This window comes from Heloderma suspectum, chromosome 8, assembly GCF_057233095.1.
Source record: "Heloderma suspectum isolate Gila_16-S chromosome 8, 16-S_ref, whole genome shotgun sequence".
In the NCBI taxonomy this organism is placed as follows: Eukaryota; Metazoa; Chordata; class Lepidosauria; order Squamata; family Helodermatidae; genus Heloderma; species Heloderma suspectum.
The window spans coordinates 37,290,738-37,362,826 of NC_139465.1; the positions used below are offsets into that span (position 1 = coordinate 37,290,738).

The 72,089-nt window shown below is 42.0% G+C and overlaps 1 protein-coding gene across 5 annotated transcripts; it reads left to right on the plus strand.

The window, feature by feature from the left end:
• The first annotated feature begins 4,611 nt into the window (after window positions 1-4,611).
• On the plus strand, window positions 4,612-58,443 carry GAN (gigaxonin). Of its 5 annotated transcripts, XM_084811978.1 has the most exons (12): window positions 4,612-5,182; window positions 37,094-37,208; window positions 39,109-39,459; window positions 40,198-40,415; window positions 43,390-43,511; window positions 47,903-48,015; window positions 48,260-48,409; window positions 51,691-51,827; window positions 53,092-53,220; window positions 56,365-56,474; window positions 57,293-57,433; window positions 58,076-58,159. In XM_084811978.1, the coding sequence occupies exons 1-11, from the start codon at window positions 5,007-5,009 to the stop codon at window positions 57,394-57,396; spliced, it is 1,725 nt and encodes a 574-aa protein (XP_084668104.1). In that variant the 5' UTR covers window positions 4,612-5,006; the 3' UTR covers window positions 57,397-57,433; window positions 58,076-58,159. The 5 variants fall into 5 exon arrangements, 4 of the variants coding, with proteins under 4 accessions (XP_084668104.1, XP_084668103.1, XP_084668102.1 ...); XM_084811977.1 differs by having other exon boundaries at window positions 57,293-58,169; XR_014784606.1 differs by lacking the exon at window positions 58,076-58,159 and having other exon boundaries at window positions 4,614-5,182; window positions 56,365-56,857; window positions 56,915-57,377.
• The last annotated feature ends 13,646 nt before the right edge of the window (window positions 58,444-72,089 follow it).

Genomic DNA, 72,089 nt, shown 5'->3' on the forward strand with positions numbered 1-72,089 from the left:
GGCATACCCCCCCCCCCAATCATTGGTGGCTCATAAGTAATGGAACAAATGGCTGACAAGCAGCTACATGGCCAGGTGCGGCCTGTTTCCTGGGTGCCCCATGACCAATCAAGCAGATAAAAGGCCTGGAGGTGGTTCTGAGTGTTACATTTGCATTTGGTAGCTGTTCACTAGAACTCCCAACATGAGGTCCAACGAGGTGTCCACGTGAGTGAAGGAGGTCATCATTAGGCTGAGGAAACCACATAAACCCATCAGAGAGATAGCAAAAACAGTGGGAGTGGCCAACACAACAGTTTGGAACATCCTGAAAAAGAAGGAATTAACTGGCAAGCTCAGCAGCAGCAAAAGGCCTGGAAAACCACAGAAGACAACTGAAGTGGATGACAGCAGAATTCTGCTCATGGTGAAGAGCAACCCTTTCACAACATCCAGCCAGGTCAAGAACGCTCTTGAGGAGGTAGGCATGTCATTGTCAACATCTATAGTCAAGAGACGGCTTTATGAATGTAAATACAGGGGCTTCACAACAAGGTGCAAACCACTGGTAACACTCAAGAACCAAAAGGCCAGATTAGCCTTGGCCAGCAAACACCTAAAAAAAGCCCGCCCAGTTCTGGAATAAGATTCTTTGGGCTGATGAAACCAAGATTAACTTGTGCCAGAATAATGGGAAGAGAAAAATATGGAGAAGGAAAGGAACAGCTCATGATCCAAAGCATACCACATCATCTGTCAAACATGGTGGAGGCAGTGTTATGGCATGGGCATGTATGGCTGCCAATGGAACCAGGTCACTGGTGTTTATTGATGACTTGACTGTTGATAAAAGCAGCAGGATGAATTCTGAAGTGTATAGGGCTATACTTTCTGCTCAGATTCAGCCGAATGCTGCCAAACTGATAGGATGCCGCTTCATATTGCAGATGGATAATGACCCAAAACGTACAGCAAAAGCTGCCCAAGAGTTTTTCAAGGCAAAGAAGTGGGATGTTCTTCAATGACCAAGTCAGTCACCTGATCTCAACCCAATCGAGCATGCTTTTCACTTACTGAAGACAAGACTGAAGGCAGAAAGACCCACAAACAAGCAGCAGCTGAAGGCAACTGCAGTGAAGGCCTGGCAAAGCATCTCGAGGGAGGAAACTCAGCATTTGGTCATGTCCATGGGTTCCAGACTTCAGACAGGCATTGACTGCAAAGGATTTTCATCCAGGTATTAAACGCGATCCTTAAGTTTGAAATGATGCTGGTTTGTTCCATTACTTATGAGCTACCAATGATGGGTGTGTGTGTATGCCACTGGCTGTACTTCCTGGATGGTTAATGCCCCACTTTTGTCAAACCCCTCGAATTACAGCTGAAATTCCTGACTTCGCTCCCATCTGGATGTGTTTCCCTTCAACTTCAATGTGGTGGTGTACAGAGGCCAACTGCCAAAACAGTTATCCTTGTTCCAGTATTTCCTGCCCTGACTGTAAATGAATCAAGCCCTACTAGATGTCCTGCAGGTTTCAGGTTACACGTAGGACTGTTGGGACAAACACACGTAGGACTGTTGGGACAAACAAACACATAATGGCTGATTTGTCCCAACACTCCTAGGTGTAACCTGAAACCTGTCTGACACCTTGTCGAGCCTAATCCATTTAAGTCTGTGGTGTTTCTTCCATTCCATCTTAAGACTCTGACCATACAGACTTCATGGCTTGAACTTCAAGCTAGGGATGTGTGTGTGTGTGTGTGTGGGGGGGTTCCTCTTGCGTGCTTTTTGTGACATATATCTTGCCTAATGAAGAGATTTGGAGATCTCAAAAGCTTACCAACAATTTTGTGCGTATTTGGTTGGTCCTAATAAAGGTATTGCCTCACCGTGGCTTTTGGACTTGTTCCTCATGATAGCAATCCTGGAAAAACAGTCCTGAGATAACCTTAGAATCTTCCAGGGAGGTAACTATGTTTGTCTTTTGCAACAAAACCCGCAAAGAATCTTTTGGCACAAATTGGTTGTGCTAGAAGCTTTCTGGGTCCATGCCCACTTTGTCAGATACCTGGCATTATGCTCAGCTGACAGAAATATGTTTGGATATAGAGAGGGAAAAGTTGTGAACATTGGGGCTAAACAGGGCTGGCCCTAGATGAGAAGTGTCTTTAGCACCCTCTCCATTGATTCAACTTCAAATACCTTATTTTTAAAGCACATTGGTAGCCTACGTCATGACAATGATGCATGATTTATAGGCATGAATTTATCCATATTTTAAGATGGGGTGCACAAAGTTTCACACACACACACACACGTGTGTGCACACACTATCTCCCAGCAATTCTGATACAGATCACTCTTTACTTGCTGATAAAAAGGTAAAGGTGTCCCCAACCAGTCGTGTCCGACTCTAGGGTGCGGTCTCATCCCCGTTTCTAAGCCGAAGAGCCAGCGCTGTCCGAAGATGCTTCCGTGGTCATGTGGCCGGCATGACTGAACACCGAGGTGCACGGAACGCTGTTACCTTTCCCGCCGAGGCGGTACCTATTTATCTACTTGCAATTTCTTGCTTTCGAACTGCTAGGTTGGCAGAAGCTGGGACTGAAGATGGGAGCTCGCTCTGTCACGCAGCACTCGGGTCTCGAACTGCTGACCTGCCGACCTTCCAGTCTGCAGTTCAGCGTCTTAACCACAACCACTAAGCCACCGCGGCCCCTTGCTGATAGCTGACTACAATGGTACAAGGGGTGGGGGTGGCAGGAGGTCAGGGCACCCAGGGCGCAGAGTTAAGGCCTACAAGGGCACTGGGTTGTGCACCTATGATTTAATACTACAAATCTGCATGCTAGGATATGCAAATCGGTATGTATTCGTGCCATATGAACTTTGTACTATTTATTTCAGCCGTTGAGTTAGATATACCATGCCGAGTGCCCCAGGCTAGAGCCTGCTCCTCAAAATCAGCAATGGGCCCAACAAGGAAGTGGCATTTTATGGGGGGGTTGGCCACACTGTTTACATTCCCTCCACCCGCCCTCTGTACTCTCATTCTCCTTCTGCCAACTTTGGACACTTACAGTGCAATCTAATGTGGTGTAGTGGTTGGACTGGGACCAGGGAGCCCCAAATTATATTCCCCACTTGGCCATGAAGCTCACTGGGTGACTTTGGACCAGTCACCAACTCTCAGCCTAACCTACCTCACAGGGGTGTTGTGAAGGTGAAATGGAGAGGAGGACCTTGCAAAAGGAAAAAAAAAAAGATGGGATATAAATGTAATAATAAATAAAATAACATCCTATATATTCCTACTTGGAAGTAATTTGACCCTATTGAGTCGAATAGTAAGTATAGGATTGCAGCCATAATGTATCTGATGAAGAGGCTTCCATGAAAGCTTATGCCACAAATATAGATAGTGATCCTATATGTACACTTACTGGGGGAGCAAGGCCACCGAGCACAACGGCTTACTTCCAAATAACACATGGAGAATCTGTGTTAACATTCTTCAGGCACAATCGTATGCATGTTTAGACAGGAAAAACGTCCTACCACTCCCAGAATGCATAGGATCATGCCCTTCCTTGTTCGTTTACCATGCCTTTGAGCATGTGCAGACTGCCTTGACCCCTCCTTTGTATGTGCATGGGGGCTGAAATGAAGAGGGAAAGGACGAAGTCATTATGATTATTACATACCTGATGGAGCACCTCCTGTCTCATTGTCTAAAGCCCTTCTCCAGATCAGATGTCTCCTCCGAGGGAGCCTTGGAAGGTGGCAACAAGGGAGAGGGTCTTCTCGGTAGCAGCCCCCCGGTTATAGAATGAACTCCCCAGCGAGGCCCATCTGGCACCAACATTATCTTTTTTTCACCAGATTAAGGCCTTCCACTACACCCAAGCATTTGGCAGCATATGGTAGGTTTGTAATCAGGTCATGGGATATTGTTTGGATATGTGTGCATGTATGTGTGTCTGCCCCATTTATATGTTTGTAGCTAAACTGTTTTTATATTATGCATCATTCAGTATTTTTAAGGTTTTTAATCTTTGTAAACTGCCCAGAGAGCTTCAGCTGTTGGGCGGTACAGGAATGTAATGAATGAACGAACGTGCGGGTGAGGGTGACACATGCAGTTCCGCCCAGTTAGCATGCAATGTTAGTCCAACTCAGAGTAGACCCACTGAAATGAATAGGGCTTAAGTTCACCAGGGCTAGAATCATAGAATAGTAGGGTCGGAAGGGGCCTATAAGACCATCGAGTCCAACCCCCAACTAACTAACTGAAGCCTTATTCGCTTCAATGGGTCTACTCTTAAGCAGAACTCACATCGGATACTACCCCTGGAGGGGGAAATCAGTGACAGCCAGTGCGGTGCCGTGGTTAGAGTGCTGGTATAGTCCTGCGGATACCAACTTCTGGTCCCCATTCGGCCATTGGGCGACTTTGGGCCAGTCATTGACTCTGGGCCTAATCTACCTCGCAGGGTTGTTGTGACGATAAAATGGAGAGGCGGATGATGTGAGCCGCCTTGGGTCCGTGCGGAGCGGAGGGGCGGGATATAAATGTAATAAGGAAATAAAGACGCCCCGGCTCCAACAGCCCCGTCGCTCAGCGTCGCCGCCGGGCCGGGCCGGGCCGGGCCTAGGGCCGCGGCTCCTCCTCCCTGACAGGCGGAGTCGGAGCGGGATGGGGGCGGCGCGGAGAGATGATGTCAAGGCCGAAGCCGGGGCTGGGGAGTTATGGTGGGGACCGGCTCGGAGGCGAGCAGGCGGGCAGGGAGCGGCGGCGGCGGCGGCGGCGGCGGGCTGAGGCGCGCCGGGAGCCGCTGAGGCAGCTCGGCCCGCGCGCGGTGGTGTGCGTGTGAGGCGGCGGACAGGCCGGCCGGCCGGGCCTGGCGGCGACCGCAGGCCCGCGAGGGGGAAACAGAAGGGCGGGAAGGAGCGAGGAGAAGCAGGCGCCGCCGCCGCCGAAGCCGAGGAAGAGTCGGGCGGCGAGGCGAGCGGGGACGCCGCGATGTCGAGCGCGGCCCCGGGCAGCGCCGTGTCGGACCCCCAGCACCCGGCCCGGCTCCTGCGGGCGCTGAGCTCCTTCCGCGAGGAGGGCCGCTTCTGCGACGCCCACCTGGTGCTCGAGGGCGAGGAGATCCCGGTTCAGACCAATATCCTGGCGGCCGCCAGCCCTTACATCAGGTGCGCCCTGGCTTTGGAGGGGCCCCGGGCCTGTGAGTTGGGGTGGGCGCGCAATGCCATGAGCATGTGCGGAGTGTACTTTCCGCCCCCCGTATACCAGTGGCTAGCCGCAGCCTTCCTCAACCTGGCGCCCTGCGGGGGTGTTGGACTACACCTCCCAGCATCCCCAGGTAGCTGGGGGTGCTGGGGGGTGTAGTCCAACACCTGGAGGGCGCCGGTTTGGGGAAGGCTAAGCTGGAGGGTGAGGCGAGTGTGGGGGACATGCCCTGCTTAGAGGGAGTCTGCACATGCTCAAGGCATCTCATTATATTATTATTACTACTACTATTATTAGTGGCGGCGGCACTAGTGGTAATAATATCACCTTGGAGCATGATTGGATAGGCCTCAGCCTGAGGCAGTTAGAGAAGCAATGGTGTGTAATGGTTAGAGTGCTGGTCTAGAATTGGAGAAACGGGTTCAGTTCCCTATTTAGCCATGAAGCTTGGTGGTGGACCTTGGGGTCCATGATCCTAAGTTACTTCATGGGGTTGTTGTGAGGATAAAATTGCGGGACACGCACACCGTGTATTCTGCCTTCAGGTCCTTGGAAAAAAGGTGGAATATAAATCCAGTCATTAAGTAATAAAGATGGTGCCTTGAGCATGTACAGAGTGAACTTTTTGCTTCCCAGTGAGAAACGGAGCCCTGGGAACCTGTGACCAAGTTTCTATCAGTAACAGTGGTCAATTAGATGTCTCTGGGAAGCTGGAAGGTAGACACCTAAAATCCAACATTTGGCTTGTTGAAACAGGTCTTCCAGTTTGTGCCTAAGAAGGCAATGTTATTAAGCACATCACAAGAGCCCTGCTGGAAAGGACCAAAGTGGGTCCATCTCTCCCACCATCCTGTTTCCAAAAGAGGCCAAATAGATGTTTTTTTACAGCTCCTTGGCTGCCCACTTTTAGAAATAGGATACTGGGCTAGAAGAATCCACCTTGGTGTCATCCAGCTGGGTTCTTTGGATGTTTTGAGTTGGTGGCAGCTACAGGCACCACCACTTCACTGGCCATCAGAAAAGACACAAAGGGTCTCCCAGAGGATACCGGCATCCTAGAGTTTTTTAGGGTGATGCTTTTATATCATTATTTTAAAAATAAAACGATAAATGAAGAATGTAAAGTTTAGGAACGATCAACCCCTCCCCCAGAGAATATTGTCTTTTTCAGGGTGAACTAACAGTGTCTAAATCCAGCGTGAACCAGATGTTACCCATTGTTGGAAACAGGATGCTGGATGAAATGGACCATTGTTCTGATCCAGCTGGGCTCTTCTAATATTCTTAGTAAGCATTGTAGGCCAAAACATCTGCAAGGCCACAAATTATCCACCCTTTTTCTAAAACATGGATGTTCCATTTAGCTATGATGGCTGATAGGTCTATGGACAAATTCGTAAGTGTTCTGCCTAACTGGTGAGGAAAGTTTTCCCTAGCATGTCCAGACTGTCTCTCCCTATCAGTACTAATGAATTGCACCCTCCCTCCCAACATGCATCTTTAGGCATAAGAAACGGAGGCTTCCAATTAGCCCTGAGCTCCATGACCACTCATTGTACAAATTAAGCACTGTGTGCCAGGACTGAAGCTCAGGACTTCTTGGCAGCATGAAGACTCATTCTTGAAACTGGGATGCCAACTTGTTTTGATGGCATGGTACTTGAACCTTTAAAAGCTGTGTGACAGGCAGAAAGCTTTTCCTGGTTTGCTTCCATAAGGATGGAAACAATACACTTTTCTACCACCTAGATAGATAGATAGGGAAACTGTTATAATTAAAACCATTAACAGTTATCCCACATTTAGCAATCTTGAAAAGTACGCCTAGTTAGTCATTTATAGGAGCTTCACAAGCCCCTCACAGTCCTGCAGGGTTATTTGTGTATATAATTATTCATAGGGGGAACACATAGTTAATATATGAATGCTGCAAGCTTTATTGAAAACCCTGGGAGAAGGTTGTAAAATGAATATGAGGTGATGTGGGAAAAGGGGGTATTATTTTATTGCATTTTATGTCCCACTTTCCTTCCAACATAGAATTCAAGGCAGCTCACATAAGGTTCCCACACAGTCTTCCATGTAGGCACTGACCAAACCCAGACCTGCTTCAGCAAGGTTTCTGCATTGTGTGCCCTCACACCGTGTCCTTGGAGCATAGTTTAAGGGAAACCAGATAAGAAATTGCATACGAACAGTGTAAAAAATCTGTCCGTACCAAGTGCAAGGTTATTAACTAAGAACCACATCCTGGATTGAAATGTTTTCTTTTTCCATCTCTTTCTTCACTTTTATGGATTCTCTCATTTCTTGTTGACCCAGTTGGTTAGCTAGCAGTCTAGCTGCTCACTCCCTTCTCTCTCTTCCTCTCCCCTGCCCCACCCTGGCCCAGCCTGTGATTTTCTACTTCTCTACACATTTTTCCAAGAATAGAAAATGACAGTAGATTAAAAAGCGCTGGCATAAAGTCCTAAAACACTGAATATGCCCATAGATAAGTTGGATACATAGAGTTCTACATTTTCATTCCGACCCAATCTTGTATATCATGTCCTTTAATTCTCTAAGCTCCTTAAAAGCACATTCATCTCATTGTGCTATAAACAAGAGAAAGCATGTAGCTGTACTTTATGATTCAGAGAGGCAGGAAGAAACCTAGGCTCTGACCAACGCAGTACAGCAGGCGCGTAGCGTCTGGGTGAGTATGCTGTGTTGGGGAGCCTATTGCCAAGTTCCCTTCCTGCTCATGCTCCCACACTGCCCGTGTTTCCTTTCTCCTGGGGTGTAAAGTGATACAGAGAGTCTCATAATTTGTTTACCAACATTACACATTGAGGTTACCATCAGCATTTCCAGTTCACTCTGACAAACCTAGCCTCATTTGCAAAGATCAAAGATGGCAGTGTGTGTGTGTGTTGTGTGTGTGTGTGAGGGGAGTTTTAAAACAATTGGCTGGCAACTAATCGAAATGCAGCATCTTGGGAGATTCGTGCTTTGTGTGCTAAAAATTACTTTACTGTTTAAAGAAAGAAATAGTGGCATTATTAAGACTGGCAGTAAACAGCTGAGATGGGAGTTTCACAATCTGTTACATAGATGTTGCAAAAATACGACTTATGTTTGAAGTTGAAGATGTTGTGTTATATATAGTTTTAACTATGCAATTCCTCTCCCATTCCTGTGCTTCACTTTAAATATATGTTTTAAATACGCATTTCAAATAAAGCAACACAACACACCTATCTAAAAGCTGACTGGATATTATAAGTTTAAAATCCATTATTATAGGATGCAACTTAGTGTTTACACAATATTGTGACACCTTTGGAGGGAGAGTGGTGGTTTGGTGTTCCCTACTTGTGAGGAACTAATAAATAAATGAAATTCATCATCTCCAGCTACTTTACCCAATAGGAAGAGCCTGGCTACAGCATTTCAGCACTAGTTTGTTCTCTGCTTTGTCTGATTTTATAAGTAATTTTAGGTAAATGAATGTTGAATATTCAGTCACTGTTCTATTTAACCTGCATTAATGCACTTTGCCACTTTTGGAAGGGATATGACAAATAAGCTTTGTTAAGTATTAGTTGTTTGGCAACAGTCATTTCACCAGATAGTTTATTGGTCTGGCAGAATTTATAGGTTAGTTATTATCCTGCTTTATAGGTTTAAATGTAAGAAAAGCTTGCTCTACAATTATTTTAGGTTTGTTGCCACCTTTGATGTCAATTGTTATGATGCTGATTATACATGGATACCTAGATGATACTTAAAGGCTCTGCAGCGGACTAGTGTTAACCTTGAACATTAACTATAGGTATAGACAGTCCAAATTAAGAGTTTAGCTTTTAGTTCAGTTTTTAAAAGCTGGCTGAGTCTAGAAAGTGAACATTTAGCCAGGTTCATAATGACGCAGCCCCTTGCATTTCCAGAGGAGCTCAAACTATATCATCTTCCTAATCTCCTACTCATTGCCCATCATCCACTTTGATCATCCAAATGATAAAAATCTGCATTCTAGTATTTGACCTAGTTTTCTACTCACCGGAGTCTAGTGCAGCCCAATGGTAGAGACGTACACACACTTTTTAAATGAGGCCTTCTAATCTAATAGGTTGCAGCAGCAGTTGGGAGAGGCTAGCCAGGTCTGTAAATGTAGGACAGGCTTGCAAGGGGCCCTCAGTGGTGAAGCATCAAGATACAAAAGAAGTTAAGCACAGAAGTGAGTTGAGCACCTGTGTGTGTTCAGGAACAGGGCAAGGAGGACAGGGCAGTTAATTCTTCTCTGTCTTCTGCTAGCACTTACTGAGTTTTTCAGGTAAATAAACCAATTAAAAAATGTTGGTGAAGGTAGAAAGCCAGCAGGGTTGTGAAAGCTGTCCAGTGTATTGCACCAAGTGTCACATGTATGACTGTCTGTCTGCTGGACAGAAGTTATGGGTGTGCCCTTGGTGCAATGAGCTCCTGGCCCTTGGGGAACACGTTATTGTTTCCTTGAAGCCAAGGTTGTTGACCGAGGAAAGCAGAGAGGTTTGTGGACAAGACCTTCAGGGGCATGATAATAGCATCCCAGTCCCAGGCTGACAGCTCCTCTGCAGTCATGGAGAATGAGGGTCTTGGTGAAGGAGAACGTCACTTGGAGGAAGAGGGAACGGTCCCTTACAAGCGACCTATTTTGTAGGGGGAAGAACAAATAACGTCTCATGCCGAGGGTATGCCTCTGGGGTGCGGGGGGCTCATGGCAGTGGGACACCCAATCAGAAACATAGATAGCTGGGTTTGTGACAGGTATATAGAACACATGGTGAATTGCTGGCCAACATGTAGATATCACATGTTGTCTAGATAGCCTGGTAGATAGTGCTGGGGTGGAATCTGTGGTCATAATGTACATTGGCATTAATGACATGAGGAAATGTAGTTGTGAGTTTCTGGAACCTACATTTAGGTTTCTGTGTATGAGGTTGAAAGCTAGGACCTCCATGGTAGATTTCTTTGAAATACCATTTGTTTCACACACAGGATGACCTACATAGGCGAAGCTGAGGGGTTTCAATGGTTTAAATTTGTTAGGCACTGGGGAATGCTTTGAGACAAGCCAGGCCTGTACAAAAGGGATGGGCTAACTTGAAACAAACTGAAACCAGATTGCTAGCGCATAACATTAAAAAGGTGGTGCAGCAGCTAGAACTGAACTCTGGGTGAAAGCTGACAGGAGCTGTGGAACTTCTGTTTCAGGTCAATCATCCCTAGGGGGTAAAGGTGAAGATGTTTCTGGTGGGGTCTGAGCTGTAGTGACTGACCAAGAAAGTAATCCTGGAGTTCTGGTGCATAGCTCACTGAAAATGTTGACTGAGTGACCTGGCTTGCCTGTCATGACCAATTCCTGGGTTGTTAAACCCAGAAATTGGCAGGGGCACATGGGAGAGTGAGCAAGCATTCTGCCTCCCACCCACCTACCAGTTCTGCTTTGAATTAACAACCCAGGAATACCCCATTCCTAGGTTGTGTCATGATGTGTGAACCCAGAAACTCTGGGTTGTTTAGGGGTTAAATAACCCAGAGCTAACTAAACAACAAGCCATAGGTTAACTCTGGGTTGTTTAACCCCTTCACAAACCCAGAGTTTCCAGGTTTGCACATCATGAAACAACTTAGCAATGGGGCATTCCTGGGTTGTTAATTCAAAATGGGAGTGGGCAGGAACCAGCACACTCTCTCACTCCGGCATGCTCACAAACAGCCCATGATTAACATGATCGTGTGAACCAGGTCAATGTGTGACTGCTGTGAAAAAGGCAAATTCCGTATTTGGGATCATTTGGAAAGGAATCAAAAATAAAACTGCCAATATAATAATGCCCTTACAGAAATCTATGGTGCCACCACACTTGCAATACTGTCTACAGTTCTGGTCACCACACCTGAAAAGAATATTATAGAGTTGGGAAATGTGCAGGAAGGGACAACCAAAATGATCAAGAGTCTGGAGCAACTCCCCTATGAAGAAAGGTTATAACGTTTGGGGCTTTCTAACTTGGAAAAAAAGGTGAGTAAGGGGGGACATGACAGAGGTGTTCAAAATGGTGCATGATGCAAAGAAAGTGGATAGTTAGAAAAACATCTCCTTCTCTTATACTACTAGAACCCAGAGCCATCCAAGGAAGCTGAACAGTGGGAGATCAAGGGCAGATAAAAGGAAGTACTTTAGGTAGTACAGAGTTAGACAATGGAATTTGCTTCCACAAATTCTAGTGATGGCTGCCAGCCTGTTGTTTCATGATGTGCAAACCTGGAAACTCTGGGTTTGTGTAGGGGTTAAAGAACCCAGAGTTAACCTATGGCTTGTTGTTTAGTTAGCTCTGGGTTATTTAACCCCTAAATGTTAATGCTTTAAATGTGCATTAGCCAATTCATGGTGGATAAGGTTATTAATACCTACTAGTCATGATGGTGATATATCACCTCTAGGATCAGAAGCAGTATGCTCTGCACACCATTTGCTACAGAACATGAGAGGGTGCTACTGCCCTTATGTCCTGTTTGTGGGCTTAAACAGAATACTGGTCTAGAAAGGCCTTTTGTCTCATCCAGTATGGTTTTTCTTATGTTGAACAGAATTCAGATGTGTTCAGCTCAACTTTAAACTTTAAACTCTCTTGTAGCATGTTAATGTTTAAACTATATTTTATCGTGCAAACCTCTCATGTATCTTGGACATCCTGGAAATACGGAAACTTTATATTCCTAGCATAGACTGCCTTTAACGGATAGTGGTTTCAGCAGCAGATTAACCAATATTATTTGGGACCTTTATTTAAAAAAAAAGAATGTGTGCACTATAATTAGTATCAATCCAGAAAACATGAACAGTTTGTCCAGTGGGACTTGGTCAGCCTTAGCCTTTGCTAGCTAGTAATGAGGTCTAGTGAAACAATTTCTCCAGTGTGTGGCAGAGCACACACAATAGATTTAGGGTGCAGACCTATTGGGATACCTGTCAGCCTCCAAATTCGGAGGCTGATGGGCATCCTATGCAGAACAGGAGAACGTGACCTTTGCCTCCGCACTCCTTCTGCCCTGCATTTTCGCAAGATGGGCACTTTTGTCTGTCTAGATGAGGTGTCTGGGAGGGGGAAGGTAGAAGGCTGGGGAGGCTGGAGGATTCCTAGTAAACTGACCTCCCCAGTCCCTCCCCGCCTGTCAGCATGCCCCCTTTCTCTCCTTTCTGAGATTGCTGGTGTGGTTCCCTCCATGTCAGTTGGAAGGGCGAGGTGGGAGGGAGCTCGGACTCCTGGGCTGAACCCAGGAATCCAGAATGTCCTGTGGCCCCCTAGATGCTGTCTGGGAGCCATAGGTTTTCTCTCCCCATCTACAATAGGGGGGAAATGTTTGCAAATGGTTGTATTTGACTACATATCTGTTCCTGAGAATTAAAGATGAAAAAGATGAGATCGTTTATTGAATCAGTTTCTGTGGATGCAGAAGTGTGCAAGAGGTGAGCCATGCAGAGTTCTCTTCCAGACAAAATGGTAACTAGAGAGAGAGCGCGCAAAATTGCATATTCTTAGGTTCAAACTACTTGTTATGCTAAACATTTTTAAGTGTGCTTGACACTAGGCACTTGAGAAGAGGGAGCCATTCAGGGCCCTGATCTGGATCAGGACCGCTGAGAGAGTGTTTTAAGCCTTTCTTCTTCATGCCAGTTTCCTACTCAGAGTACACCCCTGGAACTGCGAATTCTTCTGGAGGTGCTGTTTACCACTTAAGAGATTTTATTATATTAAGCAGTATGTAAGTATTATCAATAACAATAAATAAATCAAATCGTTGTGGCATTGGGAGGGGGGCGGATTCCTGCTGGAAAATGTAGGGAGAAAATGGTTAACCCCTCCTCTGCACTGAAGTCCTTCTCCATATCTGGGCCCTTTGTGGCTGCTTCTTCACACACAAAACCAGGCACATACTAAGCATGGTTTTACAGATGTGGGCTTAGCACAAGGATGGGCTGCTTGTGGCCCTCTAGATGTTTTAGTTTACAACTCCCATCATCCCTCACCATTGGCTATGCTGGCTAGGGCTGATGGGAATTGTAGACCGAAACATCTGTAAGGCCACAAGTTGCCCTGGCTTAGCGTACATTTAATTTGACCTTAGTAAAAAGAGGAAGTAGCCTAACTAAAGCATTTTTCATTTCATATAGTCTGTTCTCTTAGCAAGGCACCTGTTCCTTTAACAATTTATTACAAGCATTCAGCAGATGAATTATTTATTTATTTTTCACTTGTATCATGCTGCAGGCTTAAAAGTCTCACTATATCTGCACAGGACCAGTGGGAGAAAAAATGGTCCATCCTAGACAGGAGATGCAGACCATGCTAATTACTGGTTAAACATGGGTTTTCAAGCCTAGTTCAGAGGTTTGTTTTCCCATTCACAGAATTAGGACTTAACTTTTACATTGTAGTTGAATTTAGCATCTTACAGATGCCATTAAGCTGTAAGGAAGGTTTTTATTTAGATGGTGATTGTATTCTGGTAAGGATGGTTTAACAAGTGTAACAGCACATACTTTTACATTAAGTACAGTATTTTTGCAGTGGACGTCATTCTGTCACTGTCCTATTAATACGTCAGGATTCCATGTAAGGAGATGAACCCTAAACATGTTTTATAGTAGGGCATTTTGCTAGTATATGTACTATGCCCCTGGGTAGTCTAGGGAAATGGAAATGCTGATGCATGTAAAATGAATGTCAACCCACATGTCTAATTAAGAAAGGGAGAGGCCAGAACCAGACAAAAAGCCTGTTGCCCTAAGCGAGGGGACAAGAAGGAGAATTAAAATTGCCAAAAAACAAATCCCAGCTGCACAGTTGTTGGAAATGATAAGGCTTTGTTAACAATATGTCTATACTATAATATTAAATTGTAATGGCTATTGTCATCTTCCCTTGGAATATCCCTGGAAACTGTAGGTTTGCAAAGATGCTGGAAACTTGCTTAGCACCCTCACAGCATGACTGTTCTGGGAATACAGCAATAATGATTTATAATCTAAGCATCTGTTTTCATTATTGGGTATCCTGGAATATTTGGTGTCATACTCAGGTATCCTGAATTTACTTCAGCCTCTGATTTCTTACATTTACCAATTATGAGTCTGAGAGGAAAGTGAGCTGAAAGAGAACACTCCTGGCAGCAAGACTGTTAAAAACAAAAACAAAAAAAACCCCTTCTCTTTCATCCCAGGATAAGTGATCATGGAATTGTATGTGTTTTTAAAAAGACCAAAAAAAAAGTTATCTCTGGATGTATTCATAGTTCCCTAGAGAAGCAAACTGACTTGGGAATGACTAGTAATAGTCAACAGAATGATTAATGGATTAGTCACCTATGGATTCTCCCCTAATATAACTTCTGCTGAATCTGGATTTTATAAACAAGCCATATGTATTTGTCATGTTGATGTGCTTAACAAGATGAACTTGGACAGTCTTATTCCCAATATTTATTTCCATCGATCTTCCTCATGCCTGCAACAGCCTCCTCACATTTCCAAAACAATGTGACCACATCATCCAACCCAAAATAACATGACAAAGAAGCCTGTGGATGTGCATAAAATGTACGGGAGCTATGATACTTCTTTTGGCAGCCCCTGGTTTTCAGATGCTACCCTTACTTGTTTAAAAAAAAAAAAAAAACTGGTTTGAACAAAGTTAGTCTACCTTATTGAGATGACATGACTTTTTGTTGCAAGTTGTGACTGGAAGCGTCTAATCTCCTTCTCACATGTGAAGGAGCAAGGAACAGGAGGAGGGAGCACGCAGGGCCATGGCTCGTATGATGAAACTGGGTTGTTACACTGGAATTGGGTCATATAGTTAAATGTAAAATGTAAGTGTAAAAGAACCATGTGGGGAAATATGCCATTTATAATGCTTAACCTCAGAAGTTATCTATTATTGTGGGCTTCCTAGTAGATCCAGGGATTAGGCACTAGGATTCAGGAGATGTTGTCATTAATCTCACCAAAATTAATGACAGAGACAACATTTATTATTTAATGGGTGTTTAAAGCCGCCTTTCAGGATAGACAATATGTGACTTTAAATGACCTCCAGTTACCAGAGCTCTACAATGTGTTCAGTTCTCAAATTACAAATATTTGGAACTCTACCCACCCAATAGATGACTGACTTACTTTCCATCTTGTGAAGCAACACAGTTTTTATCTAGTTAGTTACTACCAGCCACTTGCTTCTGGGAAGATCTGTACAGTAGAGCTCATTGTCTGCATGTTTACTCAGAAAGAATTCCCACTCTGTTCAGTGACACTTCCTAATAAGCATGCATAGAATTGCATCTTTAACCTTCCAGTCAATGATCTTACTTAGTATCTTTGAATGTGCTTAGAGAGCGAATGAAACAGAAATCTGTCACTTAACTAGGTATAATTCTGGAGTGCAGAAGGCAAGTGGGCTGCATGATCAAAAGTTTTCAGTTATACTCCTAGGTAGTGTGATGGTTCCAGTTATTTGCAAGCCAGGCTCGTGGCCATGAATCTGCAGTATAGACACAGTTTCAAAATGGTGATTGTAGACACAATTTGGTTTCAATTGACCTTTTTACCTAGTGCATCATCTAAAATTAATCTCCGGCTTTGCTAATATAAATATTGTCATGTTTCTCTCTTATTTCTGCTCTTTGCCTGGTCAGGGACCCGTGTGTTTTGGCCAAGGCTTCTTTCTCATGAACCTGCCTGCCATTCTCTACATTACCATCACCTTCTGAGGTCAGGTGGGTAGCTATAACAGAGAGGGCTCTTTGGGGGAAATGGCTGTAGTTCAGTGCAGAGCACGTGGTTTGCATGCAAAAGGTCCCGTGTTCAATCTCCAACATCTTCTGGTAGAGCTGGAAAAGCCCAGTGTCTGAAACCGTGGAGAGCTTCTGTCAGTCAATATAGACAGCTCTGAGCTAGGTGATTTAAAGCTGCTCACTATACCTGAGCTAGGTGGTATAATGGCCTGCTATCTAGTCCTTTACCACAGTTGCTGCTCTTCCCTACTAATTTTCAACCTGTGAGGTTGGCAGTTGTGGCAAGATCAGATGGCACCATTTAGAGGGCTGAGTTTGGCCCAGGAAGCATCAGTTGTTCACCCCTAATGTACAGACACCAGTAGGAAAATTCTAACAGAATTTGGGGACAGTATTAGAGAAAGCAATGTATACTTCTAGTGGAGAATAGTTAATCTTAACTTGTGTGAAAGCTAGTGTAGCTTTAGTGCCATTGGCCTGGGGATCTAGGGCTACTGGGAAGCGGCACCCCCTGCCTCCCAGGAATGGAGTGGGAGACCAGTCTGACCCCATCCATTGGCCAGAGAAGGAGCAGATAAAGGGGGCTCGCCCGCCTTCCCTGCCAGTCAGAACACTTAGCCCGAACTGGCTGTTACCCTGGGAATGCACGAGCAAGGTGAAAGAGCACTCTGGCTCCATCCATTGGCCAAAGGAACAAGAGTCACCACTTGCTATTCAGGCAAGAACACCAGCAAAGGAAGATCACCCTGGCCCAAACTGGAGATAAATGCCTGCTTATAGCTTACCACTTTGTTCTGGCCTTGAAGAACTGATCTCCCTCCTCTACCTTTCCCCTTTGCTCTCCTTCCTTGGTGTGTCTTTTTTTTTTTAGTTTATAAGCCTGGTGGCAGGCCTTCGCCTCTCTTTTTAATGGTCTGAACTCCTTTGGGAGACAATAATTATCTGAAAAGCAGGCTAAAACTACAGTAAATAAACAAATGGAGCTATGAATCAGGAAGTCTTTAGTTCATATTTCACCTCTGCCTCAGTTAGCCTGAGACAAGGGACTCTCCCTTTGCCTCAGCTCCTCATCTGAAATATGAGGATAATAATACCAATTTACCTTTACAGGGTGATTGTAAGGATCACAACTAGATAATGTATATGAAGTGTTTTGAACCCTTGAAAGTGCTGTATAAAGGCTAATTAATGTTCTTATAAACCTTAAAGTGATGGCTATGAATTCAATGGCTGGCAAATCAGGGACAGTGAGAACCAGGGGTGGGATGGGGGGCTGCAAATTGCTAATCCCGCCCCTCTCCCTTGATTCCCTGCTTGCAAATTGCAGTGCGGTAATACCGCTGCTGCTGCGCTATGGCTGCAGACCAGGAAGACAAAGAAGGAACTGGACAGCAACTTCATTTTGACAACTACGTGTGCGCGTGCTTGGCTTCCTGGAGGGCTTGCACACCGAATGCTCCTCAGCTCAGGTCCCAGGCTGAGTCAGCCAATTGAAAGTGACTTTTCCCAGTGGAGGAGGTCAAGTGCTGGGCGATCATGAGGGACACCTCCTGGACAAGCAAGGTTGCTGAATTGGCTGCTGCTCCAATCGGAATCTGAGTGCTTGGTGGGTGAGTGGGCTGCTGCTTGCTGCTGCATCCAAGCGATCTCAGATCCAGCCATGTTTCTTTTAGAGCGGTGTGCTGGAATGGTGGCTGGTTCCTTCCTTCTCCTTGTGTGTGTGTGTGTGTGTGTGTGTGTGAGAGAGAGAGAGAGAGAGAGAGTGAGGCGGGTAGGCAGGCATCCAACTCATCAAGAAAATCCAGATTTTAAAAGGTAGGTAACTTTTATCTTTTGCTGTTTGACCTTGTCTGGCCTGGCAGTTTTAAACTCTCAACTCCTTTGTATATCCCCTTGCAGTGCATTTTGCATTCTCCTTAAGCCAAGTCCTCCCTGAACCTCAAGTGATTCCTAAAGTCCCTCATGCCTTTGTTGTTCTCCCTCCCCCCCTCAATTCCCCCCGCCCCCAAGACTGCTGGAATTAAAAACAACCCTTTTTGGAAGAAGTCAGCATTCTTCCCCCTCCCAATCCCCGTTTTTTGTTTTGTATTGAATTCACTGTTTTCTCTGGGGGACCTCAGCTTGGACTTCTTCATAAATTGCAACTGAGTTTGTCACCACACTTCTCTACCCCTTTGGGAAGAAACACCTTTGTCATTTGTTTGTTTCTGTCTTTCCCTTCTCCTTTTTTGCCTTTCCTCCCCCAGTTCCATCCCATCGCCAAGATCTTAACAAATTATGGATCTGTGTTTTGAATCTGTACACCTTTAAAAAAAATCCAAAATGGCAAACGAAAAGACTTGCTTGGAAGACTGCACTGCATTTAATTCTACTCAGAAGTCAGTCTGAGTTCAATGGGCTTTACCCAGGAAAGTGGATAGGACTGCAGCTTTAATCTTTTTGGGGATCTATATCTTTTTTTCTGGTTATTTTTAAAAAACTGGTGTAGTTCCTTGGGCAATTTTTTTTTCTCTTAGAATGCTTGTGATTTGTTGGGCATGCAATTTTTGCCCGCTTTTTGGTATTGCTTGTAAAACATCTTCCCAGCGATGGTATTGTCTGCTTGCTTTTAAAAAAATTGCCAGTGCTTTGGGGAATATTGTTTTGGCCTAGTAAAAAATCTGCTCTGGTCGTTGCCTGATTGCAATGCCAAAGGATTCTTTTTTTCCATTCATAAAAAATCTGCCGGTGGTTGGATTCTGGGCCATGGCTGGAGTAATGGGGGGATTAGCAGTGATCTGTGTGTGACTCCGGTGTGTCTGCATGTGTTTGCTCTGTTTGTGTGTTGTCACTGGGGTGTGTGTGTGTGTCGATTGCTGCCTGGACTGCTTTTGTGTGGCTGTGTGGATGATTATGCGGGTGATGATTACATGCAAAGGAGTGAACTTTGGATGCACTTAGAACTGGCTCCTGGGTTCCAAAGGGTTTTTTCTCTGTGTGACTCTGAAAATACCATTATTTTGTGTCGTTTTAAGGATTGCTTCACAGTATTTTGCACTCATGATCATAAAACAACTCCATTTCCTGTACAATGGGAGTGGTTGCTGGAACAGGAGAAAGGTGTGTCCGAAGTAGTGCTTTTGTGTGGATTCTTCCCACCTCCCCCTGCTTTGCACTCATGATCTTAAAGTTCATGTGCCTCAGTTTCCCCTTTCTGTAATACAGGTTTCTGACTGCTGTGGATTCCAAAGGCTGCTCTTCCTCTTGCGATCCCTTGGCTTCGCCTCTGGTGAACTTGCCGTCTGCCCCACCAGTCCCAGTGGGCACTAGCCACCTCTGTGGCAAATAGAACACAATCTAGGCTGTTTTCATCCTACTTAATCTATTTAGATCTCCCAAGTGTAATAAAAATAATTCTGTTTCATGTTATGATATGTCTTTATATCAAATGCATGCATCAAGTATTAGCAGGAGGTGGAAATATGATATAACCTGGGTATTGCTGGGTGTGCAAGTTAGCCTTGTAAATGGGTATATTAGAATAGCTATAGATGTAGCCTAGTCTCAGGTGCGCATGATTTTTTTTTTTTTGCTTGACGGAATTCTGCTAGGTGTGGGCCTCTGGGAATGGAATAACCTGAGTTCCCATGGGACTGTTGTCAGGCTGTTTGGATAACAATTCTAAATTACAATTACAGTTTTTTGAGGACTGAGTAATTAAATTATAAGCATTGCTACAGAATATGTGGTGTGTGTAGTTTCAGGAGTGATATCCATTACTCCATGTGTGAATACAGATGATAATTTCCAAAGTGGTAATTTAACTTCTGATGTATAAATGTCTTAAAAGATGGGATTGAAACCCCTAACTTTACCTCGCATAAAAGAATCATGAATAAATCTGAAGTGTTATCTTCTGTTGTGGAAGAGGGTGTGGGCCAACCTATTATGTCTTGCTTCTTTGTGTTTGGCTTTGTCTGATTTTATAACATTTTTGTTTTTATTGAAGCCTGTGAGGAGATGGATGACTAAGCCTCCTTAGTCATTGCATGTACATCGCTCACCACTTAATTTTAATGACAGAGTAGGATTTAAATCAGTTCTGGAGTTTATGTAAGAACATAACTAGGAGAGTAATAATGGCAGCTACAATGTCACCATTTTTGGAGTGTTTTTTGGCTAATGGAAGTTAGGTTATCCTTCATATGGTGACATGTTCTGGCACCTTCCCTTCTGTTTATTAGTGGAATTACCATTTCTGTTATACCTTAGCATGCTAGATTGTTGTTCCTTACAAATATTGTAGAGTCTGTTGCAGTTCTTTAGCCCCTAAATATGTGTACTTCCTAGACAATGGTTTGGTTCACATGTAGTGCCATGCTGGGATTTAGTGCTACATATGCCAGTCTGAGTGAAGCCTCAGGCTCATGTGCTCCCACCATCCCTTCCTCCAGGATTTCAACCAGGATTTCATTTTGCTTTTCCCAATTGCTGGCTTGTCATTACATACAAACCAGGAATCGTGGTATAAGAGAGAAGCCTGGTTCAGAGAACCCTGGTTTATTGGGGCTGAGCAGTGTGCTGGTGCAAGCTGCCTAATCACTCTCTCTTGATTCCTCCTGCAAGTGAGGCAGCTAAACAAACCACAGACCCTTTGTTTGTGGTTTATTATGTTCAAATCAGCGATTCTGGCTTGTGTGTCCCCAAACAAGCCAGAGTCATAAGCCATGTTTTGTTGTTGGCTTATGACTCTAGCTTGTTTAGGGAGAGATACACCAGAATCCCCAGGTTGAACATCAGAATAAACAAACCATGGACAGAGGACTCGTGGTTTGTTTAGCTGCTCCCGCTTGCAGGAATAGCTAAGCAGGAGCAACTGTGCAGTGCTCAGTCCCAGCCAGTGTTCTTGGGAGCCCTAGCTTATTGTGACACCCAAAGCAATCCACGCTAGTTAAATAATCCAGCTAAACAATCCAAGGTTTGTAGTTGGTGTAACATTTGACAAGAGTTTGCCTTAAACCATGACCCCTGGTTCATACATAATGACAAGCAGTGTGGTGTAGAGGTTAGAGCAGTGATCTTCACTATTTTTTAGGCAGGAGCCACTTTGGCAAAAAACCATTCAGCGTGAGAGCTACATCAACTTACTACTAGAATTAACACATAATAATCAAATGCAAAATTTATTTAAGTGTTTTGGACTTCAGTTCCCATCCATCTCAGCCAGCACAGCCAATAGTCAGGAATGCTGGGAGCTGTAGTCCAAAGCATTTGGAAGGTACTAGGTTGGGAAAGGCTGATTTAATGTATCTCTGCCCCTCACCCCCCCCCCCCACACACACACATAAAAATCTTCAGATAGCTCCAGTTGTTTCTAATGGGCATCCTTGTCATTTGTTTGTGCATTGCATAATTAAGATGTAAATCAAGAAGCACTGTCATGTTAAGAACATAAGAAGAACTGTACTAGAACAGACCAAAGTCCTCTCTAGTACAGCATTTTGTTCCCATAGCAGCCAACCAGGAATAAAAGGGTAATTGGGGCTAGAGGAGACTACTTGTAAACACACTTCTCTGGGACTTGGCAGCCAAACAACACCTGCTGTCTCTCTCTCTTCCACTATTCTCAGTGCAAAAATTCTCCGATTGCTTCACCCCCCCACTTTTTTGTTCCCCCCAACCGGGACAGAAGCCAGCAAGCATGGAGAAGGAGTGTGAAACAAAAAAGAGGCAAAATAAATTAAGAGTGCACAGGGAGGAGCGAGTAGGGAACTAACCCAAAATGTTTTGCTCCAGATCAAGACCTCTTGCTCCAGGTCAGAACAATAATAGCCCAATTCTCTGCATCACCCACAGCTGCCAGGGTTCCCCATTACCTTCACTCTGGAATTGTACCTCCTGAATCTGCCTGTATTAAAAAAAACACATGCTGAGTCTTCCTTCCCACAGCCAACTGAGCACAGAAGCTGGCATTCACAGAGTGCAGGAGGAGGGAGAACCAGCCATCACCACTATGGGGGCAGGGTAGGGGGAGATGCTCTCCATGTGCTTAGATGCCCTTACACTTGCACCAGGGCCTGCCCAAGTCTTCTGGTGGCTGCTTTAGCATGTGCCTGCCACATTTTCCAAGGACAGGCTGGTGATGGCAGCAGCTGCCCTCAGCACGATGGGGAGGGAGTGCACCTGGCTAAGAGTCTGCAAAATATCTCCTGCCATAAGTGCCTGCTAAATCCCAGAACAACTCTCTTTGTCTTTAACTTTTCTATGATGAGTCCTCCTTCTGGCAGCCACTTCGCAAGTGGGCTCACATGGAAAAGGCATGCATCATTCGTTTGATCCAGCTTCCTTGGAAGTGAGCTGATGTGCATCTGTTCAGCCTAATCAATCAGTTGGATTTTCTTGGAAGCAAGTGGAATGAGAGAGACAGGGACTTGGGCACGCTGGAAGTAGCTCTCTGGATTCAGCATTTTTCTCCAAATCTTTTGGCATTTGGAATTGTTATGGAGATAATTTTGACAAACCATAATGAAACCATAATATTTCAGATAATAGGAGTGTTTCAGTTAGGAGCGTGGGAAAAAAGTCACAGTAGACATTGAAAGGACAGTCTACAATTTGAAGGAATGCTAACTTAGGTAGGTGGCAGTTGATCTCTCTAGTTTTATCCTGTCCTGCTAGAAAAACAGGAGTTATTTTTGCTGTACATTTAATTATACAGATTTCCTGTAACGTTTTCCTGTGACATTGAATGTGTACTTTGTAGCATTGAATGTCCATCGTGGCTCTGACTGAAATGATCAGCTGCTCTTTTTTTTTATCCTTTGCTGTTCTATTAGGTACCAAATAGCAGGCCTCTGCAAACTCGTGCATATATGTAACATTTGACACTCCCTTACCGTAACTTCACATATGCTATAACCATATTTTCCTGCTGTTGAATGCAAGTGGCTTTCAAACTGCATGGGCTGTATGGCGTAAGATTCTGGGGTCGGGAATGTTAATGGGGTACACATTCAGTATGTATGGGGTGCTGGCCATGGCTGTTCAGCCACATTCGTGTCCCACTTTGGCTGTGTTCTAGGGTATATTCCCATGTTTCCATGTAGCTGTGTATTGCAAGGGAGGTTGGTAATGGTGGGAAAGCATTCTTTTGGGGAAGTTTGTCTGCCTATGATCTTTTTCCATAAAGGAGCTCCTTATAAACTTCCAAGAATCCCAGTGTTTCCCGAAACATGGTTTGAAAACCACTGCCCTGCACTGTTTATTAATTTGTTACGTTTATACTCTACTTTTCCTAAAAAAAAAAAAAAAGTCAAAGGTGGCTAATGACAATAAAATCCACAACAAAACATACCTAATCCACAGGCAAGTAAACAACATCACAGTAAAATCAGGTAAGAGCAGATAAAAAATGGCAGTCAGTTAAAATATAATTAAATTAGAAATACAGATAAAAACACAACAGCAGAGAAAAACAAAAACAAATAAGCCCAGTAAGCCAAATACCTGTTTAGATAAAAAGGTTAGGATTCATTAAAGTACGCACTTATTTTCTCCTGTAGGGTCATTCTTGTTTAAGAACTGAATTCCAGAGATAAATGCCCCCTTTGTTCAGAAGATGCAACAGTATTGTGGTGAATCATCTTTCTAAATTGGTACGTAATAAGGGATATGTCTCTATAAGAGTCTGGACGCTGTTTTTAGTTTTTATGAAGAAAAGATTTAGCAGTGGTGACTTACTATGCTACCAGTCCAGGCAGTACCATGTCTAGAAGAGGTTTTACAGCATTGTAACAGATACTGTGCTAACATTGAGACATGGCCTGCTATGTCAACATTAGCTTGGCTGTTGCCTATTAAATCATGCTGCTAACATTAGAGCAGACTAAAGTGTTGCAACATATAGGCTCATGGTTGGAGAATTTGATCAGCTGACTTCCAGGTCTAAAGGGGAGTGCATACTTTTTTAGTCAGGATTATATGTGGGCATTTTGTAGTGCTGACTTGTATGACAAGCAGGAGTCTGCACCTCCAACTCTGTGAGTTAGGACTGGCTGCAAGATACCCTTTGTTGTGTTTTTCAGGGGTAAATTGCCACCACTCACATGTTTAATAACTCTTATATCCTGGATATGTGAGCTCTAGGCTTTTACATTTATGTAGAAGGATAAGTCCCTTTTCTAGAGCTTATAACCAGCTCACCGTGTTTGCCTAGTGTCTAGATGGGCTGGATAAGGCCAGCTTCAGGCTAGGCAAAAGAACTAAATCAACTCTAGTTTCCAATCAGCTATATTCAAGAACCAAGCAGAGAGAAACTCAGCAATTGTCCATTGCTTCTAAAATGAAGTGAAACATAGAATTGGCTAACTAAGATTTTACTCAGGAACCTAAACTCTTAATAACTCCCCAAATCAGTTTACAGGTGGTGGTGGGGACACCTGGGACTTTGCAGTCTAGTTTAGTCTGAAGTCTTTGCCAGCTACTTGAAGACAAAGGAAGTTTCCATAAACAAAGGTATTTCTTGAGCAACTCCCAGAGAAGGACATTCAAACTGACCAGTCAATGTTGAGGTCATGCGTCGTCCATGTGATTCCTGCATGTACCTATTTAATATAAGTATAAGTCATAAGGGGGTGAAGGGAGAAAGTTGGATTTGGATGCATAGTAATATAGATTTTGGTGCCTATAGATGTCTGGGCATGTTCTTTGTTCAAAGACCTTTCTGGAAGGGATGGGAGGAAGACTGAGTTCATCACAATATGGCTTTATAGAATCATAGAATAGTAGGGTTGGAAGGGGCCTATAAGACCATCAAGTCCAACCCCCTGCTCAATGCAGGAATCCAAGGGAAAGCATCCCTGACAGATGGCGGTCCAGCTTCATCTTGAATGCCTCCAGTGTGGGAGAGCCCATCACCTCCCTAGGTAATTGGTTCCATTGTCGTATTGCTCTAACAGTCAGGAAGATTTTCCCGATGTTCAGCCGGAATCCGGCTTTCTGTAACTTGAGCCCATTATTCCGTGTCCTGCACTCTGGGATGATCGAGAAGAAATCCTGGCCTTCCTTTCTGTGACAACCTTTCAAGTCCTTGAAGAGCACTATCATATCTCCCCTCAGTGTTCTTTTCTCAAGGCTAAACATGCCCAGTTCTTTCAGTCTTCACAGGGCTTTGTTTCCTGTCCCCTGATCATCTTTGTTGCCCTCCTCTGAACCCTTTCCAGTTTGTCTGCATCCTTCTTAAAGTGTGGTGCCCAGAACTGGACACAATACTCAAGGTGATGCCTAACCAGTGCTGAGTAGAGGAGAACTAGTACTTCATGTGATTTTGGAGCTATACTTCTATTAATGCAGCCCAAAATAGCATTTGATTTTTTGCAGCCACATCACATTGTTGGCTTATATTCAGCTTGTGATCTACAACGATTCCAAGATCCTTCTTGCTTGTAGTAGTGTTGAGCCAATTAACCCTCAAATGTAACTGTGCATTTGGTTTCTTTTTCCTAGGTGCAGAATTTGGTATTTATCCCTATTAAATGTCATTCTGTTGTTTTCTGCCCAGCGCTCCAGTCTATCCAGATCACTTTGAATTTTGTTTCTGTCTGCCAGGGTAATAGCTATCCCGCCCAATTTTGTGTCATCTTCAAATCTGATAAGCATTCCCTGCACCTTCTCCTCCAAATCATTAATAAAAATGTCGAAGAGCACCGGGCCCAGGACTCATTACCTCTCCCCAGGTTGAAAAGATCCCATTGATTAGCACTCTTTGAGTCTGATTCTGTAGCCAGTTGTGGATCCACCTGATAGTTGTTTCATTTAGCCCATTTTTAGCTAGTTTGCTAATCAGGATATCATGGGGCACTTTGTCAAAAGCTTTGCTGAAGTCGGGGGTATATTATGTCCACAACATTCCCACAGTCCACAAGGGAGGTTACCTGATGAAAAAATGAGATCAGATTAATCTGGCAGGATTTGTTCTTGACAAATCCGTGTTGGCTTCGAGTAATCATGGCATTGTTTTCAAGGTGCTTCCAGATGGATTGCTTTATAATCTACTCCAGAATTTTCCCAGGGATTGATGTCAGACTGACTGGTCTGTAGTTCCCAGGTTCCTCCTTTTTGCCCTTTTTGAAGATAGCGACCACGTTAGCCCTCCTGACCAAAGTAGGAATTGAGCACTTCTGCCTTTTCTTTGTCATCCGTTATCATTTTGCCATCCTCACTGAATAGTTGAACCACCATTTCTTTCTTCGGTTTTTACTACGCACTTATCTAAAGAAAGGCTTTTTGTTGCTTTTAGCATCCCTCGCTAACCTCAGCTCGTTTTCAGCTTTAGACTTCCTGACACCATCCCTGCAGTTCTGTGCTCCCTGCCTGTACTCTTCCATTGTAGCTTGGCCTTCCTTCCACTTCCTCTGTGTGTCCTTTTTTGTTTTCACGTAATCTCTAAGCTTTTTGTGAAGCCACTTCTTCCGTTGTCTTCCACCTTTTTTTCTTGTTGGAATTGTTTGTAATTGTGCCTTTAGACTTTCCTTTTTTTTTTAAACTCCCGCCATCTTGGACTCCTTTTCTCATTAGAGTTGCTTGCCATGGGACCTTACTTACCATTGTTTTGAGTTGATTAAAATTGGCTTTCCTAAAATCCAGGGTACGCATTTGGCTCCACTTAGTTTTTGATTCCTTTAGACCCAAGAACTCAAGTATAACGTGGTCACTTCCCCCAGAGTTCCCGTAACTGCTACTTTCTCCACTAAGTCATCTCTGTTGGTTAGGATCAAGTCAGGGATAGCTAATCCTCTAGTTCCTTCCTCTACTTTGTGTAGGAGGAAGTTATCAGCAACACAAGTCAGGAATTCTTTGGAGGTTCCATGTTTTGCAGGATTTGTCTCCCAACAGATATTGGGGAAATTGAAGTCCCTCATTACTACTACATCATGCTTTCCTGAAACGTAGGCAATTTGCTTTTCAAAAGTTTCATCCTCATCTTCTCCTTGATTGGGTGGTCAGTAGTAGACTCCAGCCACCATGTTCCTTTTATTCTTTGCTCCATTTATTTTAACCCATATGCTCTTGATGGGGCTACCAAGCTCACACGCCTGTATTTCTGTGCAGAGATGTGTATTTTTAAAATATAGTGCTACTCCACCTCCCTTTTTGTTCCTTCTGTTCTTTTTGAACAAGTTATATCCTTCAATTGCTGTATTCCAGTCACGGGAATCATCCCACCAAGTTTCAGTTATACCTATCAAGTTACAATTTCCCTCCTGTATTAAGAGTTCAAGTTCATTCTGTTTGTTTCCCATACTCTGGGCATTAGTATATAGACATCAGAGGCCATGTGCTTCATAGTCTGGCTTTCTTCCTACTTTTTTGGAAGACTATTATTGGGCACTATTAGAGCTGTTCTCTCCGTTGTGGTGTATAAGCCTTCGTCCATTGTTACCCCCAACTTTACATCTCCCTCCCCCATAGGATTAAGTTTAAAGCCCTCCTGATGAAGTTCTTCATGCTGTGGCCAAACACATCCTTCCCAGCCCTTGCCAGTAGTCCATCTTCCAGGAAGTATAGCCTGTGGTCCCAGAATCCAAATCTCTCACATCGGCATCACCTTTGTAGCCAGTCATTCACCCGGAGTATTTTTCTTTCCCTTTCTATCCCTCTTCTAACTACGGGAAGGATGGCTGAGAAGACTTTCTGGGCCCCAAAGTTCTTGAGTTTCTTCCCCAAAGCTTCAAAGTCTGACGTGATTTTTTCGTAGCTCCACTTGGCAGTATCATTTGTTCCCACATGGATGAGAAGAAAGGGATACCTGTCAGTGGGCTTTATGAGTGCAGGCAACCCTTTAGTCATGTCTCTAATCCGTCCTCCTGGGAGACAGCATACCTGGTGAGTCCACGGGTCTTCGCGACATACTTGGGTTTCAATCCCAAGCAGCAACGAGTCTCCCACAACTACCACTCTTCTTCTTGTTGTAGGCTTTGGTTTCATTGCCTCTGCTTGACTGACCTTCGGCCTCTTGCTCACTCTCATGAGGGTCCCCTGTAATTCTTCCTCTGCAGGCTGTCCTCCGGTCTCATCCTCAAGAACCTGAAACAGTTCCATAGTTCCACTGCTTCCACAGCTGCAGAGTGTCTTCCAGTTCTTCTGCTCCTAACTGTCACCCTTTTCCAAGGAGTATCCTCTACTGCATTTTTCCTCACCTCAGCATTTTCCTCTTCTGCCTCAGCTTGCTGTTGCTCTTCTAGCTCCTGTACTTCAATTTGCTGCTGTCGTTCCACTATTATGTCTAAGAACTCTTCATCTTTTATTCCATTGAGGGTCAACACTTGCCGCTCCAGTCCTCTCTCTTTTTCTTCCAACGGTGTAATCTTGAACATGGTTAACCCTGGCTGCAGGACTGGTCAACACTACTTGGCCTTCAGTTGGAGGATACTAGAGCGAGATACCTGGCAAGTCCAAATGAAGTAATTTCCAATGGCTGTGTTTGTACCTAATTGTACAAGGCAGTACCTTGGTTTATTGTGAATGAGCAGCATGCTTGTACACGCAGCTCGTTTGCTCCCGCCCTTTGTGCAATTTGGTAAAACAAACCAGAAATGGGTATCTTACTGTGTTGTCTGGATTTGGGATTCATAAGCCATCACCAAACATGGCCTATCACTGCCTTATAGTCCAGGATGCTGGGTTTGAACATCACAATAAACTATTACTGTTTAGTTTTACCCGTGCACACAAAAGCAAGAGTGAAGTAAGGATAAACAGGCAGTGTGGATGAGCACACTGCTCATTCACTGTAAAGTAGGATAAACTAGGAATCTTGGCTTATTGTTATATGTAAAGATATGGCACTCTTCTGTTCATAGTGAAATTTAACTGATAAACCTGCACTGGCAGCATGTTCTCTGTTGATGGCTGAAGCCTTTAGTGATAAGATGTTGACAACAAAAATGAAATGAATCAAAACTATGAATGTAATAGTGAAAAATACCATATCTTGAAATTTTTTTAATGGTCAATTTTGGGATAGTGGGAGGGATTGGAGTCTTACGTTGACCTAGCAGCTGATCTAAAATTAATAATACAATTCAGTTTTTATAATAGGCAAATGCTGTGTTTAGTAGTAGCATTACATGCACTTTAGGCAAACTGTGAAAAGTAATAGTGCCACTTTAATTGGCACTGGTTAGGGTGCTTCTAAATGGGCCTTTTATTGTGCAATTACACTGCCGCATTTGTGGAATTTTAGCGGGGCGGGGGGCTCCCATAAAACTGTCATCTTCGATTTGTAGTCCTGCCGTGCTTTCCCGCTGCTTCTTCCATTTTTTTCTTACCTAAAAAAAAAACTGCTAAGGAAGAAAAGATGAAGTAGTTGCACAATGCATTTTGATCGTTAGGTCTGGGAGTCCATCTGGAAGCACCGTTACATTCAGCTAGATTGCTGAATGTATTTTGAGCACTAGATTTTGAGAGATTTGAACAGATCTGAGTGACGAGGTGATTAAGAGCATTCAGAATGTAAACACAATGGAAGATGGAACAGGGAGTGTATTTCAGTTGATTTACAGTGTTTGCCAAAAATAAGTAGTCAGTATTCATATGTATTGAATGCGGGAAATTTATGTGGGTAGTATCCAATAGGGATGTGACCTGCCCCTTCCAGAAACCAGTGTTTTTGTGCATATCGGGGCTTGCCCCCAGAAGCTCTATATCGCAGCCATGGGCAGACCTGTGCTGGCAGGGCTGGGCACATGCGGACCAGGACATGGTGGGGCTAGGCACGTGCACACTGCCCCTTTTGGATACAACCCTGTATAACCATCAGCACCAGTTCATAACCACCTGAATTGGAAGTTTGCATGAAAGGGAGGTAACATTTATCTGTTTCCGCAAAGCCTGTTTTTCCTAATTAAAATCCTGTCCTTTGAGCTGCTTTTCGCGGGGAGGGGTGATATAAAAAGGGGGGTAAAAATAAGCAATCCCTCCCCTTTGGGCAAGCTTCTGATCCAGATTTCAGCTTCCCATAGCTGTTTAAAAAACAAATGAACAAATAGACAAAAACTTGGGAAGAACATTCACATAACTGAGCATTGTGTGTAGACTGACAATAAGACTCTAAAATTGCACGCATACACGCACATACACACGTTCATTTTCCATACAGGCATGGCACAGCTCCCCAGTGGATAGAGCATGGGCCAGGGCAAGCTCAGCTGCTCAAGGAACCAAAGCTCTTGCTTGGGATATCAATATTTTTAGGGCTTGCCATGAAGCTGGGGTTGTTCAAGGAGATGTACTCCAGGACCCCTTGCAACTTCACTGGTTTGCATGATGAAACAACCCACAGGTTATAAACATGGGTTCAGGGCCAGCATCAAGGGTAGGTATAGTTGAGCAGCTGCCAAGGGCCCACACCCCAGCACGGGCCCACTGGCAAGAGCCCCCTGGACTTGCTCCACCTACTCTTCACCAATTCAGTCTGCGTGTTCATTTGCCTCTTGCTCTTGCCCAGACAACGGGAGGGGGGGGGGAATGAGAAGCAGGAGCAGTAGATGCCCCTGCCTACTTGCTCACTGGCTCTCTGCCTCTCAAGCAAGCAAGTGGTAGCAGTGATGAGAAAGAGGAGGAGGAGCAACAGCAGCTGGTGACCATGGTGGTGAGAAGGTAGACTCACTGAAGGGGGGGGCAAATTGTGGGTGTCTCGCCCAAGGGCTCTCAAAAACCTTTAGCCAGCATTACATGGGTTATAATTCTGGGTTGTTTCTCCCTCAACAAGCCACAATTCTGGATTCAGACATCATGGAGAACAACCTAGGGATGGAGCATGCCTGAGTTGTTGAGCGCACCTGAAGTAGGTGAGCGGTTGGGAGTGAACTGGATCAGTAAATAATTTAACAACAGCTGTTTTGTATTTTCCTTTCACAAGTCTGGTATATCAAATGTCAGTATGTTCTGCTCCACTATCACTACTACTACTGCACAAAACGCATATTGATTAGGATAAATTTCATTTTAACTGATAGTAATTTTCTAATATTTTTAGGGAAATACCATAATTAATCAATCTTTGAGGAGAGGATGGGCTCAAAGAAGACTGTGTATATATTGAACAATCTAAAATACTTAAAAGAGCTCTAAAGAAGGACTGTTATTTGACCACTGAAACTAGGATAGCAGTAAATAACCAGTTCAGCTTAGATTTTTAGAAATTTTCTAGGTGCAACAGGAGTTGCAATGGCTTGGGAGTGACTGCTTGTGTGGTATTATGGAATATTTTACCAGAGCGACACTGCAACAGTGAATCCTACCTAAGTGGAAGAGATTGAACTAAATTTAAGTCTGTGTATGTATGACGTTAATATAATATATTAGAAATGCTGTTGAATAATACATTTTGGTATGTGGAGCGGAATGTAATTGCATCTTTGTATCCCTTATTTTTCTTTTGCTGCTTGGAAAATTCTTTTTTTATATATAATATTTTTTTATTTTTTAAAAAAAGAAAAACACAACACAACAACAACATAAACACACAATACACATACACTAAAATATCTCTTAAGATTGTAAGATATCTACCTTTGGCTCCCCTTACACAACAAATGCTTATTATTATTCTCTACTTCTTGTCTTAGTTGTATATCATACTTTGTGTTCACAGACATCATCTCATTTCTCTCCTAATTTTAACAACAACAACAAAAAGAATTAACCATCTCAGAGTTCAAAATCCACATACACAGATATCATTTTCTCTATTTCTTGTACAAATTCTATAAAAGATTTCCAACTTAACATAAATTCAGTTGTTGATCCTTCTTTAATTATAATAGGAAGTTTTGCCATCTCTGCCAGCTCCATCATTTTCATTATCACAGTAGGTATTGTTTCATTCTTCCACTTTTGTGCATACCTTGCAGCCATTGTCATGTAGAGAAAGAGGGTTCCCCACTTCTCTTTTCCATGTTTATCTGTTAGTCCCAACAAAAAAGTTTCTGGCCTTAATTCTGTAGTAGTCTTTAATATTATTTGAGCTGAAGACTGTATTTGTTTCCAGAATGTTTTAGCTTTTTTACAAGTCCACCATAAATGATAAAACGTTCCCTCTTGATCTTCACATTTCCAACATTTTCCAGAAACACCTTTATACATTTTAGACAATTTAAACGGTGACATATACCATCTATATACATCATCTTATAAAAATTATCTTTAAGACTTGTACATAAAGTAAATTTTAAATCTTTTCCCCACATACTTTCCCACTCTTCCATTGATATTTTATGACCAACATTTTGTGCCCATTTTATCATACAATCTTTTACTTGTTCATCCTCTGTCTCATACCGTAACAGTAATTTATACAGTTTAGCAATAACATGTTCATCATTTGTACACAGTGCTGTTTCAAACTCAGATTCTATTTGTTCAAATCCACCATTTTTCTCATTAATTTTAAACCTTTCTTTAATTTGCAAATATGAAAACCACTGACATACATGACCTTCTTCCAATAAGCTTTCCTTTGATTTTAACTTGTATTCCCCTTGTGACACTTCCAGTAAATCATTATATCCTATCCATTTATGCGTGCTATCAAATTCTCTTCTGTGTATTGCTCTTGTGAAGATATCCAACGTGGTATTTTTTGATAGAACCTTAATTTATATTTATTCCAAATTCTTAATACAGCCCTTCGTATATAGTGATTATTAAAATCTACATTCACTTTTGTTTTATCATACCACCAATAACCATGCCACCCGTATCTCAATTCATGTCCTTCTAGTTCTAAAAGTCTTCTATTTTTCAACATCACCCATTTCTTCATCCACAACAAGCAGCCGGCAGAAAAATAGGTTTTAAAATCTGGTAATCCCAAGCCACCTCTTTCCTTTGCATCTTGTAAAACTTTTATTTTAACTCTTAGTCTTTTTGCTTGCCATATAAACTTCGTTATATCTCTCTGCCACTGCTTAAAAGGTAAATCCGATGTAATGATGGGTAGCATTTGAAACAAAAATAACATTCTAGGTAATACATTCATTTTGATGGTTGCAATTCTTCCCAAAAGTGATGGTTGTAATTTTTCCCATTTCTATAGGTCTTGTTTAATTTCATTCCACACTTTAACATAGTTATTTTGAAAAAGCATACAATTCATATTTGTCAAAATAACTCCCAAATATTTTACTTTCTTTTCAATTTGGAAGCCAGTCTTATCCATCAACTTTTTTTTTCTTGAACATTCATATTCTTTGTTAAAAATCTGTTTTCTGTTTATTAACTTTGAACCCTGCCACTGCTCCAAATTCTTTTAATTTTTTCATTAAAATTTCAATTCCCTTTAAAGGTTCTTCCAACATAAACACTAAGTCATCTGCAAAAGCCCTCAGCTTATATTTCTCCTTTTTAATCTTTATTCCTGTAATTCAATCATCTTGTCTTATATCTCTGTTCAATAATTCTAAAACCAATATAAACAGTAGCGGTGACAATGGGCAACTTTGTCTTGTTCCTCTCTGTATCTCACAAGGTTTAGTCAAATCCCCTTTTGTAATTATTTGAGCCTTTTGATCGGTATATACCGATTTCACCGATTTTATAAAGTTTTCTCCAAAGTCCAGTTCTTCTAAAGTCTTAATTAAAAATTACCAGTTGAGATTATCAAATGCTTTCTCTGTATCTAAAAAGATCAGAGTTGCTTGTTTTTCTGTGTGTTTTTCCAAATATTCCACCACATTCAAGACCGTTCTTACATGCTGCTTGGAAAATTCTTAATTTTGTTCTACATTGAAAATATCATGGCCTAGTGTAGATGTAACACTGCCGAATTGTTAATGATTACGAGATTTTGAGAGGCCATGATTTATTTCTAGTCTTTTACTTCTTTCTCTCAAGTAAATTCCTCCTTTCATTTCTTGTTCGCATTAACCAAGGTGTAGCTTTTATATCTGCATCAGTGCTAACAAGACTAGCTTTAACCAAAGCTGCAAACTGAGTTCAAACCGTATTTGAAATTCTGGTGAAGTGCTCCCCATAATTAGCACAAACTATGGCAAGAATTGAGGTAGATGTAATGCTAACCAGGGCAGGGAGGAGGGTGTGGTAGCAATCTCTTAATCGGGGAAATTTTACTTGCACACTGAGCTGTAGTGAATGAAATTTGTTTGGCTGTGAGAGGATGAGATTTCTCAATTATGTGATCCTGAAAGGAGGCATGGGAGAAGAGGGATTAGAAGTGCATCTGGGGACAATTTGGTTTCTAAATTACCATTATCCACTCAGTGCATTTGGGGAAAGATGGGGTTAAAATGGGAACAGGTATAAACTAGAGTAGCTGCTTCTGTGGGAGGGAGGGAGAGGAGAAATAATGATACAGTACCCTGGTTTTTATGCAGACTTGTTGTGAGGATTTGTTTTTATTTTCTTTGAGTTCTGAGGTTGCTCATCTACAGGGCACCCAAAAACAAATACATAAGCAAAACGCTCAGAAAATTGGCACTCGGAGCAGGGTGTGGTGAAAGCTCATATCTTTAATGTTCACTGCCAACAGGCTAGGTGTGACCTGAAAAGAAAAAGAAGCCATTGTTTCTTTGTGAGGACAAATCTTTATGGGGAAGGGGTTTATCATTTCTTTGTGTTGATCTGGAATATAATGCCCCTTGAACTTGTTCAAGGCAGAATTGGTGGTGGTGGGGAATATTACACATATAAAAACAAGCCACATTATAAGGTGGCTAGACATTTTTTATATAATAAATGAAGATGTAATTAGGATTAACATGGGGAGATAGTTTTCTGGCAGTTTACACATGTTTGTGTAGCATTTAACTAGGGAGAAATAAATTTGCTTAGTTGTGGCTTGGCACAAAGTCGATTTGGACCAAAAACTACAGCAAAGATTTCAGCAGTAGAGAAATCTATAGACCAGCCTTTCCCAATCTAGTGCACTCCAGATGTTTTAGACTACAACTCCCAGGATTCTTGACCAATGGCCGTGCTGACTGGGACTGATATGAGTTTCAGTATCTTTGTCCAGCTGGAGGAAAAAGACCTAGGTCAACAGACTGGTGTGTGTGTGTGTGTGTGAGTGTAAGAGTGGCAGACAGTGGGAAGACTTAGCACCTCTCTTCTCTGTTCCATTGGGGATTTGATTGCGCACCTGCCCTCTGTTTTACATGTGATTGGGGCAGAGTCACATTTAAAGACCCAGGTCTGCTGCTATCATGTTTACTTGGCCTTAAATGTTATGATAAACAGAGAACAAGTGGTACAACCCAAGGTTATTAGTTACTTCCTCCCTGTGGTAAAGGAGCGGGGTGCATGTGTTCTTGAGATGCATATTGGGTTGAGACTTTCTAAAATATGGTGCCTAAACACGCTGTGGGGGTGCTTGTTCAGTGGTAAATCCTGTTTCTGAATATAGGGATGGGATCTTCCTCCCAGGTACCTTTTATGCCTGTATAATGTGCTTACTGAAAAAGTTGTCATTCTTTTGTACAACCTTAAGCAATAGCATTATGCTGACTCAGTCAGTCGTTTCCTTGAGCGATGTGTAGTAGTCTAGATTTGCATATCTGATACCACAAACATTTTCTCTCTACATTATCTCTTTGTATTTTGTATATCCTGCCTGGTAAGTGACCTATCCCTGATGGGGAGATGTAGTTTCATAATTATATCACTTACTTACATTGTACATACACACACACACACACACACTTACATACACACACACAAACAGAGGGCGATGCCTAACTTTACACACAGCCTACAGCTTTGTGGAAATAAGCAAATTCAACTTCTAGTTATATACTGACACTGTATGTTAAATATTGAAAGAAGGCATCTTTGAGGATGAATACTAGTTTTGTTATAACTAGTAACAAAATGGCATCAGAAGGTTAACTTTATGACCACGCCTCCAGTTCCTGAATGTCGCATATACTTTTTTTGTAGTTCACTGCATATTTTATATCTGTATTAGTATGTTCTCCTGAGATGGGCCCTGGGAATTACTGAGGCAGTTTGGATCATATTCCAGATAGTGTCTTAATGAGGCCATTGGGAAGCTTCAGTAATAATGTAGCAGCCATATCGGGGGTCACACTCTCTGACTCTGGGTTCTGCAACAATATGAAGAGCATTGCCCCCTAAAAGGTTCCTGCTTAAAAGGGCAGGTGAGGTACCAGTGATGTGGTTTTCAGAAAATTTTGAACTGGATAATTTTCCAATGCAAATTAGGGTCATTTTCTATTTGCATCAGAAAATGCTCTGATGCCCTAGAGTGGGGCAGGCAACTTATGGCCCTCCAGAAGTTTTGGTCTACAGCTCCCATCATCCCTTACCATTGGCAGTGCTGGCTAGAGCTGATGGAAGCCATAGGCCAAAACCTCTGGAGGGCCACAAGTTGCCCATCCCTGCTGTAAAGAGAGCTAATTTAGCATGTTTATCTCACATGTATGTAGTAAACAAAGCTTTAAAAAAGTATCCAGTTTTATTTTTTGGCCCAATCTAACACATATTAGGGGTGAACTAAAGCACACTTAATGTGGTTTAAATGTTACATTATGTAGACATTTGTACTGGAATACTTGTAAAAATATGAAGACAATAGCATATACTTTCTTTACATTATTTAAATTTAAGAAAAAGCAAAGGTGCTGAAAACTGTTGACACACTGGGGAAAAAAATTATCCTAGCATCACTTTGAATGCTCTGTACAAATATTATGCAATGAGCTAAGCTGATTTGGAGAGCATGTATATATGAAATAATAAATGATCGTAAGATCAGAATTACTCGTAAATGTAAGGTGCCACCCCTGCTTTCTTAACTGCTGGGGTGAAGGTCTATTTTGCTCTCCACCGAATAGCCACAGGATGATACGATAAAGTGATACCGGTAACCTAACCTGCCGCCTTCTCCCTGTGTCTTGGTATCTTTGAGATTGTATATAGGAGGATATGTAATTGACAACTCATTCTGAAAGCCAATAACTTTTGGTTTGTGGTCTTCCTTTGCTTCTGTCTTGGTCTCATCACTTTTTAAAACCAAGCTTGTTCTCTAATTTCAGAACAAAACTGAACTATAATCCTCCAAAAGATGATGGCTCCACATATAAAATTGAACTTGAAGGGATATCTGTTGACATTATGAAAGAGATACTAGACTACATCTTCAGTGGTCAGGTTTGTGTTACCAAGATTAATCCTACTTATCTCTGTATTTCAGGAATTCTAGCCAAAATGTACACCTAAGGGCGCAATCCTATGGATGTTTAGATGGAGAAAAGGCCTACAACTCCCAGCATTCCCCAGCCAGCTTTGCTTGTGTGCCCTAAATCTCCTTTGATTGTGCCCTAAATCTCCTTTGAAAGGAATGGGCATAAAGTAGACAACAGTCCACCAATGGACCATTCGCCAGTTTTTCATGGACTTTCTAATGCCTACTTATTGCTGAGATCCCTGTAAAGAACACTAGATAAAATGGACTTTGGTGTGATCCTTCAAGGCACTCCTTATTTTCTTTAGCAAGAGTGCACGCTTGGAATCACTTCTGTGTTGACTGTTGAAAGTTCCTGAGAATGTCCTCACACCCAGTAAGAACATGAACCTTGCTGGATGAAACCAAGGGCGGTAGCCTAAGCTGCCCACTTGCCCATGGGACTACCACTAGTGCAACAGGATCTAGCGGTTGCTGAAACAACTGGAAATGAGTGGATATGCTAGTTTCTGGAATGGGTTGGGTCAGCAGAGCTCACAGAAGGGAGCTCTGCTAGCCTGTCCCGATCCAGAAATGAGTGGATTGTTTCAGGAACCACTATTTCCTGTTGGGAGCAGAGGCACAGCAACAGCATAGGACAATGCCCCAAGGCTCCATCTAGTGTAGCATCTTTGTTCCCACAGTGGCCAGTCGATGCCTTTCAGAAGACTGCAAACCTAGTATGAATGCAAACACCTTCTCTGGGTTGTTTGTTCCCCAGCAAGACGTATACTGCCTATGAACCCAGAGGTTCAGTCTAGGCGCCATGGCTAATGTCTTTTGATAAACATATTTTCTGTTAACTTGTCCGAACCCCTCTTGAACCCATCTAAGCCAGTGGCCATGACCACATGTTGTGGCAGCAAGTTCCATGAGATGAGGACAGTAGACAATGCAGGACAACAACAGTGATCAGGGGACTGGAAACAAAGCCCTATGAAGAGAGACTGAAAGAACTGGGCCTGTTTAGCCTTGAGAAGAGAAGACTGAGGGGAGCTTTGATAGCGCTCTTCAAGTACTTGAAAGGTTGTCATAGAGGGGAAGGCCAGGATCTCTTCTCAGTCATCTCAGAATGCAGGACACGGAATAATGGGCTGAAGTTACAGGAAGCCAGATTCCGGCTGAACATCAGGAAAAACTTCCTGACTGTTAGAGCAATATGACAATGGAACTCATTACCTAGGGAGGTCGTGGGCTGTCCTACCCTGGAGGCATTCAAGATGAAGCTGGACCACCATCTGTCAGGGTTGCTCTGACTTGGATTCCTGACTGAGCAGGGGGTTGGACTTGATGATCTTATAGGCCCCTTCCAACCCTACTATTCTATGATTCTATGACTGAAGTTAGCCAAACCCTGACTTCAGGAGTCACTTTTTATCATAGGTCAGCCTTCCCTAACCTAGTGCCCTCCAGTTGTGTTGGACGATAATACCCGTCACCCCTAGCCAATGTGGCCAGCGATAGGAGTTGTGGTCCAACCCATCTGGAGGACACCAAGTTGGAGAAGGATGTCATAGGTGATCAGTGTGAGGTTCATGCACGAGTGCATCAGGTAGTAGGAATGTGGGCACACCCTGGGAGGAGAAAACCCCACAGGTATAGCTATGGCAGAATCTGGTATACATTTTTAGCTCCCTCTCCAGTGCTGTGCTGTTATCTATTTACTAGATTAGAGGCAAAGCAGCACCAAACTGGAGAGGAGGCAATGGCTTTGTTGCACCCATGGGCCCTAGAGTGTCACCGTCTCATATTTGGTACTTGACCTTTGGTATACTTTACCACTGCTCTAGTTGTAACCTCTCCTCGCCCTCCCTAAACCTTTTGCAGATCAGGCTAAGTGAAGACACTATTCAGGATGTTGTGCAAGCTGCTGACCTATTGCTGCTTACCGACCTAAAAGCTCTGTGCTGTGAGTTCCTAGAGGGCTGCATTGCTGCTGAAAACTGTATTGGAATCCGGGACTTTGCATTGCACTATTGCTTGCGTCACGTTCATTATCTTGCCTCGGAATATCTGGAAACGCACTTCCGGGATGTCAGCAGTACAGAGGAGTTCCTGGAGTTGAGTCCTCAGAAATTAAAAGAAGTGCTGTCCTTGGAGAAGCTGAACGTTGGGAATGAAAAATATGTTTTTGAAGCAGTCATTAGGTGGATCTCCCACGATCCTGAATTAAGAAAGGTACAGAATTTGAAGCTTTGTAAAGGGTGCTGCAGAAAGTTTCAGTATTTTACCATACTTGGGTGCTTCAAATTGCAATATGTTTGGGTGTTTGCTTGCTGTTCTTGAGCAGTGAAGTTACCAGCCTGGTATGCACTTCTGACTGAAAAGATTAAAGTACTTCACGCAGATTATTAAAATACTGTACCTCCCCTTAAAACCCAAAATTTGAATTTTGAAGCCTGTATAAATTAAACAAAATTTCCAGGTTTTTCTTAATCTGCATTTTTCATTTTATGTTTTACAAAGTCACATAATTCTGGCTTTGCTAGTCGTAGGAAGGAACAAGGAGATGTGCAGATCATCCAGTCCTGCCCCAACCCCTGGAAATCTTATTTAGCTGTTCTTCTGGCTTCTGATATTTTAGCAGACATGCTTTACTCACTGGCAAGCCTATCTTCCCAATCATAAGCGCTAGGAACTTGCTTTTTAAAAAAAACATTAAAAATGAGATTCCCAGACAATTGAAGTTTGCACTTAGTTCCATATTCTGTACTTCTGCAGAATCGTAATATATATGCAGCATATGCTGTAATTTTCTTTTTGTCAGTACTGTTTTGTCCCCTCCAAAGCTGGTATGTTGGTTTAGTATAAGCAGGGATTTAAAAAAATATCCTTTCTGCAAAGCCACATCTTCATGTGACTCTTTTGTGATTCATTTGTTGTTGTTTGTTTTAAATTATCTTTCTGGCTCTCCAGGTTCACATGAAGGATGCAATGTCAGCTGTGTGGGTATCTGGGCTTGACTCTGTCTACTTGCGTGAGCAAATGATGAGTGAGCCGTTAGTACGGGAGATCGTCAAAGAATGTAGCAACATTCCACTCACTCCGCCCCAACAGGGGGAGGCAATGCTAGCTTCTTTTAAACCTAGAGGATACTCGGAATGTATTGTGACAGCTGGTGGAGAAGAAAGAGTGTAAGTGGCTTGGGGGTGCCATTTTGGATTTTGTTAATGGGTGAGGAGATGAAAGACGTTAGTTGTGATATTTGATCAAGGTTCAAGGGCCCATGGTTCAGTATATTTGAGATTAAAGTACAGTGCAGTTCTGCAATTTAATTTTTTATTTCGTAATAACTATAGGTTGGATCCAAAGGTGCACTTTCACATGTGGAAGGTTTCTTCTGCTCACAAGAAGGGCTGCTTTACATGTTGCACTACAGTGTTGCACAAGAAAAATTAAACTAAATCCAAAGATGTTCTTCCATTTGTGCAACCTCTTGTGGAAGCATGAAAACCACTATGGAGCCTACTTGTGTCATACCACTGTGTGAACTCATGGGCAAATTCCTGTTCAAGCAAGTTTGGAGCAGAAATAGTAGTTATTTTCCTTCTGCTCAAAGTTCTTTGAATCCAAACCATTAGCAATGTTACCAGTATAAAGAAATTGGCATTTTGTTTCTTCAGAAGCAAAGGGATTCGTGCCTTTTACATGCATGCTGCATAGGTCCATTTAATTGTATATAACAACCACACAGCATGAGGAACCCATAAACAGAGAGAGATATTCCTGAAGCATAATTGTATGTGATCTGAAATACACAGAATGTGATCGACTGCCTCAGGGTTCTGTTTCTTAAACAAATAACTTATCTCTGTCACTTAATATATATCCATTTACTTATTGCGGTCAACAGAGGAGAAATAAAAGCAGTTTACAGACACAATAATCTGTAAACTGCTCAGAGAGCTTTGGCTATGGGGCTGTGTAGAAATATAATGAACGAATGAATGAATAAATCAATCTTCGATACAAAGCAAAGAATAACATATATACAAAACAGCAAATGACCTGGGCTTAATCCCCTAAAATCATCCTTCCAGCACCAGATAGTTAATTGCTTCCTTGTTCTTGCTGCCAGTGACAAAAATTTGGCCACTACTAACCACGCCCATGGGATTTTGTCTGTCAGCAAGTATTTAATGTAAAATTCAGCTGACCATCCTGGTAGTGTGGCTTGTAAAGGGGCAATCATTTGCTAACGAGTTCCATCATTTAAAAAACAAACAAACAGAGCAGAAGAATACGTTCCACAGATTCCACCTCCTAGGTTAACAAGGACAGGGAAGCACCATTGTAACTTCCCCAAAACATTTGAGAAGCGAACACATTGAATCTAGTCAAAGTAAAAGCCCTCTGATATTTAACTGTATACAGGTTCCTAAAATCGGTAGTTAACTGAAAAGGAATTTTAATAGAGAATAGAACAGGAGCAAGGTGAGCAAGTTGTGCACGCACAAGTAGAAAGGTCCTAAAAATAAATGCCCCAGGGTCTTTCTTTTATTAGGGTTAACACAGAGTCTAATCCTATTTGAAAAAGGAAGATGGGTGACAACCCAATATAATGAACTTTGGGGGCAACAGGCTTCATATAAGCACTAGAATAGCTATCAGGAAGGTATGATAGCAATCCTGCAGCCATCTTACTAGAAATCTTAAGCCAAAACTTTTAAGGCTGCCATCCAGATTCTTACTTCAAATGCAGGCTGCCCTGTTTCCAATAATGTGGCTGCATTAGGAACATCTTGGGATATGCAAAAGGGCTTGCAAAAGACTAACTTGGTCACCATTTAAATCCGAAGACACTCTCTTAATTCAAATAGTGTCTCCATAAAGGAGCTAAGTAATTACCTTGTCATTAAAGACTTTGATAGCTGCAAGAATATACTGACCCCCTTTGGTATAAAGGAAATGCAGTATAGGAGGCTGGCTAATTAATATTTTCTAGGATGCATAGCCTGGTTCTCATGACACGAGGGTGGCTTAACAAGCCACCATGGCTTGTTAACCACCCCTGTGCATGCCAGGCACATGCTGCCCAATTTCCCTAATTACCCTCACCAGGTGTGGCTTGTCATTATGTGTGAACTGGAGAAAGGTGGCTGGCTGGGGTAGTTAACAAGCTCCCCAGTAACCCTACAACAGAGTGTGGGTTCTGGGTGGTTTGTTAACCACCCCAGCCACCCACCCTTGCCAGGTTCGCACGTAAATGACAAGCCACGTCCAGTGAGGGTAATTGTTGCACACCACAGGTGACTAGACAGGTGGTTGTGTACAAGTCTGAATTATAGAATTTCACTTAGCACACAACTGAAAACTGGTCTATTTATAATAATCAAACAATATAACTATAGAAACACACAATTGTTTATAATAGTTGCTGATTTATCTTTTAGTGAAAATAATCAGCAAATATTATAAACGATCGTGTGTTTCTATTGTTGTTTGATAATTATACCTAGACCAGTTTTCAGTTGTGTGCTAATTGCAGTTCTGTAATTTAGTTCTCTACAACTGTGGCCCTATTTTTTGTTCAGTAACATATCTACAAGTCTGGCTTGACCACAGGTTTATTAAATTGATTCCAAGAGTTCTCTTATTGGGTTATACTCAGTGATCAAACTGCACAAGCTCTGTTGTGAAAATATATTGGCAGGATGGGGAAAAAAACATTACCTATTGTGCCAAAAAAACCAAAACAAAACAACCATTTGATTAAGTCTCACACAGAGGTCAATGTAAAGCACCCAAACAGAATATGCTTGTACCAAAGTAGACTCCTTTGGTTTTTCACCTCCCTCCCAGCATTTTTGGCTTCTAATCAACACTTGTTTTATGGGCTGGGGTCAAGGGACATGTTCTTCTAAATAAAATAAGTGCTGGTTGTGGGGGGTGTCTTATTATTCATTTTATTATTATTATACAGTTCAGTTTGTGTAGCATGCACAACTGACAAAGTTTTGACTTCTAGAATTCTGTAACTACACATATGAAAGATGATACATAGTATTGGGCACTGTTTAATTGCATTTAATTAATTTAATTTAACTAGCATTTAATTGCAAATAGTCCTGCATTGGTGAGTTAATTTCTGCCTTTCCTCCTATTCAGATCCCGGAAGGCATCGGCAGTTATGCGATGCATGTGCCCTCTCTATGATCCTAACAGACAACTGTGGATAGAACTAGCCTCACTGAGTACACCCAGGATAAATCATGGTGTACTTTCAGCAGGTAAGAAAAGTTCTTGTTTCTCATGCAAGAAGTTATAAGCCTAATGTTCTTAACTATTTACAAAGCCAAGTGATCTTTAGATTCTATGGATCATGGCCTTGAAGAATATTAACTTGTGAATAATTAAGCAGGTGGCTGTCTTTTGTATTTTGGAGGAAAAATCCAGAGGAAAAATGAATAACAGCCAAGTTTGGTGAGGTGTTTGTGGCACTGTTTATTTGTATATAATATAATATACACAAGTCAAAGGTCAGGGGGCTCCCCCTGCCCCACAGGACATACGTGCACAAGCAAACACTTTACACAGATGCATCAACCTCTTTGGAACCTTGCCATATAGTATATACTTTGCCAAATTTCATTTGTATAAATTTAGCAGTAGGAAAATTGCACTCATTCACATTTTCTGTGCTGTATTAAATGTGAGAGTATATGTGGATTTTGAAGAAAGAACTTCATTACAATCCAGTTTAAAATATTTAGTAAAACACATGCTTTTGAGGTATTCTTGCAGCCTTAGGAAATGCTGTTTGGTGTCTGGTAGAAACTTGCTAACCCCTTCATGGATCACTGCCTTGTTGTGGCGAAGGGGCTTGCGTAACTCAGTGAAGCCATAAGCTATGCCGTGCAGGGCCACCCAAGACAGACAGGTCATGGCAGAGAGTTCTGACAAAATGTGGTCCACTGGAGAAGGAAATGGCAACCCACTCCAGTATTCTTGCCAAGAAAACCCCATGGAACGTATCACAAGGCTAAAAGATATGACGCCGGAAGATGAGCCCCTCAGGTCGGAAGGTGTCCAATATGCTACTGGGGAAGAGCAGAGGGTATTTCCAAGTAGCGCCAGAAAGAGTGAAGCGGCTGGGCCAAACCCGAAAGGACACTCAGCTGTGGATGTGTCTGGTGGTGAAAAGAAAATCCGATGCTGTAAAGAACAATATTGTTTAGGAACCTGGAATGTCAGATCAATGAATCAAGGTAAGCTGGAGGTGGTCAAACATGAGATGGCAAGATTGAACATCGACATCTTGGGAATCAGCAAACTAAAATGGACAGGCATGGGCGAATTTAATTCAGGTGACCATCATATCTACTACTGTGGGCAAGAATCCCTTAGAAGAAATGGAGTAGCACTCATAGTCAACAAAAGGGTGGGAAAAGCAGTACTGGGGTACAATCTCAAAAACGATAGAATGATCTCAGTACGAATCCAAGGCAAACCATTCAACATCACAGTAATTCAAGTCTATGCCCCAACCACTGAGGCCGAAGAAGCTGAGGTTGATCGGTTCTATGAAGACCTACAACACCTTCTAGAACTAACACCAAAAAAAGATGTCCTCTTCATCATAGGGGATTGGAATGCTCAAGTAGGAAGTCAAGAAATCACCAGGATAACAGGCAGGCATGGCCTTGGTGTACAAAATGAAGCAGGACAAAAGCTAATAGAGTTTTGCCAAGAGAACATGCTGATCATAGCAAACACTCTTTTCCAACAGCACAAGAGGCGACTCTACACATGGACGTCACCAGATGGTCAATATCGAAATCAGATTGATTATGTCCTTTGCAGCCAAAGATGGAGAAGCTCCATACAGTCAGTAAAAACAAGACCTGGAGCTGACTGTGGCTCAGATCATGAGCTGCTTCTTGCAGAATTTCGGCTTAAATTGAAGAACGTCAGGAAAACCACTAAACCGTTCAGGTATGACCTAAATCATATCCCTGATGAATATACAGTGGAGGTGAGGAATAGATTTCAGGGATTAGACCTGATAGACAGAGTGCCTGAGGAACTATGGACGGAGATCCGTAACATTGTTCAGGAGGCAGCAACGAAATCCATCCCAAAGAAAAAGAAATGCAAGAAAGCCAAGTGGCTGTCTGATGAGGCTTTACAAGTAGCTCACGAAAGAAGGGAAGCGAAAAGCAAGGGAGAAAGGGGAAGATATACCCAACTGAATGCAGAGTTCCAGAGAATAGCAAGGAGAGACAAGAAGGCCTTCTTAAATGAACAATGCAAAGAAATCGAGGAAAACAACAGAATGGGAAAGACTAGAGATCTCTTCAAGAAAATTGGAGATCTCAAGGGAACGTTTTGTGCAAAGACGGGCATTATAAAGGACAAAGAAGGCAGGGACCTAACAGAAGCAGATGAGATTAAGAAGAGGTGGCAAGAATACACAGAAGAACTATACAGGAAAGATCTGAATGTCCCTGATAGCCATGATAGTGCGGTCACTGAACTTGAGCCGGACATCCTAGAGAGTGAAGTCAAGTGGGCCTTAGGAAGCATTAGTAACAACAAAGCTAGCGGAGATGACAGTATTCCAGCCGAGCTATTTAAAATCCTAAAAGATGATGCTGTTAAAGTGCTGCATTCAATATGCCAACAAATCTGGAACACTCAACATTGGCCACAAGACTGGAAAAGGTCAGTTTACATTCCAATTCCAAAGAAGGGCAACGCCAAAGAGTGTTCAAACTACCGCACAATTGCGCTCATTTCACATGCCAGCAAGGGGATGCTCAAAATCCTACAAGCTAGGCTTCAGCAGTATGCGAACCGAGAACTACCGAAAGTACAAGCTGGGTTTAGAAGAGGCAGAGGAACTAGAGATCAAATCGCCAACATTCGCTGCATCATGGAGAAAGCAAGAGAATTCCAGAAAAACGTCTATTTCTGCTTCATTGACTACGCTAAAGCCTTTGATTGTGTGGATCACAACAAACTGTGGCAAATTCTTAAAGAGATGGGAGTACCAGACCACCTTACCTGTCTCCTGAGAAACCTGTATGAGGGTCAAGAAGCAACAGTAAGAACCGGACATGGAACAACCGATCGGTTCAAAATTGGGAAAGGAGTACGACAAGGCTGCATATTGTCACCCTGCTTATTTAACTTATATGCAGAGTACATCATGAGAAATGCCGGGTTGGATGAATCAGAGGTCGGAATTAAGATTGCTGGGAGAATTATCAACAACCTCCGATATGCAGACGATACCACCCTAATGGCAGAAAGCGAAGAGGATCTCAAGAGCCTCTTGTTGAGGGTGAAAGAGGAGAGTGCAAAAGCTGGTTTGAAACTCAACATTAAAAAAACTAAGATCATGGCATCTGGCCCTATCACTTCCTGGCATATAGAAGGGGAAGAAATGGAAGCAGTGACAGATTTTACTTCCTTGGGCTCCAAGATCACCGCAGACGGTGACTGTAGCCATGAAATTAAAAGACGCTTGCTCCTTGGGAGGAAAGCTATGGCCAACCTAGACAGCACAGTAAGAAGCAGAGACATCACCTTGCCGACAAAGGTCCGTCTAATCAAAGCTATGGTTGTCCCAGTAGTAATGTATGGCTGTGAGAGCTGGACTATAAGGAAGGCTGAGCGCCGAAGAATTGATGCTTTCGAACTGTGGTGCTGGAGAAGACTCTTACAAGTCCCCTGGACTGCAAGGAGGTCAAATCAGTCCATCCTAAAGGAAATCAACCCTGAGTGCTCATTGGAAGGACAGATAATGAAGCTGAAGCTCCAATATTTTGGCCACCTAATGCGAAGAGAAAACTCCCTGGAAAAGACCCTGATGCTGGGAAAGACTGAAGGCAAAAGGAGAAGGGGACGGCAGAGGATGAGATGGCTAGATAGCATCACGGATGCAATGAATATGAACTTGAGCACGCTCCGGGAGAGAGCGCAGGACAGGAAGGCCTGGCGTGCTATGGTCCATGGGGTCACGAAGAGTCGGACACGACTGAACAACAACAACAAGAAACTTGCTAAACATGTTCTTGCAGGAATGTTGCATTTTAGAGCAACTGGAATTTTACTTGGCGTACTCTTCTACCAAATGCAGAACAACTGCTCCTAATTTAACTTTTCCTTTTAACTGGTGTTCATTTTGACCAAATGTATGTAAAACTAGTGGTCTAGTATAAGTAAACCAAAATGCCATATTTTACCCATTATAATACAGATAGTTTGGTCTGTAGTGTCGTCACTGAAAGGCTAAACAGCAAAATGTCAAGGCAGTATCATCATCATCATTATTAAAAGCATTTATATACTACTTTTCAGCTAGAAAGTCTCCCAGATCAATAAAAACAAGAACCTAACCTGAAAGCCCTGGTTTTTGATGCTATTAGTCATGATGGCTCATGGAACCTCCATGTTCGAAGAGGAGCAGCCGTGGAGAGGCCTCTGGCCTTCATGCCCTGTTTGTAGGCTTCCTGGAGGCATCTGATTCAGCAGCTGTGGGTAACACGATGCTGGGATTAGATGGACCTCTGGTCTGGTCCAATTAGGCTCTTTATGGTCTTCTAAATCTTTATATCAGTTAGGTGCCATCCGTGCTACTTGCATTTGAAATCTTTATATGCTCTCTGTTTTTCAGAAGGGTTCCTGTTTGTGCTTGGCGGTCAAGATGAAAATAAAGTCACTTTAAGCTCTGGAGAAAAATATGATCCAGATACCAATTCGTGGAGCTCTATACCACCAATGAATGAGGTAACATTGCCTTTCAGTTAATGGTGTGTTTTTTTTTTCATTTTCCATTGTTGAATTTTGCATTGATTAGATCTGGTTTATGAAAGCTTATGCCATAATAAATGTGTTGGCTTTAAAGGTAAGACTCTTGGTTGCTTGCGTTTTATTGTAGTAAATATATTTAACAAAAACTAGGATGCCTATTTCATTTAAATTCCTCTATTTATTGCATTGATGAACTTAGTAACTTATTTATTTCCTATAGGCACGACACAACTTTGGTTTGGTAGAGATTGATGGAGTGTTATATGTTCTGGGAGGTGAGGATGGAGAACGGGAGCTCATCTCTATGGAATCCTATGACATTTATAATAGGACATGGACAAAGCAACCAGACCTGACCATGATTAGGAAGGTAGGAGCTAAGCAAAATTAGGTTGATTTTTTTTAAGTGCCTAAAATGTACTAAGCAGTATTGTTCGTTGTTAAGTCGTGTCCGACTCGTCGTGACCCCATGGACCATAGCATGCCAGGCCTTCCTGTCCTCCGCTCTCTCCCTGAGTGTGCTCAAATTCATATCCATTGCATCGGTGATGCTATCTATTCATCTCATCTTCTGCCGTCCCCGTCTCCTTTTGTCTTCACAAAGCAGTATACACAGATTAAAAATAAGGCAGTCCCTGCTGGTTGGTTACAATCAAACAGACATGACAAAAGAGGAGGAAAGTGAGGAGGAGAGCAGAGGAAAACAAGTAAACTCAGGCACCATAATTCTTATAATGACCAGTTTGAATAGCCATTGGCCCTGCTGGCTGGGGAAGTATGGGAATTGTAGTCCAACACATTTGGAGGGCACCATGTTGGGAAGGCTGGTATGATATGTTTGAAATAACTTAATAAAAATAAATCCCTGTAATCCTTCCAAAAGCTTGAAGGTCAGGTTAAAATTATTTTCCCAGTATTGCAGATGTGATGCTGAGGGTTAAGGGAGAGAGGTTTGCCTAAGGCCATTCCATGAATTTCATGACTGCCCTTGGATTTGAACCATGAATATCTTGGTTTATAGCTTACTTAGAGCCACTGTGCTACACTCTTTATTACTCAGATTTATATACTGCTTTCCACAGAGTTATTAAAGTGGTGAACATACAATGCCATACCATCAAAACAACATTAAAATATAACCGTAGAACTACACAATAAAAGTACTAAACATCAGTAAAATTGCACACTGCACTGCGTGCTGCAGGCCATAGATGGGTGGGTCACACTTCAGGGAAACCTTGTGTGAAGAAATGAGTCTTGAGAAGACGTCTAAATGTCAGAACTGTGGGGGACTGGCTAATGACAGCTTGTAATGCATTCCAGAGGGTGGGTACTGCAACACTAAACACTCAGTTACTTTATTACTCAGATTTACACTAGATCTTGCTCATTCTCACAACAGCTTTGTTGGTTACGTTATTAATATATTGCAGCTGAAGAACAAAGAGCCAAATTCTATGATGTGCTACATGGAATATAGAAGTAGAGTATAGCATCCAAGCCTCCATGCTGATGTAGAGCTCCTGCCACAAGCCCTTTATTCCAGGGGTGGGCAACTTGTGGCCCTCCAGATGTTTTGGCCTACAATTTGCCCATCTTGGCTTTACATGGTGTGCTATTGCCGTGCAGGGGTTGTGGGTGAGGAAACAGTGGAAGTGGAGATTGAGGACAAGTCTTCTGTAAGCTGCTTATACTTCCAGCATAAGATCTGCGGAAGTGCCTGCTCCTTGTGCCATGGCTTGTACCTAGTGGATGTCCTTATGTTTGGAGACAAAGAAGAGTACTGCTCTGCCCAGGTCAACCCCAGTTTCCTTCACAGGGGGCCACAGGAGCCATTATGGCACATGCCTCTGCTTACACTCAACAAACCCAGAGGGGATAACATTCGGACTCCTTAACAAACCCAGAGGGGATAGCATTCAAGTTTCGAATGCTAATAAGGAGCTGCACATGACAGAGAGGGACAGGAACTCTCCAGGGTAATTAGAAAAAGTCAAGGGAAAGAGCTTTCTTTTATACACTTCTATCCCGCACTTCATCCTCAAAGGGGAGAAAAGCTCAATACTGAAAAGTGTAAAGACATTCAGTAAAATTGCAAATACAATAAAGCCGCGTACTAAAACTAGAACTAGAACTAAACCTGATTATTACAACAGCATATAAAAGGCCTGGGCAAATTAAAAAGTCTTCATGTGGCACTGAAAGGATAACTGAGTCAGTCTTGGGGAGGGCATTCCGAAGACGGGTGCTACCCCTGAAAAGGCCCTTAATTGGGTCACCACTTACCTCACTTCTCAATGGCAGGGGGGACCTATAAAAGGGCAGGTTCATATCGGAGCAAGCTTTCCTGGAGATAAGTGGTTAGGATTTTTAAAGAGCTTCGAAGCAGACTGAAGGCCAATGCAGTTGTTTTAAGAGTGGGGAGTTAGTGTAGGAACATAGGAAACTACCTTATACTGCATTCACAGTCCATCTACCTCAATATTGTCTACCATGACTACCTGCGGGTCTCCGGGGTTTCAGACATGGATCTCTCCCAGCTGTACCTGGAGATACCATGGATTAAACATGGAACCTTTTGCATGTTCTCTACCTTTGAGCTACATCCTTTTCCCTAGAGTAGGGTAGGAGAGAAAATGAGAATATGGAAAAAAGACATTTGTGCAGGACACGGAATAATGGGCTCAAGTTACAGGAAGCCAGATTCCGGCTGAACATCAGGAAAAACTTCCTGACTGTAAGAGCAATACGACAATGGAACCAATTACCTGGGGAGGTGGTGGGCTCTCCCACACTGGAGGCCTTCAAGACGAGGCTGGACAGCCATTTGTCAGGGATGCTCTGACTTGGATTCCTGCATTGAGCAGGGGGTTGGACTCGATGGCCTTGTAGGCCCCTTCCAACCCTACTATTCTATGATTCTATTCTATGATTTTGTTGATAGTCCCAGGATTTATTTTTATTATGTTATAGGAATGATTGCTTAATAAGGTAACACCTGCTTGTTTAATTTTTCAATAACTATTTACAAGTTCTTTGATAACACCTGTCTCTGTTCCCTCCATGTGTTTGAAGTAGAATTACTACCTGAACCCCTCTTGCAAGTTTTGACAGTTTGTTTGTTCCTTCATTTCTGTATCCTGCCAACATGGCTCCAAGGAGCCTTCAGGGCCACTTACAATAGATCAAATGGTTGAGGGCTATTTTGCATATTGCAGAGACAAATAAGGATTTTTAAGATGTGTACCCATGGCAGAAAATATTAGTCAGTTGTGGCTCCTCTGGCATGTTTGTGTTTGTTTACATTGATCAAAACACATGTTCATCCACTCTGTTTTTTTAAAGGGTTGCAAAGCAAAGTTGAATTCCAGAAGAGCAATCTTGGTTGCAGTTGGCATAATGCATTATAGATAGTGACCTTTTCCCAAAGTACTTACTTCACTAACCACTCTATTTGCTATGTATTAGAGATGGTAGGCTCTAATAATCTGCTGGTTAATGTGTGAGAGAACTTCTCCCCCCACCCCCAGTTCCCTATAGAAGTAAGTTATTTGTAAAATAATTGTGTTTCAGGTGTTTTTCATTATTTCATGTAACAAGAATATAATATCAAATTACTGTGTGTAATAGCTTTGGATTTTTATTTTTAAGATTGGTTGCTATGCAGCTATGAAAAAGAAGATCTATGCAATGGGCGGTGGTTCGTATGGCAAGCTCTTTGAATCTGTTGAATGTTACGACCCAAGGATTCAGCAGTGGACAGCTATCTGTCCACTAAAAGAGAGAAGGTTAGTAAAGTGTTAAAAGATATCACCCAAGTTATATCATTGCCTTCATCCTGCATACCATCCAACATTCCACAGATGAAAATTGGGGGAATAGTTATACAGCCATATATTCAAGCACTAGCTTGGCAGCTATAGGTGACCAATATTCCATGCAGGTGAGTGAGTGAGATTTGAAGAGTCTGCCTTCCATGTGAAGATTCTGAAGCAATTGGGGCTGAAAGAGAGAAGGAAAGGGGTAAGACTAGTGTTTGGGACTCTGGTTGAATCATTGCTTAGACCAACTTGTGGAATACAGTTTTAAAGTTCATCTGGGATACTTCCTAGATGTGATCCTAGAACTTTCACAGCTGACAGTGGCCTGTAACTGAATAGTGCAGTGTGGAAGACTTCTCTACCATTGTGATTTTGAAGAGTACCATCATAAGTTGCAGTGTTGTATACTTACTGTTATTTTTACTGTTGCATTATTTGCAAATTAATTTTAACAGTATATATACAACACTGCAACTTAGGTTGGTACTCTCAGTCAACAACAGCTTAAACATTGGGGTTTTCTATTTTTAAAATGCATTACATCCTTGTAAATAAACCCTAATGTTTAAGTTGTTGACACTATCACAGATGGTATTGTGAAGGAAAAAAGGAAGAACCTGGCAGGTTTGCAGGGGGGGTGGGTCGGGGCAGGGGCAGATATGAAATTCACAAAACAGTAGTTGTGGGAATGGTAAGGCAACTGAAATCCATCAGCTTTCAACTGGTAAGGGCTCCTTTAAAAATCTTTCCTTTACATTTATATGTGAGGAAATGGCTATTGCCACAATTGCATGAAATTTTAACAGATCTTCCAGTTTTCTAAACATAAAATCTTAGATTAAGATAATGGTAACAAACATGTGTGAAAGCAATGGGTAACTAGTATTTGCTGTGGCATTTACATGTGTAAATGTTACATAGAGATTGCACCATCTCTCTCTCTCTCTCTTCGTGCGCACACGTGTGCGTGTAGGGAGGTGCCTTCACCCTAACTTCTTGTGAGGGCATTTTTCCCTTAACTTCACCTTCATTTTAAGACTGAGGCATTTTTGTTTTTGATATTGCATGTATTTCATTACATCAGAGGGGTAGTTAAAAAAGAAATCTCTCATCCTGAGTGAACGAATTCTAGATACTAGTATATTTGTCAAATTCTGCTCTTAGTGCCAAGAAAGCAGGAATGCTGAGGTAACATGGACACTTGGATTTCCTCTCCTACATTGTTTTTCAGGTTTGGGGCTGTAGCATGCGGCGTTGCTTCAGAGCTCTACGTCTTTGGTGGAGTGAGAAGTCGTGACGATAATCAATCCAGTGAGATGGTGACATGTAAATCAGAGTTCTATCATGATGAGTTCAAAAGGTAACACCGTTTCCCACAGCTTGCCAGCCTGATCTATTAACCTCTAACATGGCTGCTATCCTCTTCATATCCTCTTTGCAGTTTAGTTGAATAGTACAAATGCAACCGAACATATATACTTGGCATATAAAAGCAGACCACCGATCAGAGGATCAGTCTTCTCTGATTGGCAGCAGCTCTGCAAGATCTTGAACGAACATCTTTCTCATGCCTGCCACCTGATCCCCTTCAACTGGAGTAGCCAGGCATTGAACTAAGGACCTTCTGCATGCAAAGCATGTGCTCTACTAAGATCTAAGATCCTTCCCCTTTGAAGAAGAAGAAGAAGAAGAAGAAGTAGTAGTAGCAGAAGAAGAGGCATCTCGTTGCAGTGATAAATCTGACCCTGACATCCCCCCAACCCACCCACCCCAGTTAGTGGAATAGAATTATTTTTGTGAAAGAAGTGTTGATGTATACAGGCCTTATTGGTTTGATGTTGGTTTGATTTTCCAGCTAAATCTAATACAGACTACAAGCTGTATCTGCATAGTTTCTCTGGGTGAGAACTGGTTTGCCATTCTTTTGTGGGTTATGCTTGAAATGATAACTAAGATTGAATATTTGGGCAATGGTGCCAAGCAAGCATGCTTGTGTTCAGTGTCGTCGTTCAGTCATTAAGTCGTGTCCGACTCTTCGTGACCCCATGGACCATAGCACGCCAGGCCTTCCTGTCCTCCGCTCTCTCCCAGAGTGTGCTCAAGTTCATGTTCATTGCATCGGTGACGCTATCTAGCCATCTCATCCTCTGCCGTCCCCTTCTCCTTTTGCCTTCAATCTTTCCCAGCATCAGGGTCTTTTCCAGGGAGTTTTCTCTTTGCATTAGGTGGCCAAAATATTTTTGCTTCATCTTCAGTACCTGTCCTTCCAATGAGCAGTCAGGGTTGACTTCCTTTAGGATTGACTGATTTGACCTCCTTGCAGTCCAGGGGACTCATAAGAGTCTTCTCCAGCACCACAGTTCGAAAGCATCAATTCTTCGGCGCTCAGCCTCCTTATAGTCCAGCTCTCACAGCCATACGTTGGTACTGGGAAAACCATAGCTTTGATTAGACGGACCTTTGTCGGCAAGGTGATGTCTCTGCTTCTTACTATGCTGTCTAGGTTTGCCATAGCTTTCCTCCCAAGGAGCAAGCGTCTTTTAATTTCATGGCTACAGTCACCGTCTGCGGTGATCTTGGAGCCCAAGAAAGTAAAATCTGTCACTGCTTCCATTTCTTCCCCTTCCATATGCCAGGAAGTGATGGGGCCAGATGCCATGATCTTCGTTTTTTTAATGTTGCATTTCAGACCAGCTTTTGCACTCTCCTCTTTCACCCTCAACAAGAGGCTCTTTAGATCCTCTTCGCTTTCTGCCATTAGGGTGGTATCATCTGCGTATCTGAGGTTGTTGATAATTCTCCCGGCAATCTTAATTCTGACCTGTGATTCATCCAACCCGGCATTTCTCATGATGTATATTCTGCATATAAGTTAAATAAGCAGGGCGACAATATGCAGCCTTGTCGTACTCCTTTCCCAATTTTGAACCGATCGGTTGTTCCATGTCCGGTTCTTACTGTTGCTTCTTGACCCTCATACAGGTTTCTCAGGAGACAGGTAAGGTGGTCTGGTACTCCCATCTCTTTAAGAATTTGCCACAGTTTGTTGTGATCCACACAATCAAAGGCTTTAGCGTAGTCAGTGAAGCAGAAATAGACGTTTTTCTGGAATTCTCTTGCTTTCTCCATGATCCAGTGAATGTTGGCGATTTGATCTCTAGTTCCTCTGCCTCTTCAGAACCCAGCTTGTACTTCCGGTAGTTCTCGGTTCACTTACTGCTGAAGCCTAGCTTGTCTCTCAATGTGTTGTCACCTATACTTATGTTAACCAGAAGAGGGTGCTGTTTTACAACGTTGGTTGGTTACTCTAATAATACTTGCAAAATGCAAGTGATCTATGCCTGCTCAATAAAATGGACTACCAAATAATTAGAATATTTTATTTGGAACGATATCTATCTACTACAGTGTGGAAGTCAGCCTGTTTTGTGCTCCGTTCCTGTGAGGTGTGGGAGCAAATTGCCCCGAACAGGTGGACACTCGCTGTGCTTACTCCAAGTCTGGGTGAGGGTCACCTTGTTGAGTCATGCCCTTGCTGCCAGAGCTTCTCCTAGAATCTACCACCACAGCTTTGGGCTGTGAGAATAAACATGTTATAGTGTGGCAAAGGACTGCCCTGCGACCAGAACTGTGTCAAAAATCTGTTCCACACCAGCACCAACGATGTTCCTATTGGCAAAGGACACAACAGCTTTGTCAGAGTCATCTGCTCTGGTTGCCTCGGGAGCAGGTGACCTTTAGTGTCAGGGCCCTTTCTGGACTTGAGGGATTCCAGTACCTTTATCACCACCTGGATAAAGGTACGCCAGTATCATGCTTCTTTTAAGACAGGAATACTGGTTTGCTTCTATAGATTTTAGGGACTTCCATATCTCAGTAAGGCCATTCAGCTGCCATTTTCTGTGCCATCGGTGACAGACATTTAAAGTTTCGGGTCCTTCCCTTTGGCCTGACAACATACAGAGATAACTGGCTCTCAGTAGCCCCTTCTTGGAGAACCTTGCTTCCCCACCTTGATAATGCCTTGCTTCTTCTGTGAACATTGGACCTTTGTGTCAACAGGTGTGTGTGGGGAGACATAAATAAATACTCACACTCCCTCTCTCACTTTCTCCCTCTTTCTCCCTCCTGCCATGTTTGGGGCATGGTAGGAAAGCCCAAGTGATTTCAGAAATGCAGAAAATATAATTTCATTTAAAACAGAAATGTTTCTTTTGTGATTCATTTAAATTGCATATAGGTGATGGGATCATAGTATTTATGGGGGAGGGAGCCCATTTTACAAGCTTGTACTGGATCCCTCTAAAAGGATGGTTCAGCACTACAAAAGATCATTGGTGTGTACATTTCTGCATCCACCTGTTCTACCACAGAACCTTTGCACATAGTAATATTTTTGCCCTGCACAGGCAAATTTGTGAAACAAGTACGTTTTTCAATCACATGTCTCTTGTAGTACAAATTGCTCTACAAATTAGACTTTAAATGTTTCCTTTTCTTGCAGGTGGATCTACTTAAATGATCAGAATTTATGCATCCCAGCTAGTTCTTCATTTGTATATGGAGCTGTGCCCATTGGTGCTAGCATTTATGTGATTGGGGATCTTGATACAGGTTAGAAGCTAAACAATAAATTATCTCTGGCGGGTTTCCTTCAGTGTATGTTTTTTTTTAATTGTTTCAGAGGAACAGGTAGTTAATTTGCTCTTTAGAAGTTTTGCTTCTTACATTTTTGGAGTATTGTATGCATGGAACTCTTAGTATTTCCCACGTTTAATACTTTAGTTCTTCTAGTAGCTGTTGTTCCACTTGCTTAACATTAAATCTTACACCTAAAACCAAGCTTCAGTGCATGGCATAGATAGGGTGGTGTGTGTGGGTATGTGTGTCATCCGTTACCTTTCCACCTCAATACCTGTTGGAGAGCTGTAGGTAATTTGTATATTCTGCATTTTATTAGTGTGCTAAACATTTCATTTTTATGAACTTTGAAACAGGTGGAATCAGTATTATCTGCTTCCCCAGCTATAAGAAAGCTATAGGTAGGGAAGCAGATGAATTTACTTCCATGTATTAAAATATTCATACTCTGGCTTTTCATCCTATCATCCATTTTATGGTAATATGCTAGAATTGTTCAGTCAAGTTGTGGGGAATATACTTTTGGCAACCAAAAAACGCATCACACAGTCTGTCTCAGAAGAGTAGCCATGTGCAGTGTAGCAGAAATGGCAGTCCAGTGGCACAAATTTATCGTGGTGACATGAGCTTTTGTGGACTACAGTTCACAAATGATACATGTGATGAAGTTGGCTCTAGCCAGTGGAAGCTTGTGCCATGATAAATTCATTAGTGCCTATTATGGGATTTTAAAGCACTATGGACTACTTGAATAGCATTTATTTGTCTCACTCATTATCAATTTTGGTCAGGGTCTTTTTCTGATACTCAGAACCAGCGTTCTTTCATCAGCTTGGCAAGGGGAGCTAACGTGGGCTCTGAAAACCATCTCTTGGGCATGTGCAGCTTTTGTTGATTCATGCAGAGTGCTTTCTCATGTCTTCAGAAACAAGGTCATTAAAAGCTACATCATAAAATGGAACCTTGTCACCTCCCACAGTACTGTTGCTTACCTTAAGTCTTGCATCTTTCCAAAAGACCAGTCCAAATATTTAAATATCCCTTTTGTAAGTCAAAGTTGTCCATTTGGGCTCCATTTATTATGACTTAACCATTTAACGTCTTGCTATGAACATTTTGCCATGAATATAAGAGCTACAAACTTAATAGTGGTGGAAATTCTTGGCATCTGAACAGTCCATATGTTGCGCACTTTTATTTTAAAATGGTCCATCCTTGAAATATCATGTTCCTTGTTTTTAAAAGAAGTCGTTTACTTTACAATTGATAACTACTTTTTTGTGGCATCTTACGGTCATGGCAGATAAGGAAATGATAGGAAACAAATGTGGCAGATAGATAAATATAACAGTCGTCTATTATTTTAGCTGCATATTTGCAATAGAACTTCCCCGTATAGCAAGAGTGTAAGATCCGAAATGCGTTGTTGTTGAACTTAGTTTTGCTTTGCTGTTTTAATGGGTGGGGGATCAATTTGGAAATACGTTTCCATGAGAAATTGCATTGATCTTATTAAGTAAAGCCGTTTCCTAAATGCTGTTAAATTCTAAAACTGAACATCTCTTTCCCAATAGGTACTAATTATGACTACGTTCGAGAGTTTAAAAGAAGCACTGGAACTTGGCACCATACTAAGCCACTATTTCCATCAGATCTTCGCCGTACCGGATGTGCAGCTTTGCGTATAGCAAACTGTAAGCTTTTCCGGCTCCAGCTCCAGCAAGGATTGTTCCGCATCCGTGTTCCTTCTCCTTGAGAGTCCATCAGAAAGCTGAAGAGATGGGAAGAACTTGAGAAAGAGACCACCATAACATTATAGCTTATATACGGGAGAAACAAAAATTTTGCAACAGAAACTTAAACTGTATGCTCAGCTTTGGTATGGTAACTTAAGTTCTAACTTTAAAAAAAAAAACTGCTTAAGTGCTTAAGGCTCAGCATTTGTTTGGAAGCAAGTCATTGTACATTGAGCAATGGTTAAGGAGACACCTTCAGTTCAATTTATCTGAAGATAATTAACCATGATACTGAAGCAATTCCTTTGCTTCGAATGAGGAAGAGTGGGCAAAAAAATGAAACCTATTGAAATGGGGAGAAATAAGCAAGATGCATTTTCACCAAGGGAAATCATTATGAATAGTTCTGCTGGGTTGACCTTAGGTAGCATTGATAACTAAATAAATACTATTTGAAAATCAGTCTCACTACTATGCCAAAAGAGACTGTTAACTCCACTGTGGAGCGAGATGGGCAATTGCACCTTTATTTCAAGGCCTTCCTCACAATTTAAGGTCTGTGCCTGAAAGGATAGAATTGTACATACATCATTTTTCAGTGTGTTCCACTCCTAAGAATCTTTTTTTTTTAATATATTTAAATGGACTAAACTAAACTGAGCTAAGAAGTACAATACAATAGGGAACGGAAGATTACACAGATTTTTTTTAAAACTTTGTGTACATCAAATGATCTAAAACGGTGTGTCATATGTGGACCAGCACACAGACATTGTGTGGATTTCATATGCTGCAATAACCACTCATTTTAAGGTGGAAGTGTGTGGGGGAGGACACAGGATGGAAGCTGGGCTTTCCAGAATTCCCATACCATTGCTATGAGTGGGGTACGCAGCACGCAAAATTTTGCTTTTTTTGAAGAGCGATACTGTAAGGAGTATCTTTCCAGACAACTTGGAAGTTGCTGCAGGTTTACAGGGCTGAAAATGTTAATGACTATACTAGTACAAAAGTGAGGAAGGTAGAAGATTGATTTTTATCTTCTGGGAAGGGTGGGGAGGTGTGGAACTGTTAAATAGTAATACATTTCAGACTCAGTCTGGATAAATATATTGGGATCAAAAGCTGGTGTACAAATGACCTTTCTAAGGTATAGTCTTACTGAGTACCTTTGAATTTTAGAATGCAGTTATAGCGAATAATAGTTTTTTTGTAAGTTTTTGCTCACAAATATTAATATTTAATTGAATTATAGATAGTAAACTTTTACCGGTAGAACACTGTTTACCTCACTACGTAAGCATTATTTTGTTACTTTGTTAGTGAAACACAACAATATTAAAAAGAAGACCAGAAAAGAGCAAGGTTATTCAGCTGAAACGCTCCATAGCCTTGCACTACAACTTTTAGAATCCATATTGCTATAAGACCTAGTGTTTTCCGCTCTGAAAAGTTGTAGGACCTTAGTAGTGCCTATTACTGGGACAGATGTTGCTCTTGTTTACACTAAAATGAATCTAGAGAGGATTTTGTTGTCCTAGGGCAGGGGTGGGCCCCATGTGGCCCCTAATATGTTCCCAGCTGCTCCTGAGGCAATTATGCAAAGAGAAAGTGGTGTTGGTGGCGAAAAATTACAGCGATTTTGCTTCCCGTACACCTTGTTTCCCTGCAAAATCATCACAAGATTTTCCTGCCAATTCCCCTTTCTGTTCACGCAGCTGTCATGGTTGCAGCAAATCTAGGGGTGGGGTGTAACCCCCGGCGGGTTCTAGGGGGCACTGTGGTCCCCCAATCCCTGGAGTTTGACCACCTCTGTCCTAGAGCAACCATTGCCAACCTGAGGCCCTCCAGATATGTTGGACTGCATCTCCCATCATTCCTAGCCAGCATGACCGGTGGAGAGAAACAGATGGGAGAAGGCTGTCTTAAAGGATAATACATTCTAAAGGAGGCCACAACAAGACTACAATGTCTAAATTCTATTGAAAGAGACATTCCAAGATCCATGAAGTTTCAGCAGGATCCAGCCAAAGCTTAAGCACATTTTAGTACCATTTATGTCAAGGGAAGAGATCTACTGTGCAATCTTGTGTATATCTACTCAGACGTAAGTCCCATTAAGTTCACTAGGACTTTCTCCTAGATAAGTGTGCATAGAAGCACAGCCTTAAGCACTTGCTTAATGTCTTGACTGCAAGTTGGCTGGATCATGGCCTTCCTTCGAATCATATAACTCTTAAACAAAGAATGTATTCCATGCATTTGTGCTGTTAGGAATGCCTGTATAACCCAGAATTCAATGTATCTGATCTGTTTGCACTCTGAGATTACAACCCAACAGAGCATGTGGCTCACACAAGCAATGGAGCTCCAACTCCTGCCCCTCTCTCCCAAACCATGGACAATGGAAGCTTCTCATGGGAGCTTTCAAGCAAAGATGTTTTGTAGAAAGGCTGAAGGCTGCTTCTTGGAGTGCTCCATCCTTTCTTGCAGTCTTCCAGTTGTTTTCTGGCTGAACAGTAAATGGCAAATGTTTCCGCAGCAAGCACTTGTTCTTCACACCAACTATCCCACCCGTTACCCCCAGGCTTTGAGATTTTGTGTTGAGTGAGGGCTTCTTCAAGTATACATTTCAGGGCAGAATAAAACATTGACAAGGGTTCCTCTGAGTCATGTATGACCAGAGAACAACTCCAACTCAATGCTTACCTGCAAGTTGTCTTTCCTTGGGGTTATCTATGATGTCTTTCCGACCTACCCATCTGGACTAAAGAATATCAGTTTATGTACAAAATAAGTGAGAGAACTGCTAAAAGAAGGAGATGTATGTGTAGTTTGCTTCATTTGGGGGAACTTGATCTGCTGGTGATAATGAAGGGTACTCCCCCCCCTTTCTTTCCCTCCTAGTTATATGAGTTAGTCATTTTTAGTTGGAGTTTCTGGTGTGTTTGCAGGATTACTATTTTAAATTATATTTTCTGAGTATCCGTCCCTTTGGAACATCTCAGCCAGGAAGACTGCAGGAGTGGTTGGAGCACTGAAATGAAGCAATCTTTTCTTTCTTTGACAAAAGGGTGCCTATCTCCCAAACAGGGATGCCCCAATTGTTTGGAGTGGCTGTTCTGAAAACTCTTATCTTGCACTGGCCATGTTTTTAATTGGAAAATGTTAGCATGCCTTATTCAGAAATAAAATTCCATGCTGCGACTCTAACGTTATTGTTAAGATCTTATTTTGATTTCACTGTCATTTCAGCAAGCTTTTGTTTCGTTTTAAGAATATTAAATGCAAAATTCTTGTTGAGAAATAAACAGGATACGCAAATCTCCAAGCAGGGTATTTTTCTTCATCTTCCTCTGCAGTCCCATCCTTTGAGTGGCTATGCAGGAAATAACTGGAGTGGGATGCAACTGCTATGGAGTGGCTTTAGCACTGCACTGTCAAAGCGCACTTACTGCCCAATGCAACCCACTTTTGCTGTGGCAAAAATCTGTTGGGTGCGCGCAGTTGGACAATGTGTAGTTGAGATGTGACTGGTAATGAATATCTACATGGGTAAACTCTAGCTATTTTAGTCACCACAGAACAGTCTCATTTGGTGCAGTTCTGTGCACCAAATTTTGAGCTTTTATAGAGGAACTTGCAACTGACAAGTTGCATGGCAGGCCGAACTGGCCTCGTTGGTGGTCTCACCGGGGGGTTTTCTGGAGCTACACAGGGAAAAGCTTCTCTGCGTACCATCCCAGATATGCCAGTCTGTAAGATGATTCTGCTAACTTGTGACTTTGGAGTCAAACTGGATGTCATGCCGTTAGGTCTCTGTGGGAGGAACGGGTTGCTGCCCAGCCCCTATAAAACAGCATATAAAGGGGTGATGATTTACAGCAGGGGGAGAGAAGCCTTTACCCACCTTTTCTCCCCCAAACAATTTCTCCCTGTCTGTGTTTCTCCTGGGGAGAAACAATTTCAGGAAGAAAGAGCAGGAAGGGGGTTTGTTTCTCTCCTCCTGCTCTCCCAGGCTGCTTTATAGAAATTCAGTTCATTCTGTGTTGAATTGTGGTGCTGCCGTATCTAGTCTGACCCTTAAAGTCTTGGGCTTAGGTTCTATTTATTCTAGAATAATATCCAATCCTAACCATCTGTCATTAGCATACTCTGCTTGGACCAAGGATGGCATGATTTGTGGCTTTCGCTTGCGCAGCAGCTGTTAATACTCTTTATTTTGATAGCGAAGCAGGATTTGGCATAAATGTGCTTTAGGATGCAAGTCAAAACTACTTGTTTATCTTATGCAAACTCTGTTATTCCATTTGGAAAGAGCAGCAGTCAGAGCCTATTGAAAATTGAATTGGAATCACCTCTGAGATTCTGGTTTAAAATACCGTTATAATTTTGTTTTTAAAAATGGGGGTTAAGAGTGGAGAGAAGTACATTCCATTCTTTGTGATACTTGTCTTGGGGCTCTGAATGCTTAAAGTAACATCTAGTGGCGCAAATAGGGAGAGCTGTTTTGTTTAGTAAAATTTCTCTGCTCAATATTTGCATCAGTATAGTTTCCAAAAGCACAGAGTTTATATTGGTTGCACATAATGCAGTATGCAATAATGAAAACTGCTGTAAGTTCCGACAGTCGAGTTCTCTTTCTATGTAGGTACTGCAAATCCCATCCGTTAGAGCACAGAGATGTTTAAAATGTTGAGCTGCAAAATAAATAGTTGAGTTCTTTTGTAAATGACATTACACATCTTAGAACTTTTTAAATTGAGGTTCCACGGGGTCTTATTATTTTGTCTTAACTTATACTCCAAAACTGCCTTGGAGAACACTGCCTGTCATTCAAATAGGCACTCTGCTGTTTCATTAGTATTCTAGTGCCATGAATGTATATAGTAAATGGCAGCTGACCATTTTTATTTTTTAACTTTTGCATAAATATTTAAAACCATGAACATTATCCATTTGCTATGGTATATTTGGACCCACAGGGGAGGGCACCAACAAAGGTTGAGTGGAGCCTGCATCCCTCGCTCCCCTTCCCCAGCTCATCCATAGCACTGAATGTTCTCTGGAACATGCCAGCAATTGTTCTTAATTGTTCTTAATTACTCATCATGGCCTGGTTTGCACATAACGCTGTCCTATGGCTTATTTAACCAATGGTTTGTTGCTCTACCTAGGGTTTGTTTGGCAGATGATCAAACAAACAGTGGTTTATTTTCTCAATCCCTAGGTTGTTTGCTTCCCTCCTCCTTCACCTACTCCCACCCTGTATCCCAAAAGCCTTTGCAGTGCTGTAGTACTAGCATGTAGAGTAGCTGGGTTTTTTTTTTACCCTCCGCAGCCTGGTGAAACAACCCATGAACAACCCACTGTTCTGGGTTCGCATGTAACAACAGCCCATGATTTAAGCAACCCAGAGTTCACAACCCAATCACAACACTTTCTGGCTTTTTCATGGTTAACAAGCCATGCAGCTGAGTTCACATATCACAACAAGCCAGAATTCAACCCATACCATGGGTTAGTGTTATGTGCAAACGAGGCCAATGAGTACTTTGGTGGCTGGGGCCCTTGAGAAGAGAGAGATGACTGGATAGATCTGTGGGAAGTGCATATGGGCCTCCCATTGTGAGTTACAGCTGAGAGCAGTAGTTCACATACCCCCAAGGACAAGCCAGGAAGAGAAGAGTATGCCATTGAGACCTATGTCAGTCTCCTCCTGAATGTGCAGCCGTGAAATTTATTTTAACTGATTTCACTTGCAGAAGGAAGGTTGTACATCTTAGGTTAAGTAACCCTAAATGTGAGTTACCATAAAGGCACAAGAAGTACTTCTCAGATATAAGATTTGCGCATTGTAACCAGTGTACATCTTTGTGATACTCATGGCTCCCCCCCCCCACACACACACACACTGTTTTTCAGATGTTAACAGTGCTTTCAAAGCTTATTGGGGGGTTGTTCCTTGGCTTTTTGCATCAGCTTTTTCCTGCAATGCTGATAAGAGCAGAAGCAAGGATGAACTGAAAATCAGAAGTACTGATTCTACATTTATTTATTTATTTATTTATGATCTTAATTATTTTTTGATCTTGTTCAAATTAGCTGTATGATGAGGCTTGTATTCCAACTGTAGCCAGCATCCATCAAAACCGTTACCTTACTGTATTTACCCTTTTAACAGGGTTAAAAACTCCTTAGCATATAGATTTCTGCAACATACCAAATGTTTTAGACAAATATAGATGTTTATCCAGTGTTGAGCTTTGCACAATCTTGCACATGTTCAAAGAAAAATTTTGACTGCCCACCCACATATTTATAATAGGGTGGCTTCAGTGATGGATCTGCCAGTCCCCACACACTGGGCAAATGGGAAATGGCTCCCAAAAGTCTGCCTCAATCTGTTTTATGTCATTCAAATTATTTTATTTATTTATTTATTTGCTTTGTACCCTACTTTTCTACCCCCCAAAAATTGGCACTCTGGGTGGCTCAAATTTGACTTGGGGTTTGAACTTTTGAAGTTCTGCACTCACTCAGGGCACTGTTGCAAGGTATACTGGACATGAAAATGCTACCAAAAATGGCAGCTCTGTGCAGAGGTCTCTTCCTCTTATCCTCACTCTAACATAAGTATACTTTGTGTTTCTTCTCTGCCCCTGCTTCTCCTTATGGAGCCAGTAGCAACCATCGAAGACCTGCTTCTTAGTGTTTACCCCCAACTGAATATCTAGACATTCTTTGGCTTGAAACCTGGTTGAGCATTTATGAATAAGCAGCTCACCTAAAGCCTCTGTGAACTGCTCCGGTGAAGTTCAGTTGACAAAGAATGGTATATCTGAAATAGTTTTGGTACTGTTGAAGTTTTCTGTCTGTCGAACTTGCCAGTTACTGTTTATTAAAGAAAGCGTTGGTTTTACAGTGTAAAATAGAAGAATAGTGTAAGCATTTCCAAGTGCCTAATAAAATGGACTTAAGAGGGGTTTTTCCCTCTGTAGATGATGAGTGCTGCTTTTGTACCATATAGTGGACTACTCAGTAGAGTATAATCAACAGATACATTAAATAAGCATATTTGGAGATTATTCTTAATCCTAAACTAACCTGCCTTTGTTGTCATCTGTATCTAATATTATGAAATTGTCAAATGTTTAAAATAGTTTTGAGGTAATATCAATACCTTTATTATTCTAATAAAGCCTTAAAAGCAAGTAGGCAGGCAGGAAGTTTTAACAATTTAAATTCTTCTGTTAGGTGCTCTGCATGCCACTTTAATAGAGAGACAGACGGGGGAAAGACAGGTAGAAAAGAACCAAATGTATCTGTTGATTGGTTGCTTAAATTAGGAGGCTGAGAGCGTGCTCCGCTGGCTATGGGTGCAATCCAGAGCCAATAAAATGGTTGAGTATGGTCATTGAATCCAACTAAATGTGAATTCTATTCTTTGGCCTTTGCTTATTTAACAAGATCATACTGAAGTGAAAGGAAACAATGTTCTTATGGTTGCTTGATTGATCCGAAGTTCATTAATTAGATATAAAATGTAGTTGCCTCTTCTGAGTCTTCACCTACTGTACACAAGCTATTTCTCTAAATTAATAGTTGCTAACTCTTTGTTAAAACTCTTCGTAAAAACAGTGTTAGAATTCACCCTTTTAGTATAGCTCCAGCTGATGTAACCATTTGGTGTGCTTGAACACCAGGGTCAAACCACAGCCTGAACTCTCCTGGTGCAGAATTGCACCATGATACGACCAGTTATCTTTGGAAATTTAAATGTTCTTGCGTTAATGCGTTAAATAGGAATTCTGCACAGGCGGCCTCTAGTTCCCTCATATTTCTAGTAACACAATAGGAAACTGTTTCTTCATTTAACAGTAAACAATACAGAATGGTACTTAATGCTTCTGCTAGTTTAAGAACTAGCAAAATGCACATCATTATAATGGTGCTGTCTGTACTGAGGTAAAGTTTATGCGTTCCAGTGGTGCAGAGCAAATAGTTGCTGGTGTTTACTCCCAATTGAACATCCTGTAGGGAGCCTACAAGAGACAAGGCACCCAGAAGAATGGTTTTGGTCTTACTGCACTAGTATCCCCAAGTGTAGAACAGTAAGACTTCTTCCATTCCCCTGGTCTTAACTGCTCCCCAGTCCCTCCTCTCAGGTCCCATCACCTACCAACAACTCTGCAAGAGAACTGTTGGCTTGTGTTTTATCTTTCTTGTTAATCACCTGAGATAATCTGTTGAAAAAAGAGGTGGGATATAAATATAATAAACACACTCCACATAGAACTGAAATTAGTCCCTCCGTGTAAGAATGGAATTCAGCGTTGTACTCCTTTTCATGTTTGATTTCAGCTGCATTGAAGTGAAAATTTATTTAATTCACTTGCATTTAAACAGTTAACTATAGCAAAATAAAAACAAGTGCAGGTTAAAGCAGGAATTTCCAGCCTTTGCTTCTCAGGTAAAGCAGAATAACCACTTAACATATGTGCAAAGATAGCCTTTGCTCACTTCGTTTAGTCGCTTTTTCTTCTGCTTGATACCAAGGGCCTTGTTCTTCTATTCTTAAAGGTGCTATTGTGACATAACTTCTGAATTCTTTACCACTCTGCTTGAAACATTTAAATTAATCTGTTACTTGAACGTTAACTATTAGTTGATGGTGACCAGTTGTTTGTCCCTCTCTCTTTGGTTAATTGATGACAGGCAAAATGATCCATATTTAATTTAGAGCTTTTTTGTGAATAGCCTTTACTCTGTCCTCAGCTACACATTCCATTAAATATAACCACCACCCTTTATTGAACAATAGTCTTTTTTGCAATCTATGCATTGCTTTTAAATGTTGGACTGTTTCCTTTAACATGGGGAATTTTTTTCTCAAAATATTCACTAATGAAATAGTTCAGATGGATGTTCTCAAGGCGCATTTCTGTTCCCAAGAGGTGTCAGTCGATAAATATGAAAGAGTTACCTGACCTTTTTTTTTTTTTTTTTAGGAAGTTACTTTAAATGTATGCTAACTTTCTCACCTCTTGTAGGTTTTCAAGAGACCCTATGTCAATTCCATAGCTATGAAACTTGGAAAAATAGGCTGCCAGCTGGAAACTAATGACAAAAACTGAAAGTTTTTCAATTTACTTAAAGTTCTCCTACAAAGGACGGAAGATAGTCAAACTAGACATGATGTTAAGCATGTCATTATGTCTCTTGTGTTTCTCTACCCCCCCCCCCTTTTTTTAATGGCAGTGAGATCCTTCAGTCTGGATTAGGACTACTGCCCAAGGAGGAAGGAATTCAACCCCTTCTATCCTATGCTGTTGTCTCACGAAAAATTGCCCCCTCCAAGCTGCTATTTGTCCCTGAAACAATAAATAGCTTAGGGATGGTGATTTTTGGCAAGAAAACAGCACAGGGTGTTCCCCCGGCCCCCCGCTGTACCATTATCCTCTGGATTTAGGCCTCCCCATAGCTGCTATTTTACAAAAGGGGGAATGACATGTTGAACATTATGTCTAGTTCAGTCTAATTGGAGTAGAAGTTGTTCTGTTATGAATAGTTAGTTGCAGGGGAAGCGGGAAGGATAATAAAAGCAGGCAGTGATACCCGAAGTTCCTTTTTCAGTTGTGGTAGCAGTGAAAAATATGAATACGGTCTACTACTCCGCTTATGAACTCCCCTGATACGCTTAGGGAAGGAAAAAAACTGTTTTGAACACTTAGTCATATTTTTCTTGTTTTAAAACTGGAGGTTACAACCATTGGTATGAAAAGTAGAGCATAGTTAAATTGATTGTATCTCCGTCCACAAGTTGTCATTGTAATTTTGCTGCAGCAAGCAAGGCTGTCATTTTAGTAACCTCCTTATCTTTACCAGATGGGTGAGAGAGAACTAGATTAATATTTTTTTTCTAGCTTCCTGAATCCTGTTAGTGAGATTCCCACATCTTATCTACTGGCACTTGGGCGGGGGGGGGGGGGGGTTGTAAGGTCTTTTTAATGCAGGGATTTATGTTTTTACGGCACTAAAGAGTAAAAGAGTATCTGCTCCAGTGTAACTTTTTAAAAATGCAGTTGGAACTTTGTTTTCAGAACTTACAAATGTAGGAAGTGCTAAGCATAGGTATATTGCCACTGGAAATCCCAAAAGTTAGAGCCTAGGACATACTTGTAGGATTTCTCCCATTACATATGTATTCCATCCATGTAGGTTTGCTGTGCTCTCTGTGCAAGTCTCCTAGCTATTCTAAGGTACACCTTTGTGTCCAACCATTAGATGTAAAAATGACATGTCCCCAGATGTTTCTAGTATTCAGGATCTCATATCAACAAGACAGATGGAGTGATTTAGGGTGGTTGGGTGTTTTTTGTGTGTGCAAAGGATAGTAATCTCCCCCTATTCCCACCCCCTATGAAATGTAAAATACAAACATGTAACAAACCTCCACAGAATCATAGACTAGTAGGGTTGGAAGGGGCCTACAAGGCCATCGAGTCCAACCCGCTGCTCAATGCAGGAATCCAAGTCAGAGCATCCACGACAGATGACTGTCCAGCCTCATCTTGAATGCCTCCAGTGTGGCAGAGCCCACCACCTCCCTAGGTAATTGGTTCCATTGTCGTATTGCTCTTAACAGTCAGGATGTTTTTCCTGCTGTTCAGCCGGAATCTGGCTTCCTGTAACTTGAGCCCATTATTCCGTGTCCTATACTCTGGGATGATCGAGAAGAGATCCTGGCCTTCCTCTCTGTGTCAACCTTTCAAGTACTTGAAGAGCGCAATTATGTCTCCCTTCAGTCTTCTCTTCTCAAGGCTAAACATGCCCAGTTCTTTCAGTCTCTCTTCATAGGGCTTTGTTTCTAGTCCCCTGATCATCTTTGTTGCCCTCCTCTGAACCCTCTCCACTTTGTCTGCATCCTTCTTAAAATGTAGTGCCCAGAACTAGACACAGTACTCCAGATGAGGCCTAACCAGTGCTGAGTAGAGAGGAACTAGTACTTCCCGGGATTTGGAAGCTGTGTTTCTATTAATGCAGCCCAAAATAGCATCTGCCTTTTTTGCAGCCACATCACATTGTTGGCTCATATTCAGCTTGTGATCGACAACAATTCCAAGATCCTTCTTGCTTGCAGTGTTGTTGAGCCACGTATCCCCCATCTTGTAACTGTGCATTTGGTTTCTTTTTCCTAGGTGCAGAACTTGGCATTTATCCCTATTAAATTTCATTCTGTTTTCTGCCTAGCACTCCAGTCTATCAAGATCATTTTGAATTTTGGCTCTTCTTCCCCCTCCAGAAAAAAAAATGTTCTGGAAGGGGGTGATATGGTTAACCTCTTCCCTGCTTCTCTGCTCCAAATTGCCCTCCCAAGTTGCATCCCCCAAGGGGGGAAAAGGGCCTGTGTAGGTTTGTTGCCGCTGTTGTGCATGCAGCATCTAATTCAGGCCTCTTTTTTCCCTATCAGAACTCAAAATTCTGTTCAAACCTTTGTAGCCCTTACAGCTAATGCAAGTTTATAGCAAATTCAAGTAACTATTTCTTTTAGCACATTTCTATACAAATCCATAGTGGGCAAAACAAGAATATGTATTTCTGTAATGTGGAAATTAGTAAACAATAATATCTTTCCACCTCCTTGTTTAGCTTATCATTTGCCTCTGGAGCTATGCAATTTTGGTTTGTATACTTTTCTAGAAAGGGCTATGTAGACAAGATGCAACTGTCTCGGAATTCTTTTTAAATACTGGTGCTTTCTGCAAGAGCAGCCAGCAGGGAGTTAGTGAACTAATTGTTATTATATGACGACACTAAGTGGTGCCTTCCATAGCACCTCATTTGGTTTACATCCTGCTGGCAATTTAGCATTTCCAGTCAGAATGACTAGTCTGTGCTTGAGGGGTGGTTCTATATTTGTTTCAGGCAAAATGACTAACGGAGGGGATGTGTATGCAGGCTGACTGGCTAGTAATGTTTTGTGTTTGGCTAGTAATTCTTGTGGACATATTTGCAAGACTACCACATTAGCCCGTGGACAAGTAAGTGTTTAATGCCGTTTGTCATATTTGTACTGCTTCATTAGTGTTTCAGTTAGCAAGAATGAAATTCATAGTATTTATAGTCTCACTTCTCTGTTAATCTAGAAATTACAATCCATAGAAAGTTATATGCATATAAACTTCGTTGAAATAAATGAGAGAATACAGTTTTACTCTGTGTGTGTGTGTGTACACACACACACACACACACCTGTTTTAATTGGACTTAAGTGAGTCTAATTTTCTTTCATTTCTTCTCACAGCCTTCTTTAGATGGGCTCAAAGAGAATTTAGATTTAAATATCTTGTTTCTTTTACTAATTGAAAAATGTATTAGATTCTAGGTTTGAAGTGTTGTATGACTTTGTTCACATATAGCCAAGCCAAAAGATAATTGGATGATCCTTGTGCTTCCAACGCATACACAGTGTGTATTAATAGAAACACGGGTTATTTAAGGAAATGTACAATTGTTGTACTTTGTCAAAAGTGGCCTTTCTAGGGGAAGCACTCAGTATATAGATTAACGTTGTGTAGCTGTGTGATTTCAGAGGATTTTTTTTTGCATTGACAGAACTTGTATGCATTTTTCAAAATAAGCTCTTTCTTCAGAGGTATACAGGCAAAATGGGCAAAAAAGTCCACATTTTCCATCATTATATGTTTTGCCTGGATCTGTATGTGTTGGGAACAGCACCATGTTCTTCAGTGTTGGGGAATGAACCCAAGGGTTATTCTCTAGCACTGAAGAGAACAGACCACCTCCTGCCCACACCATGGGATCCATATGCAATATGAACCTGACAAAGTGTTGGCTTGGGGCTATTGTTTAGCTGGTCATTAGGCTCTTAACTCGATCAAGTTATTTTTCTATATCCACATCGTCAGAGTAGTGGATTGTATACATGAAATACAGCTTTAAGAGACTAGCTGTAGAGAAAATCACAGAAGCATGTGGCGTGTTACCATGAGGCCAGGGGGTGGTATCGGGAGAGATTTATAGCCGAGGAGTTGTCAGACACAAGCAGTGCACAAAAATAAGAACGTATCGCTGTACGTGACTCATATTCGTAAGACTTAGTTCTTTCCATTCATTGATGTTTACAGTTGAACTGCTGAATTTCAGAAAGCTATACGTTCTTGCCATCGCTGCTGTTATAAATGCTGTCTTTAATGGTTAGCATGAAAAATCCAGAATCACTAATGGGATGGGAATTCAAATGGGATGAGATGACCCAAGTGTAAAGAAGTCCCATATACGCATATCTTCCATCGGTTAGAGCACAATTTATTTTAGTCTGTGGATTTCGCTAGATATTGTTTGAGAAAACATTCAGTTAAATCGCAAACTAAATAATTGGAAGATTAACGTACGGATACGTTTCAGGGTTAATTTAAAAAATGGGATGCAGATGTGTTTTAAATTGCTCGTGCAATGCCACAAGAGTGTTTGCAATGCTAAGGCTGTAAATTGCCAATAAAAATAATATCCTTGATGTTGTCATTGCTAATACACAACCCTCTGTAAAACATAAAGGAAGTGTTAACTAGTGGACCTCCAAGATCAGTTTTGTTTTGTCGACTCGGTCAACTGGGTTTGTTCAGATGTCATTCTTTTTTACAAGAATCTTCTAGGAATTGCACGCACGCGCACCCTACCTGTTGTAGTGCTGAATAGATGTCACAGAAGATAAAACCAAACTAAAATATGAAAATATGGGTGGAAATTATGAAATTCCATAGAAAACTGGCAGTAGCTTTCTGAAGACCTCAGGCTGAAGTTTTTTTCCAGCTTTGCTAGATTATTT

Bases quoted from the DNA above. Each gene is read 5' to 3' on its own strand.
- GAN (XM_084811976.1), top strand. From the start codon at position 5,007: ATGTCGAGCGCGGCCCCGGGCAGCGCCGTGTCGGACCCCCAGCACCCG. The intron at 5,183-37,093 runs GTGCGCCCTGGC...CTCTAATTTCAG, and splicing joins GCCGCCAGCCCTTACATCAG to AACAAAACTGAACTATAATC. The intron at 48,016-48,259 runs GTAACATTGCCT...TATTTCCTATAG, and splicing joins CTATACCACCAATGAATGAG to GCACGACACAACTTTGGTTT.